This window comes from Rhododendron vialii, chromosome 6a, assembly GCF_030253575.1.
Source record: "Rhododendron vialii isolate Sample 1 chromosome 6a, ASM3025357v1".
In the NCBI taxonomy this organism is placed as follows: domain Eukaryota; kingdom Viridiplantae; phylum Streptophyta; class Magnoliopsida; order Ericales; family Ericaceae; genus Rhododendron; species Rhododendron vialii.
Window position 1 is genome coordinate 37893417 of NC_080562.1, and position 59093 is coordinate 37952509.

The 59093-nt window shown below is 38.2% G+C and overlaps 4 protein-coding genes, 1 long non-coding RNA gene and 1 other non-coding gene across 6 annotated transcripts; 2 read left to right on the forward strand and 4 right to left on the reverse strand.

Annotated features, from left to right (window-relative positions):
• Positions 1-4106: 4106 nt before the first annotated feature.
• Positions 4107-4180, reverse strand: TRNAI-UAU (transfer RNA isoleucine (anticodon UAU)). Its single transcript has one exon. It is a non-coding gene; the product is annotated as a tRNA-Ile (tRNA).
• Positions 4181-4843: 663 nt separating this feature from the next.
• Positions 4844-7907, forward strand: LOC131331550 (uncharacterized). Its single transcript, XM_058365575.1, has 5 exons — positions 4844-6179; positions 6301-6420; positions 6771-6925; positions 7224-7440; positions 7545-7907. The coding sequence occupies exons 1-5, from the start codon at positions 5580-5582 to the stop codon at positions 7713-7715; spliced, it is 1263 nt and encodes a 420-aa protein (XP_058221558.1). The 5' UTR covers positions 4844-5579; the 3' UTR covers positions 7716-7907.
• Positions 7908-8661: 754 nt separating this feature from the next.
• Positions 8662-15366, reverse strand: LOC131331553 (sodium/calcium exchanger NCL-like). The gene is made up of 7 exons (XM_058365578.1): positions 14838-15366; positions 12479-12664; positions 11754-11935; positions 10798-10943; positions 10443-10716; positions 10063-10365; positions 8662-9268 (listed from the first exon to the last, which is right to left on the reverse strand). The coding sequence occupies exons 1-7, from the start codon at positions 15211-15213 to the stop codon at positions 9020-9022; spliced, it is 1716 nt and encodes a 571-aa protein (XP_058221561.1). The 5' UTR covers positions 15214-15366; the 3' UTR covers positions 8662-9019.
• Positions 11134-11883, forward strand: LOC131331554 (uncharacterized). The gene is made up of 2 exons (XR_009201401.1): positions 11134-11441; positions 11496-11883. It is a non-coding gene; the product is annotated as an uncharacterized LOC131331554 (long non-coding RNA).
• Positions 15367-35971: 20605 nt separating the features above from the next.
• On the reverse strand, positions 35972-42216 carry LOC131331551 (sodium/calcium exchanger NCL1-like). Its single transcript, XM_058365576.1, has 9 exons — positions 41712-42216; positions 39015-39230; positions 38719-38912; positions 38471-38616; positions 38113-38377; positions 37887-38023; positions 37529-37790; positions 36963-37250; positions 35972-36294 (listed from the first exon to the last, which is right to left on the reverse strand). The coding sequence occupies exons 1-9, from the start codon at positions 42130-42132 to the stop codon at positions 36046-36048; spliced, it is 2178 nt and encodes a 725-aa protein (XP_058221559.1). The 5' UTR covers positions 42133-42216; the 3' UTR covers positions 35972-36045.
• A 1067-nt stretch (positions 42217-43283) lies between these two features.
• LOC131331552 (sodium/calcium exchanger NCL-like) lies at positions 43284-47992 on the reverse strand. Its single transcript, XM_058365577.1, has 7 exons — positions 47560-47992; positions 46139-46324; positions 45413-45594; positions 44961-45106; positions 44606-44879; positions 44227-44526; positions 43284-43979 (listed from the first exon to the last, which is right to left on the reverse strand). Exons 1-7 carry the CDS (start codon positions 47954-47956, stop codon positions 43731-43733), a joined length of 1734 nt encoding a protein of 577 aa, XP_058221560.1. The 5' UTR covers positions 47957-47992; the 3' UTR covers positions 43284-43730.
• Positions 47993-59093: the final 11101 nt, after the last annotated feature.

Genomic DNA, 59093 nt, shown 5'->3' on the forward strand with positions numbered 1-59093 from the left:
TAATAGACCTGCATAAACCAAAGATTCTACAATGCAACTACTTTCTACTCCATCCATCTCAATTTTTTTTTTTTTTGTCTAATCTTGAAAAATTTCAACTTATTAAGAAATCAAAAGATTAACTTTGAAAAGCTTGAAATTTCCAAGAGTACCCCAATCTATCTAATGCATAAGAAAGAGGGCATTACGGGAATATTTCAAAGTCAATTTAGATTTGGACAAATATTTTGGGAAAAAAGAGTAAAAAATGAGATAAAAAAATTGGGGATGGAAGAAGTACTACTTAAGCACCGCACGTTTTTACCCTAGGCTTAGCACAATGGTAATCACATGACAACCAAAGGTCTCAAGAACATTCAGCCTAGAGCTTGACTCTCATCTGCATGCTATCAATCTCTCTCTTAAACCAATCCCTACGAGCTTTGCTTCGATTGTAATTGGGCCGCCTCTAATAGATAATGACATTGATATCTTGGATTGGTCAGTTCATTAAGCCAGACACCAAATTATTAAAAAAGACTGTACTCTTTGTAATGTTTTTGCAATGTAGAAAGAATTAGGGTGAGCAAAATAACCATGAAACCGTGAATCCAGTCCAAACCAATCCAAACCGAATAGTTTGGTTTGGTTTTTTAATGATGTGGTTAGGACTCGGTTTAAAAAAAATAGAAACCGTGTTAAATGGTTTCGTTTATGGATTTATGTTAATGGTTCTGATTCCAAACCGATCCGAACCGTGTGATATATATATACATATATATATATATATAATTTGTTTAGATATACTTAATAAACTTAATTTCCTTATCTAATCCTCTATTCCACCACCCTATTATTTTCTTTCACTTCCAATATTAATTTTCTAAACTTCCTATTCCTACAATTTCATTACGCTAAACATACACGGTTTGGGCTTAGTAAAGTGATTTACTACTCTTTTTTCTCGGTAACTTATTTTCTAATATATTTTATTCTTATTTAGTTGGTTGATGTTAGTGACTTTTGATGATTTTAATATACTAATTTCAATACAACTTTTAGTTTAAGTTATCTATGCAATTTTAAGTACTTAAAATAGTTTACAGTGATGATATTTCAATTTTAAGCGAACCGCGTGTGGTTCAAAACCGAAACCAAACCGTCTTTGAATGGTTTGGATTGGTTTGGTTTTATGAATTTTATGGGTTGGTTTGGTTCTGTAAATTCATATTTCGTAAATAGTGATTTGGTTATTGGATTACTATAAAATCATATCAATCCGATCCATGCTCAACCCTAGAAAGAATGCAATCAAACTTCAGAAGTGTGTGCTCCATAATTCGGGTAATGGTCGCAATCGGTAAAATGGGTAAAATTTAGGTAGTAACTGTGTCCTAATTATAGTATATTACTCCAATTGACTGTTAGGAAGGCTCTGGGAACCTGTACCGCGCTGTAAGTTACAGTGCTTCATCCGGACCGTTCGTCTCGATAATCAATGGTCCATATTTAAAAAAAAAATCTTCCAGGATTTTTTAAAATATGAACAAATTGCGCGCTGTAAAGTGCAACGCTTTTGAGGCTCGATCTGCCCCATCCCCCGGCTTCCAGGAATTACTCGTGTTTCTGTAATCTTTACTAGTTATGATGAACAAAACATGAAGGTTACTTCTCTTCTTTATTTTTACACACTTAGAATATCAAGGATTAATCTCAACGGAACCAATTCCACCCTCCACTAGCGGGGATCAATTAAAGCAAGAGTTGTAAACTGGTTCTATAAGAATTGATAGCGACGTAGGATGGAGCAAACCATTAATTTAATTTTCAGGTCTCGCACATCAAGCCAACCCCTTTGCTTTATGAAGTTTGCTTCTCAATCATTGAATATCAAGTTTTAAGTTAGGTTTCAAGTGCGTTAAGAATCTTCCTTTGCCTAGTAAACCCCTTTCTTTCTTTCTTTTTCGGCCTTTGCCAGTTGAGCTGTTCGTATTTCCTTCATTTTGGGCTGGTTTGAGCCCTTGACTACCTAAAACACACATCTACTATGGGCTTACAACTGGGATATTGTTAGCCCAATAGAAAGGACCATGCTTAATGGTTCCTGGAAAGCACTGGCCGGCCTCATTGGTATTGAATTTTTTGTTTTTGGTTCGGTAGCTTCCAAAGAAAAGTGTGTTCTTTCACCTCAGAAGTCTCAAGTTCGAAACCACTCAGGACTGTCAACTTACATTTGCCATTGTTTGAGTAAACCAAAGAATGAGCATAGAAAAGGGATGGCTATTCCATTCCAGCTTCATTTTATTGAATCGAACACTGCCTCAGTTCTCTCCGATAACCGATTTTCGTAATCTTTTTTCACGCATGGTCTAAATTTACAATGAACTTGTGTTTCGGGTCTTAATCTTTTTTCCATTGAAGCACCCAAGAATTCCTGAGAATCGGTCTTGCTAACCCTCCTCCGCCCACTGGGTGGAGATTACTACACAAATAATTCAAAATAAGTTCGGATATCAATGCATATCTCACAGATATTAGTAATACTTTTTTCACATATATTAATACACTTTTTGCATGCAGATATCAATGCACCTTTTACCTATTATCTTCCATCTTGATGGCGGAGGTTGGCATTTTCTAGTTACATTTCCAATCTCTATTGCTGCTCAGGTTTTGGGGAGCACCAAACACAGTGTCCATGAACATGAGCAAAGTTATAAGATAGAGGCTAGAACGCGAAATATCTAATTTTTCTATTTAACCCGTTGACACTAAGGAAAGTAACCCATTGATTAGAAGTGTGATCTTTTGACCCTTGTAGCTCCACAGCCTCCACTTTAACCTCTCAGTTTACACTTGCAAAATGGTTCGACACAGCTTTGGATAGACCTTTTTATAAGGGAGATAGGAAACTCAGAATCGCTTGAAACGGTACTGTCGATATCCATGCTCTGCTTGATGCTTTCAGTTAGAGAGGAAACGTTGCTATCTAGAAGGGATCGACATGGGTTGTGTTACAAAATCTGTTGGATTTGGAACATCCGTCGCCAAATTTTGGAATGTCGAGGAATGGGCCGGGGAGTGCCGGCTGAGAAAGATAGCAAAGCAAGGCCAACCGTGGATAAGCTGGAGGAAAAAAACCCACGAGATGTGATTATGATTAACACAAGACGTACCACAGAAATATTAGAACAGGTGGATAAATCCAGATTTCAGTACTTGGTCGTCCATTCATGGTCCCCCTTCCCTGTAAATGTCTTTGCATAATTCAAACTCTTGGGTTGTATTGAGATGGGGACAATGCAATATGGCGGTTGTTGGTACGTACGTACTTGCATGAATATATATGATTTTATCGTATGAAGATCTCTAACGCGACGCGAGATCGATGTTGGATATCATTTACATTACACGAAGAATCACATGAATGATCGTTATACCATGAGAGGAACTTGATCATTGGATGAGGTAATATCGCTTTGAGCAGCGATGGTTGGAATATGTGTATATAAACCGTAGAATTTGAGTATAACCTTCTTTTATCAAACTCCGACTGATGTACACAATGTTGTGAAAGCTAGTGTTTACACTGACCAAATCGATTGTTTCTTGGTCAAGCGTAACAGCTGCTCCTTCTTCTCTCTGGTTTATCTGGGGACGATTTCCTCCATGGTTAAAGCACCACCACACCATTAATTTCCACCTGTTAGGCCAAGTGCAACTGCTAGCAGTGAGGGGAGAAATTAAGATAGTAGGTTTGAAGCCTCTCTCTTGCCTACCCCAATATTGCTAATCGATTTGGTGCAGGTTGTGTGACACTCCTTCTCTCTGGTTTATCTGGGGATGATTTCCTCCATGGTTAAAGCACCACCACACCATTAATTTCCACATGTTAGGCCAAGTGCAACAGCTAGTAGTGAGGGGAGAAATTAAGATAGCCGGTTCGAAGCATTTGAATTTCTCTTGCCTACCCCCAATATTGCTAATCGATTTGGTGCGGGTTGTGTGACACTCTTAGTAACATAAACTTTCTACTAAATTTACAAGCTTCTGGATAAAATTATCTCCCTCATTTTCAGTCGGAATTCCAACACTTCAAGAATCAAGAAGAAAAAAAAACCAAAAAGTAGTCCCGGCGGGGCTCGAACCCGCGACCTTCGGCTCATAAGACCAACGCTCTAACCAACTGAGCTACGGGACTTTCATTGTCTTATTTTTCTGCTTTCAAGATTAAACTTTGGTATACGGTACAAAGGTCATGGTCCCAAACCACTAGTTTTTTTTTGAAAATGCAAACCACTAGTTTTAATCAGCGTGATGTGGCAGATTAAAAAGCATATACCCCATGAAGGAGGAATTCATGAAAAATGGGAGAGAAGATGTGTAGGAGTATTATTTTTTGAGATTTTTGTGTTCGTAAATTAAAAAAATCTAGTTACGTTTTTGGGAAATAAGTTTCCCTTCAATTTTTGATTAATGCACTCCAATTATTTCTTTTAGTGTGAAAATTATACATAGAAAATTCGTTGAAGGACAAGAAATGGAGTGCACTCATTAGAAAAATGAGTGTGAAAATTATTTCCCCTACGTTTTTTTTTTTTTAAGATTAAAATTCAATCAAAACTATGCACGGGAAAATTTCTTTTTTACTTAAAAAATTAACACGACTTTCCAAATGAATTATTGTAATTAAAAAAGGAGAAATACTTAGGAGTATTTTATAGTGAAACCGTTAGTGGGCCGCACATCTTGTTCCTATTTTATTTGGAAAACCAGCCAGCCACCGATACCTTTAAATGCAAAAAACAGCAGAGGTCACACAACCATGGCAATGCTACCTCTTTTAGTACTCAAGAAAAACAAAAAAACAAACATCGTTTAGAGAGAGAGAGCTGAGATGTAGAGAATACATGAGAGTCGGTCTAGGAGGAAGGAAATGAGGAGTGGAGCGAGGATTTCGGCAATAAATTAGTGAAGAAAGTTTTCAAATAGTTGCTTTAGATTTGGCATTAAAGTTTGAATTTCGAAAAATGGGTTTCGTAAATTTAGTCATCTGATCTGTCTCTCCGACACACAAACAACTGGGTTTCAGAAAAATCCGAATCTCATAGATACACTCTCTCTATTTAAAGCTTTCTTTCCATTTTTTTCTCTCTCTCTCAAAACACCCACATGCACAACCACAATCTATGATGAATTAATGAAAGTTCTCTTCTTTCCATTTATGTAGCTGATCTTCACTCCATCCACCAAGATTTCATATAATCTACAGATTGAGATTTGGGTTCCCCATTCATTCCACTAGATTTGGCTTTTGGGTTTTTCCTCAACCCCTCAGATTGTCATTCTTTGGATTTGGGGTATCTCAAATTAATTGTAATTTGGTGCATCACTTTCCATACATGACCCATTTCCCAGTTGTTTAAATTACTCAGAAGCCAGAATTTCAATTTGGGGCTTCCAAACACTACAAAGTTAATGTATGAAATATGAATCCTTGTAGTCTTGGTGTTATTTTGTAAGCTTTTAGTATAACGCAACAGATTCGCAATTTTTGGGGGTGCGATCGCCCCCTTTTTCGCTTGGATTGAGACACAGGAATGGCACAAGAACATACCCAGAGGTATAGCAATAGCAGTGGCGGCGATGGTGGCGGTAGTAGTAGCAGCAGATCATCAAAAAGGTTAAAGGAAAAAAAAGTCCCACAAAGAGGACTAGGTGTGGCTCAGCTTGAGAAGATCAGACTAGAGGAACAACAAAAGAAGGATGTTCCTATTTCCTCACCCATTTCATTTCTGTCACCTAGTAATTCCTCACCCAATTTTAACCATAACCCTTCACCATCTTTGGTCCCTTTGCCTCCTCCCCCATTGCCAACCGATCTCTCTTCGCCGGTTTTTAGACAAGATTCTTCTATACCCAGTATAGATTTTCTTCATCCAAATGCTTTTGCATTGTCAAAACCATCAGATGGGGATGGAGGGGAGATTGGGTGGCCGTCGGTTCCGGGTTTGGGGCAGGGGTATTTGCCCAAGTTTTGGAATGGTGACTACAATATTCTTGAAGGTGAAAACCAAGGGCTCGCATTTCGGTCAAATGTGAAATTACCCTTTGAATCAAAACCCGTTTGGGCTCCCCAAATTGTGACACAAAGAGCACATCAAATCCAGCAGCAACCCCCTTCAACTTCTTTATCAATGGTACTTAGTAAATAAGTGCATGTTTTTCGATTATTCCTAACCGGTTCACAATCTTGGATTTGCTTAGAATTGTCCTCTTATTATGCATTGAAGAAGGATGAGAAATGTGTGGTAATTGCAGGTGAATGTCTCATCAGGGACTTCATCATCGTCACGGATAAATTATGCGCCGATGGAGCCCCCTTCAAACCAAAGCTTTCATGGCAAGAACAACACACCTATTTGGTCCGAGGAGGAGAAGGTATTGTTCTCAACTTGCTTTAATTTTCTCAGCCTGAACATACACTAACTTGTTAAGGTGGGTACATATGACCGATTGATTTCAGTTTTGGATCAATTCTTCTAGTCTTAGACAGCGCTTCGTGTAAATCGCTTTCTAGATAAAAACAAGACCATTTGCTGATGAATATTAAAAAAATCAGGACATTAGAGGATGTGTTTCATTCTGATGTTTTATCTTGGATGGAAATAGAAGTATTAATCAGATGTTGGGTTCTTACTTATTTCGGTTCATTTTATTTCCCTTTTATTGAATTCAATGGAATTCGTTTCATCTATGTATATCGTAAGGTTGTTTATAATGCAATGTAGATGGTTGGCAGGAAGAGGTCGTATCCCTTCTCTCTAGATAATGTACCAGGCCTCTCTTTCCCCTGCAAAGTTCCCACCAACAGATCAAATGAACCTTCTTCCGGCAATGGCAATGGAGGCGCAGTTAATGTTGAGCTCAACAACCCAATTTTCAGGTTAGCTTACTTCTGATGAGTTCGCCATTACCTTGTGTTGAAACCATTTTAGTGTCATTTTGTTAAGGTGTGTGGAGCCTGATAATATTGTACAACATGTTTCTCATGAATCCAACTTGTTACCTTAGTTATCCATTGCAGCACACATAGTTCAAATCAGATGGATCACCTAAATCATGTGTTCTTGCGTAGTTATTTTGTCTATTCTTTATTTTCTGCATTCATATCGTCTGAATTGTATATTACGGATATTGTTCTAACAAATCGCAACGGATTCTTGTACGTTGACATGCATCAGCAACCTCTTCAGGGAAGGCTCTTCAAGCTCAAGTGCCTTACCTGAGCTGAATCCAAACAAGGCTACCAAAGAAAACGAGGATTTGAATGGAGATTTCCTCACATTGGCCCCTCCAACAATGGTTGTGCCACGTCCCGGTTCAAATTCCAAGCACCCTTTAATGTTTCTGAACCCACATAACCAGGAATTACCAGATTTTGAATCTCTACCATTTCAAGTAAGAATAAACAACATAAACCCATTACCCAATTTCCCGATTCCGGATTTCATTCCAGCAGGATTTGGTATCACCTTAACAATTTAATTGTGTTATGTCTTCAGGGAAGTGTTGCCGGCCCAATTCACCAACCAGGACCTAGCAGATCGACGCAACATCAGGCATTCTATACCTTCTATCCTTCGGCAAAGGCACGAATTGGCCCGGTAACAACCGGAGTTAGTGGATCCAGTAGTAGTGTGGGAGAAAATCTTGACCTAAACCTGAAGTTATAGAAGATTTTAGCCTATTTCCAATGGTGGTGTGGCTTAGGCCTAGTGTTGTTTTCCCTTAAGAGTGGCTAAGTGTTGTTTTCCCTTAAAGAGTGGCTAAGCCCATTTTCTATTATGTATCGGCAGCCTAGATATTTCTGTCAAACTTGCTGGATAAAACTAGGAATGATTTTTGACCTCCACATTTTTTACAACCACTCCAGTAGTTGTACTTTTAGTATTCCAAATTACACGCTACAAGCGGATAAAAAAAAATTACACACTACAAAAACACTAGACTACTAAAATTGGAATGCTCTTGTAAAGAATGGAGTGCAAAAAAAGAACCGAACTGTTTTCCTCTTGTTTGCTGGGTAAATGTAAATGTTCAGTTCTTTTGCTTTTTTTTTTTAATGGCAAGCTTGAGAATGAAAGAGACCTCCATTGAAGGTTGATTCGATGATGGAAACTCAGGAACTGGTTAGACAACACCAAGGTTCGAGTTGCTAGTTTCTACCATAAAACTACTTGCCGCAATGTCAAAAATTGAGCTTTGTGATTAAATTAGTTGAAAAACTATGAATCTCGTCAAATTCATGACATTTTACCCAATTATAACTTAGCTATAGCACCAAAATGATAAAAATGGAAATCCAAACTTAATCGAACCAATCCGAAAGAGTCAAAGCGCAAAACAAACATCCTAGCCGTAATAGATTTCACCAAACCAAATCTATTTACAAATCATGTCCAATGGTTTGGCAAAAAGGCAAGCCTGCATTTTTACTACCCTCGGCCATCCCACCATCACTTGCGATAGACTTCGTAACAATGAACGTAAAAAGGAACGTGGAATGGGTAACAATTTTCAACTTAAAAATGATAGCAGAAAGTACAATTTCAAAGAATCATAATGCTCTTTCGCTCTGAACATGCTGAAACCGAAAAACATGCATCACTCATAAGCAGCTGTTGCATAATTTTTTACTGAATGATGACATTTCCGCTTCAAAATTCCAGAGGATACTCTAGAATAACATCACAAAAGTCACAATACTACAATATGAATATCCAAAGGAACACTAGATAAACTGAACTCCTGCAAAGATAATGACACTCAAGAATGCCAATTGATGATGATGGCTCTCTCTAATCTAGAACATCTACCACACCATCGCTCCAGACTATCTGAAGTCACTAGTGTGACTAATCCGGGTGCATAACTCAAATGTTCACTCTCCAACCCAAAAAAACAAAAAGACATCCGGGAATTTAAAGGTTCCAGTCTCGATTATTAGTTGTCACCAGAATGTACCACCTCCATGAGTCTATGACCAGCCAAAAACATAGTCAAGAACGTAAACCAGTACCAGGGAAAATGGATAAAGAAGGAAGGCCACAAACGTTGTCCAGAGAGGGAAGGTGGTGCGGAAGCTGGCAAACGCACCCATCACGACAGAAACAATAACGATAACCAGTACCTCTGCCGAGAAGTCCCATGTCAGTTCCCTTACGTAAACCAACGCTAAGAAGACGGATAAGCAAAGGACATTGTTCATGGTGACCGCCCCATATAACTGCAACAAGAAATTTATAAAGATTAGTGGATTATTCTCCCGACCTATGTTACATGGACTCTTCCAAACATATACTACAGTACCACTGTACAAGTGTGAGACACTTGAATGATTGTATGAGATTCGTGTCAAACATTTTTAGTTGGATCACCTAATAAATATGACAAGTCAAACATTTTTAGTTGGATGTTCACCTAATAAATATGACATTAATTCACCATGAAATATTATGCTTGAAATAGTCCAATACTACTTGTAAACCCTATTTATGTCAGAAATAAGATATATAGGAAAAAAACATATGAATATTTGGTGTGCGCCTGTGTCCTCGAGATGGAAATTTGATGATTGTGACACATGGCACACATATCCGCCTGCAATACATACACTTGAGTCCCATGTTATGTGGACTCTTCTACATGTATAAAGTACTACACCCGACACCTTGGGAAGAGTATTGAATCCTTATCTGATCAGTTAGTTGGCATTTGCTGCAAGCATATTTCGTAATTGGAGTGTGTGACGAATGATGCAAGGAATCCCATGCATAAAATGTCTCAGGCACCTTGTAAGCCCTATTTATTCTAGAAAATAGAAATAATATCCTAACAAAAAGGAGTACTCTGGCGTGTCACCTTGACCATGACATGGAAAAGAACTGTATCCTACACTTCTGCACCTGATAGCTGTACCCAGTCCATGTAACATAACCCGTTCCATGCAAGCTAGGTCCCAATGCAGATCTCAAATCTATATTCCCCTTTGGACAATGCATATGATTGAGGAAACCATACCTCTGAGAAAGTCAACGAGGCAGATCTCTGCTTTTTCCTGCTAGCAAAGATGATTGCTGATACAGCCTCGCTGGAGTTGGTAGCCAAGGGCAGCGCAATGAATGAGATGAAGAAAGTAGGAATGCCTGTGGCATCCGAGAAATTATCAACAGCATCTACCAATGGATCAGCAAATGCACCTGCAATCAAAGCCCCAAGCAGCAGCAGCAACACTGCTTTAATAATTATCTTCTTAGGGTTTTCAACACTCTCAACTACTTCATCGCTTTGATCCCCCAAAAGATAGTGCTCTCTCTTTGTTTGCTGTAAGTGCATCAACATGACTTCATCAGAATCCTAAAAGTGTAACGTACTAGATCTATTAAGAGAGCACAGCATACCTCGTGGAAGTCCTCCAGGTATTTCACTGTGTTGGAACCACCATTAGAAGAAGCCACAGAGTGCCTCGCTTCATCAAGCCATCTTGAGATTCCAGCAATGAACTCCTGCAATTCTATTTTTGTATTCAATGACGTATCAAAGTCTTTCATCACTTTGTCCGTGGCATCAGCCTGATCCAAATTAATCTCATCAAATTGGATTCCGATGATCATAGCTTTCAATTCAGCATATGAAATTTGGTCATCACCATCCACATCTAATGCATGAAATAGCCTATCAAAATCAGATTCAAGAGTCAGGAAACATGAAAGTATGTGATCAAAATCTGCATTGAGTGTATCAAGAGAAACAAACTTCGCTATAACATCTGCATTAGGTGTTCCGTCATCCCTGAGGAGCCTTCCTAGGGCACGCTGCTTTAGATGTTTTAGAATTCCTGATATAACATGTTTATGCTTCGCGAAAGCAATTCGTCTGATTTGTATCCAGGGCTGAAAAACCTACATTCAGAGAAGGACAGTCAAGTACCAAGACAGAAAGCAGTCTGACAATCAAATCTGAAAAGCCAGGACGAAACTTAACCAGCCGACTAAAAGGTTCAACGTGATAAATAAGGGTTCCCAATTAGCTTTTGAAGTGAAGCTCTCAGGTTGTATAAACTTGCGACTGATCAAATGAATTGCTCTCTTCAAGAAGGAACAAGTTTTCAAAGGCGAAAGCACGAGGCGAGGCGCTTGACCCTCCATGGGGCGAGGCGTACGCCCCAAGGCATTGAGGCGTAAGCCTTTTGATTGTTTATTTTTTAAATAATTCAATTAATAAAATAACTTTAAAATTTTAAAAAAAAATGTGCAGTTCATAAAAGATAGCATAAAGTAGATTACCAGTTAATGACTTATTATTACCTTATCAGTTATTAGTTATTAACTTTTTATCTCATTAAATTATCACTTTATTAGTTATTAATAGAGCACATCAGTTTGTCACAGAGCACGACTGTAGATGATGATCAACTTCAACAAGCTAAGGCAGCACCAATCGGGGCGTAAAAGGCGGCTGAGGTGTACGCCTAAGGAAATTAGGCAACTACCTTTGTGGTTCACCGCCCAAATTTTCAAGCCCTGAGGCGATTTGGCCTTGCCTCACCGCCCCAACGCTCCAAGGCGTGCCCCACAAACGCCTTTAAAAACCTTGGAACACTAGCTAAAGCCAGGAGGTATATAATTGAAGCAAATAGAAACAAGACACTGAGCAAAATTAGGGAACATACTGCATAACACAGATAATTGCAGGATTGGGACTATGTTTACCTGATAAAGACAATATGAAAGCAGCATCGCGAGTGACAAAATAAGTGAGATCAGGACTGCTAAGCGCCTTCCTGAAGTCGAACTCATAGTTTGTAGCAATTGGACAACAATAAATGGGATTACAGACACAGTCATGATTCTTGCAGCATAGCAAGTCCAGATATCAGTGCTGACCCCAGAGCCTGCAAAGATCGAAAGTTCATTTCCAATGACAGAATTACCAACGCCGATAAAAAAAAAATGATAGAACTGCCAACCAATTGATCAAATAATTCTTAATTTTGTTAAGCATTTCTTACTGATTGGCAACAATCCCATATAATTAAGAAGTTCATGTCTGGTAGGATGTCTGAACTTGTATTTTGACAACCATCCAAATATTGAGGCATAATCACCAATCAAGTACTAGAAATATTGTATCCAGCCATCACCTTATTGGGGAACAAAAATGGTTCGCCTGAATGAGATCATGTTCAGAAGAAACCAAATGGCATATATGATATCACAAAAATGATGCCAACATAACTGCACTATGGACATGCAAAAAAATACCAGTGTATGTAAATAGCTATACATATTTATAAATATACATGTCCATAGATGCAATTATCTATACATATACAGGGAGATAGGGTGGCAATACCGCAAGTCAGGAATATCAACCTAAAGAGTTGTACTTCAAGCAATGAGGGAACAAAAAAGGCAAATGAAAGCCAGGTACATACCAGTTAAGCTCAATCCCTTTGTATCTTTTCCATCTACGGCAATTGAATCCTGGATGTCACACTTCCCAACAATAACACACGTACCCCATATTATTGTAAGGAGCATGACCGTAGACCCAGCAAGTAAGCCCATTCCAACAGAGACCTGACTTTGAGCAGTTTCTGTAGTTCCAGAGAGTCCAGATACTGTAACAAGGCAATGGAATAGAATAGAAGCAAAAGAGATCAATCATAGTGTATCATATATGGCTGTAGATGATCAATTGAAAAGAGACTTCACAAGGTAAATCAGATGCACTTTAGTGCCTGCCACACCAAAAGAAATTGAAATGGAAAGAGAAAATACTGAAATGAAGTGAAAATTGAAGCAGAGCTAGTCGTGGTTAGATGCACGCTAGACATGTCTTTCTTCACCCAATTTTGTAAAGGATGAACCAACTCTATAGCTAACATTATCATCATCAACTCTCTACCATCCTAAAATTAGATTACATCCTACCTCCGGCAAATATCTTTGTAGTATTTTCTTGCCTTATGACTAGCTTCAAGTTCACGAACCACCATTAGTGCCTATCAGAATCATGCCTTCCATTCATGGCAATGTTTCTTCCATTATCCATTTTCAAGGCAACCAAACAGAAGTGACAATAGGAAGATATTACCAGTACCCAAGAGCAGCAATGGTCTTCCCTCTCAAAGTTATTCAGGACTTACGCATTTAGAGGTGGAGGCTGTGGAGCCCATGTATCTTTGTGATAGCGGAGCAATAAAAAGCTCCAACACACGCCATATTGCACTTAGGGTGGAGCAAGAAAAAATCTAAGGGGACACACTATTTCACAAATACTCATATTCATGCGTGGGTCTACGCAGCCCGGTAGGCTCCATACACCCATGTCAGTATGTTTGTGTAAAGTCTGAGTGGAATTGTGTGCAGTTGTAGCATAAATGACAGGAGCACCGGAGCAATGCCAATGCTCTGGGACACGATCATTTTCTTAAAAACTTGGAAAATCTGGTCTAAGCCCATGTGCCGTTGAAAACTTATCCAGTGCCTCTATATCCTAATGTGGGCCCCACACCAAAGTGCTCCTGAACCGGTCTAAGCTTATCCACAGAACTTAATAATATCTGTCGCCCATGTGACCCAAGCAGGTTGATCATCCATGATAGTCAAAATTTTACTGCAAATACTTGACAAAAACACTCCCTCCGTCTCCAATTTGTTGAGACTGTCAAACGAGAAGTTACAAAATTACAATAGTGTTTGGTTGAGAGTTTAGTTTAGTTTAGTTTTGGTAGTGGGTAGAAAGAGAAATAGAGTAATGATTGAAGATAGGGGTAATGATTGGAGAGAGATAGAGAGAGATGTGAAAGTAATAATTGGAGAAATAGGGTAACGATTGGAGAAAGAAGTAGAATAATGATTGAAAACAAAACTAAAACTAAAACTAAAACTAAGTTGAGAACCGAACAAAGCCGTGGATTTTTACTTTTTAAGTTCTTATGTTCGCGGACCAGACAATCTATTTGGAATGGAACCTAAATATGTTTAACTAGCAAGTGTAAGTGGCGGATGCTTGATTTACACTCAACAGGGGATGAAATCACGTGTATTTCTATATCAATAACAAATAAATAAAGTTCATTTCATATGTTGCCACTTGCTAGTTCTGAGAGAGAAGGAAACGAGATTGTGTGTATATACCTAATCACCGTTAAATATTGAATCACGAAAAAAAAAGTTTGATAATTCGAAATTTTAGGGGATTTCATAGATATATATAGTAAATTTATAAACTCTTTTAACTTGATGGACTTTTCTAAATTAATCTTAAAAGTAAACGGAATTGTGTCCACCCTCGGCACCGGCTAGATTTCTTTTTGTTTTTTAAGGAGGACAATCCAAAAAATGAATAAATATTTATTTTTTGAATTAAAGTGATGTAATATTGTAATTTGAGACAACGACGTGTCTTATAAAGAAAATAAATAAATAAACTTTAAAAAAAAAAAAAAAAAACCTTAGCAAAACGGTGCCAATTCTTTTAAAATACTATTCTTCTTTCATATTCCATTAGAAAAACATGATAAAATTTAAAAGGCAATACTCATTTTGTCAAGTTAATTTCTTTGTGTTGGTGTGGATCAGCTAGGACACATAATCCACACAAACACATGATAGAGAAAGATTGATTCCATGGATAAGGCCTGAGACTTAGGTGTTTACTCTCCTCTGAGATCTCAGATCCGAAACTTCTCCGGTATTTTAAGGAGCTGGCCCGGGCAATGAGTTATCAAAAACCTAAAAATAAACAAGTCCAGATCACAATCGAGAACCGAAAGCGGAAGATCATACCGAGAATGAGCATAGCATCAGGAAGAGCGCCGAGGATGGGAAGAAGCAGTCCGCCGATAAGTCCAGGCCCTAGAATCTCCAACAAGAGCTCGCTCCCACTGGACAGGTTCGTGGCGGCGAAGAACATGAGGTAGCCGTAGACGAGGATGAGGAAGAGGTTGCCGAGCACGGTGGTGGTGCAGGGCAGGAACCCGTACGTCTGGTCGCACGTGGAGTCGGTCGCGCTGAAGGGGTTCAGGCGGAGGAGGAGCGGCGGCGAGACGCCGTCGGAGAGGAGATCCGCGGGGCCGCCGCCGTCGGTGATGAGACGGGCGCAGGCGACGCCGCAGAGGAGGAGGAGGAGGTGGAGGACGGAGAGGGGTGGTTTGTTTGCCATGGTGGTGGTTTGGTGGTTAGTGATGTGATGTGGGTTGGGAGGAGATGTGCACCTGTCTGTGTATGTAAAGGTTGGAGTGGTTCTACTGTAATAAATTACTATCGATGGTGGTGAAATGAGTGTCTGATCCGTGTGGTGAGAGAGTGATGGGTGTGGAGACGGTTCAAATTTCACACTCCGGCCTAGTGCTGCTCGCGGATGGGTTCGGTTCCCAATTCGATCCGTTCGTAAAAAATTTTCGGCTTTTTTATTCACCAACCGTTTGTGAGTGTTGTTTGATTGGATCGGTTTGTATGCAATTTGGGAAGATCGATTTGGATAGTTTAGACGGAATTCAGCATTCAAATTTTTTTTTATACACCAAAAAATTGAAAAAAAGAGTCCTAAAACTTCAAGTCTAAATATCCATCAACCTTCAAGTCCAAACAAGTCTTAAAAAGGATAAACTACTACATCATTCACCAAACCAACAACATTACTCGGAATTATTTGATCGGGTATTCCTCCGAGAGATAGATCGTGAACAAAAATTACACAAATGATAATAAGTACATACCTACCAAATCACATCCATCTCATATATATATGAATTCCATCACATAATTAAATGTGTAGGGCCCATACATATATAGCGGAAGAGTGTTTAGTAAGTGTGTATGTAGCATTCCTATCGTGCAAAATGCCCGGACATCCTGCATTACCACAAAAAATTGGAGGTTAGGTGACTTTTTTCGTTTTTTCTTCCTAAATATCCCCGATTTTCCTGCACTATTGCAGTGACATTTTCTTTGCAGCTTTAGATGTCATCATACAATATACTCTTAACATTATTTTACTGCGGAAAATATATTTTCACTCTCTTTTTTATAAATGCACTCTAATTTTATTTTTTCTAGTTACACAAAGAACACTAAAAGGAAAACTTTGCAGCGGCATTCAAAAATCAGTTTCCTTTTTTACTATCCAAAAGATTGTCCTGGTGTAAAAATAAAAGGAAAAACATGATAGAGTTTACTACTTCATTCTTAATTTCCTTCCAAAGAAAAATTCTACAATAAGAAGATATAATGATCGATGATGCAATATACTGTGCCTTGAATAACTTGAAATTTCCTAAAAAGACCAACAAACTGGACTGGTCCAGCTAATCCTATGGGCGTTATAGTTGATCCGTATATTCCAATTTGATTTATCATGGAAGTAAATTTAACACACCAAATCGAACTCATTTATATCTCAAAATACATATATATTTTAAATGCCTGCATATTTTATATGCACCAAGTTTATAATTTGGTATTTTTATTTCCATTGGCGGAACAAGGATTTTCAATGAGAGGGTGCCGAAAATTAAAACTTCAACCAAAAATCTTACTATACTAGTACTACATAATACAAGGTATGGGCTTTGTGGGGGTGCCAAATTATTAAAATCTCACTACGTTTTTTTCAATAAATGTACACTGGCGTTCGGGCACACTCGATGCATGTGCAAGTAGTCGGAGAAAAAGTAGCACAACTACCTTTCAACATTGAACAATTCGAACCTGATAATTACGCACAAAGAATCATCTCAAATGTTAGCCGCGACATGATTACAGAATGGAACGGAACGAAACACGGCTTACACGAAGTCGACTGGAGTGGGCCGACACGATAAAAAACTGGAAAAAAGAAAAAAAGTGGACTGGGCCAACACGATACGGCCGACGCTGCGGACAAATTTTCGGCAAACGAACGCGACGCGATGTGAAAGGGCAATAGATTAGAAGCAGTAGCCGGGAATAATTCAGTGGTCCCGCCACTATACAATTTGCCCGGAGCCTTATCCTGCGCTGCGCCAGCCAGGTGTATAAATGAGCATTTAAACCACCAATTTTCCGAGGGAAAGTTTCTGCCACGTCATGACCTTTGGAGCCTATATTATAAAAAATAATAAAAACTGTACATATGGGATCTTGATATAATAAACGAACAACTGAAAGTGCAAATGGTTCGACAAAGTTCAAGGTTAGGTCTACTTATCATATAAAGTTCAGGGTTAGGTGTACTTATCATATTTAAAGATTTTCATTTTTATTTTTGCAACTGAGGAACAGCGCCATGCTACTAAATGAATCTGACTGCGCAACTCAAAGCTCCGAGAGAGCTAGCGCTGCCACATGAGTTACAACCCCCGTTTACTTTAGGATCCTCAGCCGGTGGCCTGTGGGGAATCGAGCTCCGGACCTTGAGGACTACTCCCAAAGTTTGAGTATCTGTCCGAACCACTGAAATAACTCCTGGGTGTATTAAAGATGTTTCTTTGTTTGACAAAGATCAGAGACACCGTGAGCCGGCCTTGAGTTAAAGGAACGAGGCGGTCACTTTAGGCTTCCGAATTTAAAAAAAAAAAATTAGGGGTCATACTTTCTTCTTCTTTTTTGATACCCTTTCTAATATTATAGTAAAATGGGTTCAATCTTTAATTTTCACTTTATGCTCTTGAAAAGTCGTGACCGGCTTAGAAGATTAGAGACACATAAGCAAAATGAATGATCTATAAAAGATTTTGGGTTTAGCTAATTTTAAAATGCATCTGGGAAATAATTTTAATTCTATTGTATATTCTTTTTGGGAAAATGCTACTCCAACCACACCTCTGTCACATGTATGTGTGAAAACTACACAATAAATGCTAGAGATCTGCTAGAGACCCACGTGTATGTGAGAGAGGTGTAGTTGAAGTGTGATAAATTGATGTGCCCTTCTAGAACACCTTCTTAAAAAATAAGTATTTATTTCACATTTTCAAACTCAAAAATAATGTAAACGAAAAATAATTTTTCAATTTTTTTGCACCGTTTTAAAGATCTCAATGAGATCTATCAAACAAAATCCATATTAATTGAAAATTATTTGCGTAAGCACGTGATTTTTGAGCTTCAAATTGCCTTCTTAAAAAATAAAAAATTATTTATCGTTCTGGAACGGGGTTAGCATCTTCCGAATATGGGCACGCTTAATGTTATGTTTGTGAAACACTAACAACATTCATATGTTGTGTAATTAAGTGACAAAATCTTATTCTATTTTGTTATGGTCTTCATTGGACAAAGGGAGATAAGAATTTTTAGTTAGCGGGCGTTCCGCTTTCTTTTTAAACCTTCTTTTTAAAAAGAAGGTAATTTCAAGCACAAATATAATGAAAATAAAAAATATTTTTTTATTTTTTTTGCACCGTTTAAAAGATCTCGATGAGATCTATCAAACAAGATCCATATTGGTAAGAAAATTATTTGCGTAAACACATAATTTTTGAATTTGAAATTACCTTCCTTTTCTAAAACTTCATTTTTTCAAAAACTGGAACGGCCTCTTAATAGCTTACCACACAAATGAATAGGATAAATTTTTGGCTGCCGAGTGGGTACCAGATGGTTGTACCCTTGCGCATCTTATTCATCTAAAAGTGTTTTGGACGATCCAGATTTTCTACCCCTCTCTCTCTTCACCCAACCACTATTTCTTCTTTTATTTTCTCTCTCTAACATCCGAACCATTCAAAATATATTTGAACGGCTGAAATCGCGAGCGAGGTACCGCGTTTACTATACCCGCCAGACACCCAAAAATTTCTCAAATGATAGACAAGATTGTCTCGTGTCTTATGTCGTTGGAAAAACGTAACGCGTGTATATCCAAGTTGGCCTACCGGATGGGGTAACTTTTTTCAAGCGTGATTATATATCGAGGAATAAATTAGCAACGTCCTTTCGGGAGATTTGCATTAAACCCCATGGTGGCCCATTTACCCGCCAACTTGATGCTACGAACCCGGAATTGAGACTCATAAATTATCCGAAATAATAACACTTTAGTCTAGAATAATAATACATTGGTCCTTCACCCATAAAAAGTCATGGCCCCACCCACTAACTCTTTAATACAGTACTTGTTTTTCCTTTTTTTTTTTTTCCAGCCTTTGGGCCAAAAGTCATCTGTGTCTTGTTTGGAACACTTTTTAAAAAGTATTTTCCAAAAGATTTCTCCTAAATTTCTCCTACAATCATTTTTTTTTTATCTCTCTTCACTTATTACTTCTACTATTTTTTCAAAAAAAAATTTAAAAAGTGTTTCAAATAAGGCATTGATGTCACCCAGCCACCTGCTGAACCCACGGTCACCCCAATAAGGTTGCATTCTCTTGAATTTAACTTAAATCTAAGAATTTTGTTCTTATTTGAAGTTTTTTGCATTTGTTGGTTTTGTGCCAAACTTTTATGGGTTATTGATTCGTCTCAACGAAAGGAAGCGGAAAAAGTAAAAAAATCTCTTACTTTTACCCAAATATTTTGAGAATTAATCATTTTTTAGCTAGAAAATATCTTTTTGATCTAAAAAGTGGTTATTTCTCTAAGTATTTGGGTAAAAGTAAAAAAAAAATTACCTTTCTAATTTCTTTCGTCGAGACGAATCAATAACCCACTAAAATTTGGCGCAAAACTAACAAATGCGAAAAAATTTCAAATAAGGACAAAATTCTCAGATTTAAGTTAAGTTTAACTTAAGTCCAAGAGAATGCAACCTAAGTCGAGTCTTACAGAACAATTCTATCGCACATTTCTATCGCATGTGTGTGGGATCCACTCCAGATCCCACAAAAATACAAAAAAAAATACTTATAAATTTTAAAGTAATTTTTTTATGGAGCCCTATAAAAAATCTTGAAGCTTCAAAAATCATCTCCAACAAATATCAGTCAGTATCTTCTTTTTTTGATTTCGTGGGGGTGACACCGTTCAATGAAAATCTAGTTACATGTTGGGCAGAAAATATGAAGACAAATTTGAAGTATAATGTCATATAATTACTATGTTTTTTGGTGGGATTTTTTTGAAAATAAAATAAATGGTTGCTTAACCTCTCTTATGATATGCAAATACGAGACATTATGATTTTAATTTTTCTTAATTCAAACAGGTCATTTTCTAAATTGCAATTTTATACATAGCATTGCATATCCGTAAATACCTAGTTGATCGAACCAAGTTAGTTTATGAAAAAAAAAGTGTATTAAAATGGATTACATAAAAATTTACAGTCTAAATGGGTCATGTTGCTTTTCAATTAGTGGAAAAAATACAAATTTCATTGGGATCTATGCAAAATTTTAGAGAGAGGGATGAGTTTTAGAGAAGAGAAAGAGAAAGGAAAAAAAAAAAAAAAGAAGCAACAAAGGGTGTCAAAGAGATTCAGCAACTCACTTTGGTGACAACAGGTGGGTGACCGTCAGTCTACACCTATTGAACAATTCTAGTGCACATTTTCTACCGCACGCGTGTGCGACTCACTCCGAATTTCATAAAAATATCCATAAATTCTATAAAAAAAAATTATGGGGTCCTGTAAAAAATAATGTTCAACAGATATCGATGAGTATTTCCTCCGGATTCGTAGGGTGAAATTAAGTAGTTGAGCAATTCGCCCCTACAAATTCGAAAGAAATACTTATCGATTCTGTTTGAGCTGATTTTTTATAGTGCCCATAAAAATTATTTTAGAATTTATAAATATTTTTTTATATTTTTTTGAGATCCAGAGTGGCTCCACACGCATTCAGTAGAAATGTGCAATAGAATTGTTTGGAAAGATTGGGGTGACTGTGGGTCAAGCAGGTGGCTGGGTGATAGCAGATGACTTTTGGCCCAAAAGCTGAAAGAGAGAGAGAGAGAGAGAGAGAGAGAGAGAGAGAGAGAAGTATTCAGGATGGGTTTGAATTGAAAATTTAAGTAATTTTTTTTTTGTCTTTCCTTGAATTTTTTGCATCAAACTTTTGTGATTTATTGATTCGTCTCGATGAGAAGAATCGAAAAAGTAATTTTTTTTATTGAAATTCATAATTTTTTAAATAAAAACAAAAATAAGTCAATAAAACAACTTTTTATACTTATTTTTGTTTTTTTTTAAAAAATTATGAGTTTCGATCAAAATTTTATGTTTTTTCAATTACTTTCGCTGAAACGAATTAATAAATCACAAAATTTTAACACAAAACTAATAAATGTAAAAAAAAAATTTAAATAAAGATAAAATAAGTTTACTATTATACTTTTAAGGCAAATGCTAACGACCACAATATGGCACCGGTTTGTGTAGCTCACGCGCTAGCGTAGCAACTCTTTTGCTGTGAAAGTCAAACTCATTATCAGAGTGTGCAACATCACTTTTACCGGTGCACTGAAATGACATTTGTACCCTTCTTGTTGTTCCCAATTCTCACCTCATGTACTCGCTCCCACCTCATTACTTTTACAAGTACTACTTTACTCTCTCTCTCTCTCCTCTCCGTTTCTCTCTCTTCATCACTTTTCTGTATCTCATTTTTATTTTTGTTCTAAAAATATTTATAACTATTACTCCACTATTATACATATTCATTTTTTACACAAATTATATACTCAACTCTACTCGTATAAATGTACTAAATGAGATCTATATTAAATATATAATTATTTAAAACTAAAATTTTAATTTTTCAATGTGAATTTTATATTATTGTGGCAAAATCATTTTCCATAGTATATCCTTCCGAAACAACCCAAAACAGCCCTTTTAGAAAAAAAATCAAATATAATTTTTTTTACCTTAACTTCTAACCCCTTAAGGAAAACAAAGTAAAAAGAAAAGAAAAAGAAAATAAAGAAGTAGGTAACACTTACAGTTGTCAGTTACATAGGAATAACCATAAAAACGAGTTCTGCTAGTCGTACCGACTCATTCCATATCGAAACTGTACCGACGGTCTTATCAAGAAGTCTCCGACCACTGGATGGCCGATCCGAGCCGTCAAAAAATTCTAAAAAAAAAAAACCAAGGGGTTCAGGCAAGAATCAATGACATCCGATGTGTATAGAGTGTTTGGATCGAGTACCCTATTTTTCGTGTATATAGTGTATACACTATATACACGAAAAATAGGGTACTCAATCTAACCACCCTACATACATCCGATGTCGTTAATTCTCGTTTGGGGCCCCCTCGGCTTTTTTTTTTCATTAAATTTTTTGACAGCTCGAATTGGCCGTCCGGTGGCCATAGACGGCCCGACACAGCTGTCGATACGGTTTTAGTATGAAATGGGTTGGTACAGCTAGGATTTCTGCATAAAAACTATTTGCCGAGCAAAATTTTTAGTTTAAAAAGAATCTAGGGGCAGTATTGTCTTTTCATATGTGTTTGCTATACACTCATTTCGGACTGACACTTGCATTGGTACACACAAAGAAAGAACGTGCCAGCAAAGCCAATGGACCCACATAAGAACTAAAATAGTACTACTCTGATTCCGAGGTTAAGAGGTGCAATATAGCACCCATTAGTCGGACCGTACTTTTACAGTTAAATCATGCCTTAATGAGTTAGTGAGTGGGGCCACAACCTTTTTATGGGGGAAGTACCAAAGATGTATTATTCTAAACTTAAGAGTTATTATTAGAGCTGTCCATCGGCGGATTTTTTCGGGTTCGGGTTCGGGTCGGGCCCGACCCGACATTTGTCGGGTTGAAGAAATACCCACCCGCAACCGACCGAACTTCTGGTCGGGTTCGGGCGGATTTGTGGTCGGGTGGATTCGGTCGGGTTCGGTCGGGTCATCGGGTTGGGCCTCATTGTGGGCCTATTATTTTTTGGGCCGTATTCATTTTTTCTGGGCCATTTTTTTCCATTTCCTTAATTGTTTTGGGCCGTTAACCTCCTAATTTGCAAGTTTTATAGCAGGCCACAAGGTCCAATGCCCTTATTAACCTTTGGACTTGCACTAAGCCATTTAAATTTACACATTCATCAACAACAAAAATTTACCAAGCATCAGCCAAAAAAAATTTACACATTCATCAACAACAAAAATTTACCAAGCAGCAGCAAAAATTTTTTACACATTTCCAAACTTCTAGTGCAATCCACTAGTCTAGACTTCCGGCTTCCACCAAGCCATATCAAAAAAAATTCATTTAGAAACCATACACAACCAGTCAACCACATTTCCAGGTTCCAGCAAGTAATTTCCAGCAAGTGATTTCCAGTCTGCCTACTTTCCAGTCCACTACTACTACATTTCCAATTTTTCAGCAAGTGATTTCCAACAAGACAACCAAAGACAACCACATGTCAAAAAAAAAAAACAAACCAAACACGGCACAGTGGGCACACAGCCACACATGACACACCAGTGACCAGCCTCCCTAGTCACTCCTCTCCCCTGTTTTTTCAGCAGCCATACAACCAGTCATAACATTTTCAGTCAACTACTGTCTACTAGGCAAGCAATTACAAGTCCAAAGTGATTAAAACTACAAGTCCATAATAATTTAAAACAACCAAACACTTTCATAATAAAATAAACTAGTCCCGTAGTTCAATGTCCTCCAAAGTACTCCTTCATGTAAACTGACCAAACCTGTTACATAGAAAGAAAAATCATACAACCAAATTGAAAACTTCAAAGATTACAAAATAACATAATGTTAAATGTTTTACCAATGTCTAATGTCCAAAGGCCCATCCCTCAATCCCTAAGAACTTGCGTTGCATCATCAATTGATTCAGTTTGTAAGAGTTCTGAAAAAAAAACACACTTAATTCAATACATTACTAAGAAAAACTAAATAGTAAGTAGACTAGATCAAATGAATTAAATTACCTCGTTCAAGATCTTCAACTTTATCCATGGACTGTCGAAGAGAGATTGGAACCGTACTTAAAAGCCAATTTTGGGTGCATACAAGAGTCTCAACCATTGACGGTGAGAGTGAACTTCGAAATGGATCAAGTACGCGACCACCCGTACTAAAGGCTGATTCGGAAGCTACTGTAGACACAGGCATAGCTAATATATCACGCGCCATTTTTGACAAGATTGGATACTTGTTGGAATTGTTCTTCCACCATACCAAGATATCAAAATCTGGACTGTCCCTACGTTCGCACAAATCCCCCAAGTACTTGTCTACTTCAGAGGAACAAACACTAGAATACTCCTCCTCCAAGTAAGTGTCAAATTCGCTAGCTAAATTCAAGCGACGATCACAATCCTCATTCTCCTCCATTACTCTCGGCATTGAACTTGCACTAGGCACATTTTGTCTAACTTCACCCTCTTTTTCATAAAAATCATACAACTTGTTCAAAACATCCTTCACTTGTTTCTCCATTTTTTCACCCACCGCCTTTCCTTTGGATCTTGTATAGCAAAATTTCACCAACCTTAACTTATACCGGGGATCAAGTGCCACCGCCGCATAAAGTAACGGATTGAATTTCTCTATATTCCCCCAATACGTCTCAAATTTTCTTTTCATTTCAATTGCCATCTTAGACATAAAAGAATCTCTGCTGAGAATTGATTCATCTATACGGGTTTCAACCTCAAACAACTCATGAAAGAACACATTGGATGTGACAAAAAGAGAAGCTGAAAATTTTTTGGTTGCATCATAAAAAAGTTTCAAGAATCTAACAAACAACCCACACTTCTTCCAATCAAGCTTGTTTGGGACAGTTGCTTGTCTTGGACTTGGGAACCTATGGCTATGGCTCCCACTTTGGTTACCCTCACCCTCCAATGACAAATCCTCATCGCCTTCTTTTATGCCAAAGAATTTTATGAAACTACTGTCTTCCTCCCCCATTCTTTGGAATGCCTTCTCAAACTTGATGGCTACTTCTAACATCAAGTAAGTGGAATTCCATCGAGTACACACATCAAGACACACAGTTTGTTTCGATTTAATTTTCTCCTTCTCCACACACTTCTTGAAAGTCTCCATTCTATGTGGAGAAGATCTCACATACCTCACAACATCACGAACACGCAAAATAGATTCACTCATATCTTTCAATCCCTCAACGACAATAAGATTCAAAATGTGTGCACAACATCGCATATGTATATATTCATGCCCCAAAATAGTCCTTTTCCAATCCATTGTTTTCCTTTTCAAGTACTCAATAGCTGTGGCGTTTGAACTTGCATTATCTACTGTCAGTGTAAAAATACCATCAACATTCCACTCAAGCAATAATGACTCAATTTTCTTGCCTATTGTAACTCCCTTATGATCTTCAATTTGACAAAAATTTAAGATTCTCTTTTGCAACTTCCAATCATCATCAATGAAGTGTGCAGTGAGACACATATAGTTAAGGTTTTGAATTGATGTCCATGTATCAGTCGTGAGGCAAATCCTACGGCCTTTTAATAATTTTTTCAGTTTTCCCCTCTCGTAGTCTTTAATTGCAACCACCTCTCTAGTAATCGTTTGGCGAGAAGGGACCGGTGTGAACTTCGGTTGCATGACCTTACAAAACTTTCTGAATCCAATCCCCTCAACGAACCTAAACGGTAGTTCATCAATAATCACCATTTCTGCAAGAGCTCTCTTACACTCTTTAAAGGAAAATACACTTGTCACAACGTCAACACCCCCTCCCTCGTTGACTTTGAATGAAAGGTTTGGTTGTCCATGTTGGTCTCTAAGAGGATATAACGGGCAAACGGGGATGTGAGCTTTCAAATTACTAACACCATGTTTTTTACTATCAGCCGCATATCTTTTCTTGCAATAGTTACACTCACCCCATGTATCATTGCCCTCTACTATTTTTTCAAAGTGATCCCAGGCAGGAGATCGATATCGATCTTTTTTTGGGTTGAGGCCTATTGGAGTTTGTGGTGGAAGCTTTCTTTTCTTGGTTTTTTTTTCCCCCACTTGATTTACTTTATCTACCGTATCATCTTCAACATTGACAACATTGGCAAGGGTAGTCGCAGCAGGATTAGGATTACCTTGAAGATCAAGTTCTTCGATATCAACAACATCATCCTCAAGTTCCCCACCAGGATGGAAATCAAAAACTGGCTCCGCCTCCATCACCTACAACAAACAAGAGTGATGATAAGATGATTTTCAATTAGTTAAATTAAACCATGATAACATCAAATTGGACAATCAATAGTACCGAGTACAAGAAACTCCAACCACCAGTCAGTCAACAACCACAACATTGAAATCAAGGAGAAATTGACAAGTGAATATAATAACCAACTCAAGAAAATGGTGCGGAACAAGTTGAAAGAGTGCAAACCAATTGGTGGATGGCTGCTCGTATAGGGGCAAAAGACAAGGGAACTGAATTTAGCAAAGTGGGACAAGCATCCCACAAGTACAAGTTAAATATATAGCTTTCATATGCTTGGAAAGATACAATTTTTTGAAAAGTGCATGCATTATACAAAGAACGGCGCTAGATGGAGTATAAAAAGGATAAAAATCCCCCAAGCATCAACAAATTAAAGAATGCATGAAAAGATAAGATCCATTCCATGCCTTCATGCTTTCCGGATTCACACATCCCCCATACAGGTAGCAAAATTGAGAAGCTGATCATTCATTTAATTAGTTAGTGGATTCTTACAACTAAATTAATTCTGAATTTTCTGTAATTTGCAGGTGGGGTAATACTCCACGGAGTCCACTTAGTGAAGCGCGAATGTCTGGAAACAACAAATTGATCAAGCTACTGGAAGAAGCAAAATCCAATCAGGTGTCTAAGTTCCCTAATTCCTCTCAAGAAACCATAGGTATTGTGACACCCTAATTTACTGCTTCGGGTGTCTGAGTTTTAACATCTAATATATTGCACTAATATGGACAATTACTATGGCAAATTGTGAACTCAATAGGCATTATAAAATGCAGTACAATAAATCAACCATATAAAAACGTGAGCACACGATATTCCCCTCAAAACATCAGTACATCACACATTCACAGTCGTCCCTCCACAAGAACACAGTGACACACATACACACAGAGACGAGTTCTATCTGATTAGAGATGAACTCCATCAAAATCTAGCAACAAATTACAAAACTAGCAGTTTAAAAATGAACTCCATCAACCACCAGTCCGCCGCCGCCGCCGCCGGCGCGCCGCCACTCACTTCCACAGAGAGAGAGAGAGAGAGAGAGAGAGAGAGAGAGAGAGAGAGAGAGAGAGAGAAGTACCAGATTTAGGCGTTGATCGGCTGCAATCGGCTACGAACGAGAACGAGAGAGTGGTCCACAAAGATTCTGGAGATCTAGAAATTCAAAACTAAAAGTTAAAAAATTAAATCATCAAAACTATGGAGAATCGGAGATCGAAGACTGACGTGAGCAAGAGAGAGAGAGAGAGAGAGAGAGAGAGAGAGAGAGAAACGTACCACGGTCAGAGAGGAGAGTGGAATCAGTGGATGTGGAGATTGGAGAGCAGGAGAGGTCTGGCCGGAGAGGACTTGCCGGAGACTTGGTCGCCGGTCAGAGAGACTGAGAGAGTAGGGTGGGGGCCGTCCGTGGTGGGGCTGGGTGTGGGTGGGGTGGGGTGGAAATCGGCGGAGAGTGAGAGACTGAGAGGAGAGGAGACTGAGAAGTGAGAAGAGAACCCTAATGAATGAAAGATGGATTTTTTTTCTTTTATACTCTGTGACATTCGGTCGGGTCGGGTGACCCGAAATTTAATATATGACACCCGAACCCGACCGACAAACTGGCGGGTCTATCTAAGCCCAACCCGAACCCGACCGACTATGTCTGTTTAAACCGTCCGAGGCTGAATTTTCGGGTCGGGTCGGGTCGGGTGGTCGGTCGGGTGGGTTTTTTGGACAGCACTAGTTATTATTCTGGGTTAAGATATGGGTCTCAATTCCGGCGACGTAGCATTTTCCGAAAAGGGAAATGGAAAATGATCGACACCCAATTGCTCTGTGAGCAGTTGTTAGCATCATTAATGCATACTCTATGTATATCTCCAAATCTCTCTCTATTCCTCTATTTTGGAGGAATTAATCAATCCAACATATTCTCTATATTTGCCTCTATTTTGGAGGATTGGTTTTGATCCTCCATATTGGAATGATAAAAAATTTATTGAGGAACTGGGGGGCGTGCTGCGCACCTAGTGTACAGTATGGTGCTATGCGATCTCAACCGTTCAGAAGTGTTATAGATGATCCAGATTTTAAAAAAAAATATTGGGGAAGAGTTTAACTCTTTCCCAAAAAAGTTTTATTTTAATTCGGACCATTGATTATCGAGACGGATGGTGCACAACACACACTGCACAACACAGTCTCTGCTTCCGGAAGAATGGAGGCAAAAATGGAATATATTGGATTGAAGAGGTTGAGATTGATTCTCAACTACTAGCAGTAAATATGAGGACATGGTTGGTCCTCATTCCTCAACTACTAGTAGCAGTAAATTCAAAATAGAGGTAAAAATAGAGATGTACATATTGGAGTTGATAGGAATATTAAAATCCTTCAAAAATCACTTTTTAATATAACATTATATTTTGATCCTCCAAAATAGAGGAAGGAAGGTTGTTGGATTAGAGATGCTATTATCAAGCTTGCTTCTGTGTCACACTTTCTTCTTTACCAGTTTATCTTCTTAATTATGGATCTTGGAGTAGGCGTGACATATATATATATATATTTTTCTTTATAACTTAGGTGTCTGGCCCAACTTTCAATCACCTTGACTAATCTTGGGGGTCCAATTCCACTGGCCACTGGAAAACTCAATCAATGCTGGAGCAAAGCTTCGTGTGGACTAATTACACCCCCCCCCCCAAAAAAAAAAAAAAAAAGCTTTGTGTGGACATGGCTCAAAGAAGTTGATAGCACCTAAAATGTTTTGGACATGAAACGTACCTTAGGAGGAAGCAAACCCCTAAGTCATAAGCATTGACCTCTAGCCCAGCCCTTTGGGATTAGTAGGCATGACATTCATGTGTCGAGATTTATGGTGGATTTCTATTAAAAAGTTTATCTATGGTTTAAGGATTTTAGACAAGTTATTTCTACTAAATAGATTTTTGGTTGATATATGTGGGAAGAATGACTTGTCTCGAAATCCGTATATTAGAGACATCGTGAGCCGGCCCTAAGTTAAAGGCGTGAGGCGGCCACTTTAGGTCTCCGAATTTTTTAAAAAAAATTTGGGGTCATTCTTTTTTTTGTACCCTTTCTAATATTATAGTAAATGCTAGGGATCCGCTAGAGACCCATATGTATGTGAGAGGGGTGTGGTTGAGGTGTGACAGATTGATGTGCCTCTAACATTTTTCGAATCAACAATGCTACTCACACAACAATCCAAAATACAATAACTTACACAACCTCTCACATACATGTGGGGCTCACACATAATAGTGTGTCTGGAGTACACATATATGTAAAAGGTTGTGTTTTGTTCGGATATGGGCAAGCTTTAATGTTATGTTTGTGAAAATTCACTTTGGTTTGCCTCTCGTTGACCGCAACATTAATTGGCGATATAAATTTTTTTTTTCCACGGAAACAGAGTCGGATATTATGAAGGTAAAAATCTCTGCATGCATCTTTTTTGTATGCGGGAGTATTATTTTTCACTCTGTTATTTGGCCGATTTCTCAACACCCTTTTTTTTTTTGTAAAGGTTCCTCCTTTAAAAGTGCCATGCTGATCATCACACCCAATTGCAACGTCCTTTTCGAATATTTGTAAAATCCGTGGTGGCCCATTTACCTGCCAACTGGAAAATGACCGACACACCCAATTGCCCTGTGAGCAGTTGTTATCTCCAAATCTCTCTCTATTCCTTCATTTTGAAGGAATTAATTAACCTAACACATCTTTTATATTAGTCTCCATTTTGTAAGATCGGTTTTGATCCTCCACATTGGAATGATAAAAAATTATTGAGGAACCAGGGGGCATGCTGCACATATAGTGTACAGCACCGTCCTGTGTGATCTCAACTGTTCAGAAGTGTTATGGATGGTCCAAATTTTAAAAAACTTTTTTGGGTAGAGTTTAACTCTTCCCCGAAAAAGTTTTCTTTTAATCCGGATTATTGATTATCAAGATGGATGGTCTAGATGGTGCACAACACACACTGCACAACATAGTCTCCGCTTCCGAAAGAATGGAGACAAAAATGGAGTATATTGGGTTTGAGAGGTTGAGTTTGATTTTCAACTACTAGAAAATGAAGGACATAATTGGTCCTCATTCCTCAACTACTAGCAGCAGCAAATTCAAACTAGAGGTGAAAATAGAGATGTGTGGATTGGAGTTAATAGAAATAATAAAATTCATCAAAAATCACTTTTTTAAATATAAAATTATATTTTGATCCTTCAAAATAGAGGAAGGGAGATTGTTGGATTAGAGATGCTATTATCAAGTTTGCTTTTGTGTCACGCTTTATTCTTAACCAGTTTATCTTCTTAATTATGGATCTCGGAGTAGACGTGACATATATATATTTTCTTTATAACTCAGGTGTCTGGGCCAACTTCCAATCACCTCGACAAATTTTGGGGGTCCAATTTCACTGGCAACTTATTGGAAACTCAATCAATGCCGGAGCAAAGCTTCGTGTGGACTAATTACCAAAAAAAAGAAGAAGCATCGTGTGGACAAGCCCCAAAGAAGTTGATAGCACCTGAAATGTTTTGAACATGAAACCTTAGGAGGGAGCAAACCCATAAGTCATAGGCACTGACCAATAGCCCAACTCTTTGGGGTTAGCAGTCGTGACATTCATGTGTTGGAGATTTATGGTGGGTTTTTTCTAAAAAGTTTGTCTATAATTTAAGAATTTTAGACATGTTATTTTTACTAAATAGATTTTTGGTTGATATATGCGGGAAGAATGACTTGTCTCGAAATCCGTATATTTTGAACTTTAGTCCGTTTAGACAATATGCGAGAAATCCACCCTTAAACTACAAATGAATCAGACAACTAGCTTTCATCGAATTCATTCCATACAAAATAAAAAGATTTGTGTGAGTAGCAGATGCAATCAACTACGTAGCTACCTAGCTGCTGGGGATTCGCGGAAAAATGCGTTTCACTTCTTGATTGATTTGAACCCCTCGATCGTAATTAAAGGGAAGGAATAATTATACATACATTAGGGTTCGTTTAATTAGAACGGAATTTGTGCTGAAATGAGAAAATGAGAGAAATTAAAGTAAAAGAAAATAAAGTGAAAATAAGTTTTATTTTCTTACATGTGTGTTGGTCAAAATGAAAAGTATTTTAAGAATTTTGCAAGGAAAAGTATGTATTTACTAATTTAACCTTAGCATACATTGGGGTACGTTTGATTAGCGAGAAAAATATAATGAAAAGTGAAAATGGTAGAAAGTGAAGCGAAAGAAAAGAAAAAGAAAACATAATTTTTTTTTTCACATCCATTTGATTATGATGAAAGTTTGCAAGAAAATAAAATACCAATGTTTGAAAAGGAAGAAAGTTGTCCAAATTAGAAGAGAAAAGGTGGATGAAAGAGGATAAATAGAGAAATTAGAGTAATTATTGTTGATTTTCTCCAGAAAATAAAATTTTTCTGCACATTTTGTTAGAAAAAGTTAGGCAAGCTCTCAAGGTTTAGAGGCTTGTACGGAAAAATTCACTTTCTATCACTTTCTAGGATATTATTGTTAAGTGATCGAGCACAAAAATGTTTTTTTTTTCTTCTCTTTTTTGCATTTTCTACTATTATCTCGTTAATCAAACAGACCCTTAGAGATCTCAAGATAGAAAAAGAAGTTATTAACATAATGGAAAGTGTCATAAAATATGGCAACTCGGAAAAAAAATAGTATGTACTCATGTTTTAATGAGTTGTATAGAAAAATCTACACTTTTTTCTATTTTCATACTTATCAAATAATAAATAATGTTATTATTTTCTCTTTCTCGCATTTTCTATCTCTTTCCCTCTGTTCAAATGTACCTTAATGCTGTTTTAAAAAAAAAACGTACCTTAACGATTATAATGTCGCCAGACCACTGGATGATTTCCCCCAACTTATGTCGGGAAAAAGAGGATCCGGTTCCTTATGGATTCGATCCACTTTTTCTTGTCCTGATTCTCTTTTTTTTTTGATCCTGTCCTGATTCTGTCTCTCCACCTTTTTTCTTTTCAAACCCATCTCTTCGAGAGATTACTCTATTCTTTTCGGGCACCACGTGATGGTGTCTTAGGCCATTTTCAATCCAGTAAGTCTACTGGTACAGAAAATTGATACAGATTTGTTGTGGAGTTTGTTACGGGTTCCACACAAATAATCAAAATCGTTCATTAAATATAAAACAGTTTTTCAAAGGCTCCCGTGAAAAATCAGTTCAATCCGATACTTATAGATGCTCGATCTAACATTTAACTTTTGATTTAGATTCCAGGATAATAAAACATTATATGATTGGATCGAGCATCTATAAGTATCGGATTGAACTGATTTTTTGCGGGGGCCCTTGAAAAACTGTTTTACATTTAATGAACGGCTCGGATCATTTGTGTGGGACCCGTAGTGGGCCCCCCAACAAATCTGTATAGAAAATTTGTACTGATTTTCTGTACCAGTAGACTTACTGTTTTCAATCGCACGTTAAATAAGGCCTACGCACTAATTTTGTTTTCAACACCAAAATGTGTGGTGAAAGGAGGCATGATGGTGCCCCAAGAGTTTTGAATAACTTTTTCATCTCTTCATTTGCATTTTGGAGACGTGAAATCGCCACCTTTTGAAATGGAGTAGGGCTTGAATAGTATCACCTTTTGAATTCGACTTTGGAGACGGGAAAACACTATGGAAAAGGTCAGGGTCCCACAAAATCACATCTATTTGTACATTCATTTATAAATTCATACTCACGAATGTATAGACTATATACCGATACACACATTTAGCGTGTGTTGAATTTTTACCCTTGACTCTTGTAAGTGTAGGTGTGTAAATATACGTGTACATAAATATAATTGTAGAATGATTGTCGATCGGTATATTTACCACCCTATTAAAAGAAGCCATGCGTGGCGGGGCTGCCCCGAGTAACCAGTGCCCCCGGGGGCACGGCACTTTTCTTTGAAAAAACAATTGGCAGGTTTTTAGTTTTACCAAAAATTTAAACAAAACACATGTTGTTTGACTAGTACTTTTCAAAATAAAAATGACTTCCTTGAATGGTTACAAAATAAGCCCCACAAATCAATGTCTCTGAATCTCTGATCATCGAAAAATAAAAATTCGGCGTGAAATTTTCGAAAAACAAGTAATTTTCATCCAATATGATTGAACAGTGAATAATTTTCGTTTTCTCATATTATTAAAAAATCAACACGCAAACCACTGTCGCATCGCTAACAACAATCAAGTCGTGGGCCGGCGGGATGTTGCCGGGGATTGGCTAGCACCAGAGATTTTTGTTTTTATAATGGTTCAGTGATACATATTCATGGTTACGTCTACGCAAGTAGGCACATAATATTTGTGCACACATGAAAAAGCGACTAATGATCAGTCCCGAGTTGCCCGGCAGAGGCTACCCCGCAAGTAGGCCTGGCGGGCGGCGCCAACCCCGCGACCTGCGGAAGAGGGCGCACGAACCCATAGTATTCGCTGGAAAGAAATGAGAGTTGCGCGCACTTCTTGATTTGAACCCCTTAAAATGGAAAGAAATAACTGTTTTCATTTAAAAGTATAGGAAAATGATTGTCACACATTATTTTTTGATAAGTGCACTTTTTTTTTAAGTGAGAAAAATACACACAAAAAACTTTACTGAAAGATAAGGAAAGGAGTGCACTTATCGAAAAAATGAGTGTAAAATTCATTTCCCAAAAATATATATAAATGTTACCAAACCACTGTATGATTACAAGGGGTGCCAACGAGCTGATCCCACCAGAGTTTCGTTTTGTTCGAGCTTGGCTCGTTTAGTAAACGAGTCTGAAACTCAAGCTTGAGCTTGGTTCGTTGTTAACATGCCAATCGAGCTCTTAACAAGCCTAGCCGGATTCATATACTAAACAAACCAGCTAGATTCATATGCTAAATGAGCCGAGGCAGATTCATATACTAAATGAGTGAGCCTATACAAACGAACCGAACTTTTTTTATCCGAACTGAGCGTTAGATTGTTGAACCTGACTTGTTTATTACAAAAGTCCAAAACTTGAACACGAATTCGGCTCAATTACTAAATGAGCCAGGTCTCGAGAATGTCGGCAAAACCAGAAAAGAGGCCTAGATGTCAAAAACAACTAGTATGCACATCTCTTGAAAGGACCACAAGGCCCCTCACCCTTTTTCTTTTCCTGAAATCTCAGCCCTTTTTCTTTCAAACCCATCTCTTCATTTTTCAGTCACCAAGTCAGAGGCTTGAAATCACAAACGCGTACGAGGAACGAGGATTTGGAAGTCTCTATCGAGTAGTACTTTTACAGCTGGGCCCGGTTTTTACTAACAAAAATTACTAAAAATTTAACGTATTTTATCATTTTGTCTTTATTAACAAAAAAATTCAATATTTCACAATCTCGTTTCTACTAACAAAAAAGTTATTAACAAACACTATTTTTGCTACGGCAACTTTACTCACAAACCATCAACAAATTATTCACTACTGAAAACAACTTTATATTTCTCAACAATTGATTCACTACCGGAAACTCCTAACAATTTCTTGACCACAAATAAAAATCTACAAATTTTTCACTACCGAAAACACCGGTGGAAAATGTTAATGCTAAAACTGTTTTGTTGGTGCCGAAACGCCAATGCATGAAAGGCTTGTACAGTTGTAGCATGTGCAAGGTACAAGACTTTTATACACCGAAATTTTGGCACCAACAAAAACAGTTTCGATATTATCACTACCCTTATTAGTTAGTAGTTGCCTCCTAACTTAGTTGGTAGTAGTTGATTTCATACTATGATGTGACGGTGCCAAATCAAACCCTCATTCTGAAGAAAAAAAAAAAGACGTATGAAAAGATGAATATTATGATGACAAATAGAGTGTCATTTTGCCACCAAAAAAAAAAAAAAAGGAAAGGAAAAAGAAAAAAACAGTGAAATACTCCCAACTTGCCTTTGGGATCAAAATTTGCATTAATGATTTGGGTTTTTTCTTCCCCCTATCAGTAACATTTATTTAACGCCAACTTTGAGAGATTTTTTTGAAAAATGCTAAAAAGAGCCTAGTGTTAAGATTGAAATGTGTGAAATGTATAGAAATGTGTGAAAAGTGTGAAATGTATAGAAAAGTGTATTGGAGCTTGTCTTTTTTTTTTTTTTCATTTTGTTTAATTTTTAATGTGATACTCTTTTTTTTTTTTTTTTGTTGGGAAAATGACGGCCAATGACATATCTTGATAATTAATACCCGTTAAAGACATTTTCAGCATTAACAAATATTCTTAGTATGTCCTTGACGGATATTAATTATCAAAACACGTCATGAACCGTCATTTTTCCTTTTTTCTTTAATAACTTTGAGGGGGTTAAAGTAGGAATTACTCGGTCATTAGGACAAGAGAACTCTCCAACTTTAGTTAAAAAAATAACTTGATTGTAACAGCGATTGATCATGCCTGAAGGGGCGATTATTAGACCCCAAATACTATCTTTGATTATGCAAGTATGCGAATTTGGAAATCTTGTCGTGCTGCTTAGGGCAGTTGATTCGGCCGTTCATTTCGATGCGGACGGCTCGAATTTAATCGTAGTTCTTATTGATTTGAATCGTCATTGCTCGGATTAAAATCCGAGCTGTCTATTGTCGAAATGGACGGCCAAATCGGCTGCCCTATAGCCCTGCAGTGCGGGCGGCACTGAAGGATCACCCAAACAGTATCACTCTTCTTACACACTGCCCACTCTGTGTATGCACCCACTTCACCCAAAATTATTGTTTTTATTTCTATCTTTTGATCTTTTCAACAGACATCTTTGAGCTACAAATCAAGCTTTAAGACCAGTTGAAGAAATCATCAAGTACATAAACCAGTATCAAAGATAGTGGGTACAGCAAGTAGGCAACCAGTGATGTCCAAATGGGGAAGGTGGAGCTGAAACTAGTAGCAACTCCCATTATAGCACAGACAATCAGAACGATCAGCACTTCCGCTGAGAACTCCCATGACAATCCCCGGAAATAAACCAAGGATAAGAGCACAGTTAAGCCTAGAACATTGTTCATGAACACCCCGCCGTATATCTGCATAATCAAAAAAAATCAATTCAAGTCACAAGATGTCGTTGTTTTTACGGTTTCTGGATCACATCGATAAACCAACAAGGTAGTGCTATTCGCTCCTAATATGCAGGCTTCCGATCATTTGTCCGCGTTTCTGTCCCTATTCTCCGTCTCATTCTTCCAGTGTTGTTGCATCATCACAGTTTAAAATTAACTGCTAACTCAACATTAACACTTCTAGTATTGACTTTACTTTTTGTGATCATATTGCATGTAGCTTTGGAGGGATAGAACAGAAAAGTAGGACAGATGCCAGTATTAGAAGCATGGGAAAGAGGAGGGAACACAGAAAAGGAGATAAAGAATCTTAGCCCAGCATTGTGACCCTGGTTTCGAGTCACGTGAATTAGGTTTTCGACCCAAAAAAAAGTAGGGGAGCCTCAGGCATGAGCATAACCGCATTTTTAATGACGAAAAAAAGTAGGGGAGACTTGAGCATGAGCATAATCCCATTTTTATTTTGGACAAAAGTTGCTTATGGAACATATCACCAAGGTAGACAAGACCATGTAAAATCGCATGCTTATGCACAGACGCATACAAGAATCGAAACTCATTTATATGGTCCATCTTCTAGTTTTTCTCTGCCTTTGCATTGAATTGGAAAATAAGAAAATGAAGGAACAAACCTCAGAGAAGGTCAAAGAAGTAGTCCTTGGCTTCTTCCTTCTTGCTGCAGTGATTGCTGATATTGCACCTCTGGCATTTGTAGCCAATGGGACCAAAATAAAAGAGATGAAGAAAGATGGTAAAGTAGCTGATTCAGAGAAGCTTTGGACACTCTCTATCAGTGGTTCAGCTAGAACTGCTAAAATAGCAATTCCTGCCACCAGTAGCATTATAGCCTTCATCCATGCCCATAGAGACCTATCAACAGGTTTTCCCTCTACTAATAAGTCAGTCTCTTCCCACTTTTTCTGCATAGCCAAAATTTAAACGTCAAAATACTGATAACAGCATCGAATTTTAGTTTCTTGGGGGGTCTTGAAAGCTGTTCGAGTTGTTTAGAATACAACTTCTGGTTTCTGCTAATGGGTAGAAAATATTTTCCAAGAACTTATTTTCGAGAAGCTCAATATTTTGATGCTTTGTGGCCTTAGATATTGAATAATCAGCTTTTCCTATAAGTTGTTCAACTGCAACTAACACCTATTTTAAATCAAGAAGTTCTGGTCAGGAATTGGAATTTACTAACTTGATATGTTTCATTGGGGGCCTCGGTTGAGGTAGGAGTAGGAGCTTGGTTCCTAGATGCGTGCAGCCATTTCGAAACTCCAGTGACAAATTCCTCCTCATTTATCATCTGATCTCCACTTAAGTCAAGTTCTTCCATGAGTCGATCTACTACTTCATCCGAATCAAGAGACACGTTACGAAACTTTATATCCCCGACGAGCTGTCTTAATTCAGATTGTGATATGCAATTGTCTTTATCAAGATCAATGCCTTCGAATAACCTGCATTACGACAGGCAGATTTATCATTTTGACGAGAAACACACGCGTAATTCCCAAAACAATCTGTCTGCAAACTATAACAAAATGTGCTATAACCTTCTGATAATAGGTATATTAGGTCTTCCATTTTCCATGTATAGACTCCCTATGGCGGAGCTTTGAACATGTCCTAAAACTTCGGATATTAGTTCCTCATGTTCCTTCTTTTTCTTCTGAATCAAAGGTTGCAAAATCTGTGCAAAGAAATTCCAGCAATTGCCACTATCAATAAGTAACATGGTACGACTTGATTATTCTATTCCAACTCAAATCTTAGAATTACCTCATATAATTCTTTCAAAGACTTTATGGAGTGATATTGTTTTTCTGCCGAAAGTTTCATCTCCTCAAGCCACTTTGTGATTCCAATGACAAACTCATCCACGGTGATTTTCTTGTCACCGCTAGTATCAAATATTTTCATCACCACATCAACAGCTCTATCCTTATGCGCGTGCCATCTTTCGTATTTGATTCCATGAAAAAGTTTTCTCAACTCAGTAAGTGATAGGATTTTATCTCCATCTTGATCTACCTCCTCAAATAGTCTGCATTGAGAATTTGGGATTTATCCAACACCTGATGGAAATAAAGACTTCACATAAAACATCATACCACAACGTAATTGTTAAAAGCACTACCTTCTTATAGCGGTTACATTTGGTGCACCATCTGCAGTGAGGAGTCTTCCCAGTGCATGTTTCTGCACATGCCTTAATATGTCTAGTACTAAATGCTCATGTTTTACGAATTCCAGTCTTCGTTTTTGGATCCACGGCTGGAAAACCTGTGCAACTCATTGAGAAAATGCTAAATAATTTAAAAAATGAAGAAAAATGGCTCTTACAATGTTACAAGGAGTAGCTACTATATGGTCTAAATGGTATACCTGGTAGACGAAGTACGAAAGTAGAAATGAAACAGAGATAACAAGAGTGATGATAATAAGAATTCTTTCCTCAGAAGAAGAAAAATGGAAGACTGTTGGGATTTGAATTATTATGAGTGGGATAACTGAGATAAGCATAATCCTCGCCATGTAACTAGTCTCCAGACTCTCCACATCCGCTGTTATACCATAATCTGTAATAAAACACAAAGCGCGAGGAAAACACAAATTTTACTTCCACTTATTGCACAAATCATGTGTGAAACTGAAGAACTAAAACGAAGAAGAGAGCAAACCAGTTAAAAAGGACAAAAATCTCCAAAACGGGTTATGTCCGGGACTTGAATTAACCGAAGGATCAGAGTTTTGGTCATTGGAAAAGTTTGTACTGGCAACAATAACACAAGTTCCCCATAGTACAGTGAGAAGCAAGATTGTTGATCCAGCAAGCAGGCCAACACCAGTGTAGACATACTCTTGAGCTGTCTCTTTACTGTTCAAAAGTCCAGATGCTGAGGGGAAAGAGAAACAATCAGCTACAGCCTTCAAGCAATTTACTCAAAGCATTTGTTTAGGCACTGCAGCCTGCAGAGCATGCTGCTGCTTATGTCTAGACTACCAATGGATCATGTTGTCCCTGGTTTACAAAATAGCATCAGAAGTCAGTTTTTGTTCGTTTTCGCTACGTTCATCCACAAAAGTCAAAACCCATCCATAAGTACTCCCTCCATCCCACTTTGTTTGTCCCCTTTTTGACTTTATAATGTCCCAAATTGTTTGTCCAATTTGAAATTGACTCATATAAATTCAATTAATGACCCTTCTCTTTTAAAAGTATTGCGCATGGGAAAGTGTTCTCTCATTTAATGCTAAAAAGTGAGGGGTATTTTTGGAAAAGCAAAAAGCCAAGCTTTTCAAGCGTAATCATTGTGTCCCTTAGAAAAGTTGGAATCTCAAAAATGAACAAACAAATTGGAATGGAAGGAGTATAATTCTGGTGGTCAAGCAAGCCCTTGGATTTAAGGGTTTACTATCTCTTAGGCTCAGGTTCGAAAACTCCTAAGTGCTATCAATTTTTGTTGGGCTAGTCCATAAGGGATGGCCCCCCGCTAGTAGACGATGAGTCTAGGTCCCCCATGGATTAGTCAAGACGCCTGTAGCCTGGACATCTCAAGTTCTAGAACAGTACTATGAACCATGGTGGACTTTGTGATTGATCATAAGCTAGCTAATTATTTGAGAATTCAAACCGGACAACACTTTATTAACACCACTGCTGTAGAAAAAGTACAATATCCATACATTAGCAGTCAAGTGGTGGGCCTGAATTAGATCTTGAAGTCCCTCATTAACTTTAGTTTTCCAAAAGGTATGAACAATAGGGAAGTGCATAATTGTGAAGACTAAAAGGTATTGACGTAAGAATCTAGGCCCCTTAAGCATGTATACACCACGTGTGAGTGTGAGGTATTTTACCTACCAACACTTCACTTTTTTTATTCTACTTATTTAAATCTCTCTCAACTTTACACCAATCCTCCCTATTACCGTCTTTATCTTTATAAAATATTATTCAATTGCTATATAGAGTATATTATAATAATATATAAAGAAGGAGAGAGAATGAGAGAGTTGTTGGGAGGAGAGAGAAAAAATAAAATTTTAATGAATAACTCATGAACAGTTGCTCGGTACTAGTAGAGAGCATTTTTTGTAAAGGAAAAATAGCTACTAGTTTACCTACGCTGATGCAAGATTGTTTTGGTGTCCAAAATAGGTATAATAGCTAAAAAGTAGTAACATTTAACTACTTTTGTGTACATGCCCTTAGAGCATCCGCACCAGACTCTCTAAATTTTGGACTAATTTACACATCAAAAAGTCACTTTATTACTTTAGCTACCCACTTTTAAATTATCTACTACATCAGGCTCCTTACTCTTGCTCTCTTCTCAATTAAAATATTCAAACTCACCCAAACAAACACATGGAATTCCCAGGACGGATCGTGTTCGCCGACGGCGACGAAATTCCTCGGCTACGGAGGAATTATTGTTTATATAAAAAATTAAGAGCTCCAATTTTCAATCTGTTTGAACCAATGTAAAGATCTTATTTTTTGATCATTTTATCCTAAAGAGTCGTAATTAATTTTTATTTCTAGAGCTCTTATAATCAAGTTTTTGCTCTATAGATAAAGATAAAATACTTAATTATGAGAGCCCTAGAGACAAAAATTAATTATGATTTTTTATGTTAGATTGATCAGAAAAATAAAATCTTCCCACTTTCAGGGCTCGGAAATTAGTAGAGGTGGGTGCAAACTGGTTTGGACATCATATTATTAGAAAAGATTATTATAGAATAATAAAAGACTCATTGGTAGGTACAAATTAAATAGTAAAATAGTAGATAGTTTGATGAACAGTGGCTCTTTTATTCCCAGGAGCAACTGTAGCAAAGTTAATCAAATTGCAGAGTAGCGATTGAGGAAACGAGACTGATGCCTGAGAGTTTTGCCCCTTTTGCTCTTTATTATAACTTTCATTGAGAAGTAGCGACAGTGGTGTGGATGCCCTTAGCATAAAAGGAAAATGGAGGAAAAGGAAAAAACACACCATCATCAATGACTCTAAAACCAAGATACCTCAAGGCTGCAATGAGGCAGAAACTATACCAAGACGACAAGGACTACTCCAAGAGAGCAGAAATCAAGTTGTTGCCCGCACCCATGGCGGGGGCTCGGTGTAACTTGGTCATTCTTATTCATTCTATACATAATAAAAACTGGTATGAACCGTGGAAGCATTGAGAAACCAGCTAAAACCTATATTTCGTGCTCTTCTGTTTGCATTCTTTTCTTGATTCATTCTTCATCCTATCGTGGGCGTGTGTTGGTTTGGGCGATTACACAACAAATCTCATTGAAGATTAGAGAAGGGAAAAGAAGAAAACAAAAACAACAATTGCAGAGCGCATAAAAAAGAGCATACCAAGAAGAATCAAGGCCTCCGGAAGGGAACCAATGACTTGGAAAGCGCTAGCACCGAAGATACCGGGTCCAAGAATCTTGAAAATCCGTTCGCCGCCGGAGGCAACGTAAGACTCCCCATGAAATAAGAGGTACTCATACACCACAATGAGGAACAGATGCCCCGCAGCACTGTACGAACATGGCAAGAATCCGTACAATTGCTCACACTCTTCTTCTTCTTCTTCTTCTGAAGAAACATAGTAATCCACCCCTCCTTTGAGAAGTAAATCAATGGAGGTTTGGTTGGATTCAACACGATCATCAGTACCATCTGAGATTAAACCGGAAGAAGAAGCGTACAACAAGGGTCGGCTTGTTCCCTTGACTGCTAACAGAAGAAGAATTAGATGATAATACGAAAGTTTTGGAAGCTTTCCCATGTTTCTTTTCTGGGTATGTTGTTGTTTATGAAGAGAGGAGAAGGAGGAGGAGGAAGAAAGAAGATCAGTAGGGGAAATTAAATGAGTGTGTTTATTAAGAAATCATATTTGACTATTCTATGTCAAGGGTCTGATTGTTCAATTTAATGGAGTATTATAGTGGTACTCCACTTACCTAGTAGTTGTATATTGCAAGGAACTGGGAAATTATTCAGACGTGTGGAAAAGTTGAAAGACTGATGAGAACGACGTGAGGAGGTTTATTAGTGGCCAAAAGAAAAAAGGAATTTCTTCTGCAATGGGGAGCGTGACCAGTAATGCCTGCCGGTGGCTGGCTGTAGCTTGACTGATGAGATTGCGTGAACATTCTTTTTTGGTAGTAAAATAAAATAGAAGTGCCAATGTATCTGTTGAAAAGTAGTATTGGATAAATCTGAAGCATGAGACGCGTAGACTCCAACCAACAATGTGTTGGATAGCTTGAAAAATTAGTTTAGCAAAAAGTCTAGGTGTCCAACAATCCAAACACAACAACAATGTATTTAAATCTTTGAAAGAGTTCATAGTTTAGAACGATATGAGAGCTTTGGTCTGAAAGTTTGTGGGCTCAAGTCTCTTCGTTTATAGTTGCTTCCTGTTTACATTATTAGATTTCTTGGAGGGTTCCAATCTAAAAATAATTGGCAATAGGTAGAGTAGCCTCTAAATTTTATTAACCAAGTTTGGATAACTTAGATGAGCGATGTAGGACAAGTCTAACATGCATTATGGCTCATTTCTTAACAATTTGCTGTGTTTGGTTTGGTTTTTGAAATTTTTTTTGAAAAATTGTAGGGGTAATTAATTTTTTATTCGGTTAGGATAGGATGAGAGACAAAAGAATGAGGACGAAGAGAGTATTGGAGACATGGGTTTATCAACTATTGGAGTGTGGAGATGACCTTATCTATTTAGTTACAAAGTACTAGTGTAATGTGTTTCCCCTTGAAGAAATCCTTGAAACCCAATTCAAGTAGAACTTGGTGATTTCTTGTGATTATTTTGTCCCCTTTTTTGTGTGACATTTTCAAAACATCAAATGCAAGTTTATAAAGATACACTATCATGCCCAAGGAAAGAACAAATTAAAACACACTATAAACAACTTGAAATGGGAAAACATCCCCTCTTAACTTTACTTTCATACCTCCCAAACTCCCAAACTGGAAACTAACGTTACCTTTTTTCTTCAGACGGCCAGGGGTGTCCGGGCACCCCTAATAAAAAATACTCACACAAATAGAAAGAAGTTACTCCAATTAACAATAGCTGTGAAATCATGTTTACGGTCATCTAACAGTCCAATCGTGCCAGCCTTTACAAAGGGGACCCCTTAAACAGCCTCTCACTCCCTCTCATCTCCTTCACTGTATTTATCTGCATATTTTTCTTCTGTGTTGAGAAGTTGACACTTGTCTGTACTACAAATGTCTTGAGAGGTGGCCATCTCCTTATTGTTCTGCTCACGGTATACTTGAATTAATCTCGCTATTTGACTATTTCTTTCCTTAATGCTTCTTGATTTTTAGTTGTCACCAGAATGTACCACCTCCATGAGTCTACGACCAGCCAAGAACGTAGTCAAGAACGTAAACCAGTGCCACGGAGAACGGATAAAGGAGGAAGGCCACAAACGATGTCCAGAGAGGGAAGGTGGTGCGGAAGCTGGCAAATGCACCCATCACGACACAAACAATAACGATAACCAGTACTTCTGCCGAGAAGTCCCATGTCAGTCCCCTTACATAAACCAACGCTAAGAAGACGGATAAGCAAAGGACATTGTTCATGGTGACCGCCCCATATAACTGCAACAAGAAATTTACACAGATTAGCAGATTATTCTCCCGACCTACGCTACATGGACTCTTCTAAACATATACAGTACAAACAGTACAAGTGTGAGACACTTGAATGATTGTATGAAATCCGTGTCCAAGCATTTTTAGTTGGATGTTCACCTAATAACTATTGCATCTGTAATTTTAATTCACCATGAAATATTGTGCTTGAAATACCCCTTTGGACAATGCATACGATTGAGGAAAACCATACCTCTGAGAAAGTCAGCGAGGAAGATCTCTGCTTTTTCCTGCTCACAAAGATGATCGCTGATACAGCCTCGCTGGAGGTAGCCAAGGGCAGCCCAATGAATGAGATGAAGAAAGTAGGAATACTTGTGGCGTCCGAGAAATTATCAACAGCATCTACCAGAGGATCGGCAAAGGCAGCAGCAATCAAAGTCCCAAGCAACAGCAGCAACACTGCTTTAATAGTAATCTTCTTCGGGTTTTCAACACCCTCAACTACTTCATCGCTTTGATCCCCCAAAAGATAGTGCTCTCTCTTTGTTTGCTGTTACGTGCATCAACATGACTTCATCAGAATCCTAAAAGTGTAAACGTACTAGATCTATTAAGAGAGCACAGCATACCTTGTGGAAGTCCTCCAGATGTTTCACTGTGTTGGAACCACCATTAGAAGAAGCCACAGAGTGCCTCGATTCATCAAGCCATCTTGAGATTCCAGCAATGAACTCTTGGAAATCTATTTTTGTATCTCGTGACGTATCAAAGTCTTTCATCACTTTCTCCGTGGCTTCAGCCTCATCCAAATAAATCTCATCAAATTGGATTCCGATGATCATAGCTTTCAATTCAGCATATGAAATATGGCCATCACCATCCACATCTAATGCACGAAATAGCCTATCAAAATCAGATTCAAGAGTCAGGAAACATGAAAGTATGCGATCAAAATCTGCATTGAGTGTATCAAGAGAAACAAACTTTGCTATAACATCTTCATTAGGTGTTCCGTCATCCCTAAGGAGCCTTCCTAGGGCATGCTGCCTTAGATGTCTTAGAATTCCTGATATAACATGTTTATGCTTCGCGAAAGCAATTCGTCTCGTTTGTATCCAGGGCTGAAAAACCTACATTCAGAGAAGGACAGTCAAGTACCAAGAGAGAAAGCAGTCTGACAATCAATCTGAAAAGCCAGGACGAAACTTAACCAGCCTTCTAAAAGGTTCAACATGATAAATAAGAGTTCCCAATCTTGGCTTTGAAGTGAAGAGTTGTATAATCTTGCCACTGATCACATGAATTGCTCTCTTCTAGAAGGAACACTAGCTAAAGCCAGAAGGTATATAATTGAAGCAAATAGAAACAAGACACGGAGCAAATTTATGAAGCATACTGCATAACACGGATAATTGCAGGATTGGGACTATGTTTACCTGATAAAGACAATATGAAAGCAGCATCGCGAGTGATAAAATAAGTGCGATCAGGACTGCTAAGTGCCTTCCTGAAGTCGAACTCATAGCTTGAGGCAATTGGACAACAATAAAAGGGATTACAGACACGGCCATGATTCTTGCAGCATAGCAAGTCCAGATATCAGTGCTGACCCCAGAGCCTGCAAATATAGAAAGTTCATTTCCAATGACAGAACGCCGATAAAAAAAAAAAGATAGAATTTCCAACCAATTGATCGAATAATTCTTAATCTTGTTAAGCATTTCCTACTGATTGGCAACAATCCCATAACATATAAAATTAAGAAGTTCATGTGTGGTAGGATGTCTAATCATGTAGTTTGACAACCATCCTGGCCTAATACTGAGGCATAATCACCAATCAAATACTAGAAATATTGTACCCAGCCATCAGCTTATTGGAAACAAAAATGGTTCGCCTGAATGAGATCATGTTCAGAAAAAACCAAATGGCAAATATGATATCACAAAAATGATGCCAACATAACTGCACTACGAGCATGCAAAAATAACCAGTGTGCTTGCATACCAATACATATTTATAAATCTATACATGTCCCTATATGCAATTATATATACATATACAGGGAGAGGGTGGCAATACCGCAAGTCAGGAATAGCAACCGAAAGAGTTATGCTTCAAGCCAGGAGGAAAAAAAAGGCGAATGAAAGCCCGGTACATACCAGTTAAGCTCAATCCCTTTGTATCTTTTCCATCTACGGCAATTGAATCCTGGATGTCACACTTCCCAACAATAACGCACGTACCCCATAGTAGTGTAAGGATCAGGACTGTAGACCCAGCAAGTAAGCCCATTCCAACAGAGACCTGACTTTGAGCAGTTTCTGTAGTTCCAGAGAGTCCAGATACTGTAACAACGCAACGGAATAGAATAGAATAGAAGCAAAAGAGATCAATCATAGTGTGTAATGTATCATATATGGCTGTAGAGTATCAATTAAAAAGAGACTTCGAAAGGTAAATCAGATGCACTTTGGTGCCTGCCACATCAAAAGAAATTGAAATGGAAAGAGAAACTATTGAAATGAAAGTGAATATCGAAGAAGAGATAGTATAACCAGCTTGTCGCTCCAGACAATTATCAGCCCGATCCCCGAAAGATAAAAAAATTATGGTCAGATGCACACTAAACTTGTCTTTCACACATGTATATGAAAGAAAGTTCAAACACCACTTCTTTTCTCTGGTTATCGATGAAGCAGGTCAGGGACGAAATTTAAATTGCACGCACACTATTTCTAAAATTAAACCTTATTTTGAAGTTTTTGTATTTGCGGATCAGATAATCTATTTGGAATCGAACCTAAAGTTTGTTTGTAGAGAAATATATGGCTTCTAGTGCAGTTAAGACTAAGACCACCGGCCAGATAAGGCGAGAAAATCGAGTGTGTACCGATCAGTGGCAAATACTGTACTTGATTTACACTCAATAGGGGATGAAATCACATGTATTTCTATATTTTATAATTTAAAATAAAATAAATAAAGTTCATTTCATTTTGGTCCGGTCATACTATTTTTTTTTTTGTCTTTTTAGGAGGACAATTCCAGAGATGAATATAACCGCTCTAACAATATTCTTTTAAAATGAGTTGAGTTTTGTTCACTCTTCACTTAAAGAGTGAATATTACACTTCTTTTTATTGGTTAAAATGGTATGGATTTCACCACAAAGTGATGTCATGCTTACGAAAAAGTGTATTGCATGTTAAACATGACATCACTTTGTGGTTGAATTTACACTATTTCAACCAATAAGACGGAGGGGAACAAAATTGCACTCTTTTAAAACAGTATTCTTCTTTCGTATTCCATTAGAAAAATATGATAAAATTTAAAAACAATAATTTTTTCCCGCTAATTTCTTCGTGTTCGTTTGGATCATCTACTACACATAATCCACACAAACACGTGACAGAGAAGGGTTGACTTGATGTTTAAGGCTTGAGATTTAGGTGTTTACTCAAATTCGAAACCTCTCGAGTATTATTATCCAGAGCTGGCCCAGGCAACGAATTATCAAAAAACTAAAAATAAACAAGTCCAGATCACAATCGAGAACCGAAAACGGAAGATATCATACCGAGAATGAGCATAGCATCAGGAAGAGCGCCCAGGACGGGAAGAAGCAGTCCGCCGATAAGGCCGGGCCCTAGAATCTCCAACAAGAGCTCGCTCCCACTGGACAGGTACGAGGCGGCGAGGAACATGAGGTAGCCGTAGACGAGGATGAGGAAGAGGTTGCCGAGCACGGTGGTGGTGCAGGGCAGGAACCCGTACGTCTGGTCGCACGTGGAGTCGGTCGTCGCGCGGAAAGGGATAAGGCGGGGGAGAAGCGGCGGCGAGACGCCGTCGGAGAGAAGATCCGCGGGGCCGCCGCCGTGGGTGATGAGACGGCCGCAGGCGACGCCGCAGAGGAGGAGGAGGAGCAGGGAGAGGAGTGGTTTGATTGCCATGGTAGGTTGGGAGGAGATGTACATGTGTCTGTGTATGTATATGTGGGAGTGGCTTCTACCGTATTGCGAAGAACTGGGAAATTTAAAGACTGAGATGATGAAAACGACATGAGGACCGATCGAGGAGGAGGACTTTGGATTCCTTCTGCATGACGTAACCCGCGGTGCTACAGTACCCGACCCCAAAGGGATCCCGATCGGATCCCGAAGCTCCACCGGACGGCTGATCCGAAACATGAAGTGTTTGGATTAAACACCTACACATCGAATGCTGTTGATTCTCTCGCAAGCCCACTCGGATTTTTTTATAAAATTTTTAAACGGCTCAGATCGGTCATCCGGTGGCCGAAGTGTATCCGATGGGACGTTGAGATCCGATCGAAATCCCTTTGGTCCGGAACCGTAGACTTTTTGAGTAACCAATGCCCGGAGGCTGCTTGCTTCACTGAGATTGCGTCAACATGATTACGTCATAAATTAGTGCTTGGGTTAAACCTAGTGTACTACCTACTACTACTCCTACTAGTACTACTTCTCCAAGCGAAAACCAATCAAAAAGTTTTTTTTTTTTACAAGAACCGATCAACAAGTTTGAGTACCTACAGCCGGATAATCCATTATTTTCGATAGTCAAAGGTGTTCGGGTCAATATTTTGGATAATCAGAGGTGTTCGGATCAATTTACACGTGCTTCGACTATTTTTCTTCGTAGTCGAATCAAAGACAGACTATCCACGCATGAATTTGGAGATTCACAAAAAAAATCTTTGTTCATGGTATATGACTATATTGATACATTGCCTGTAAAACATGTAACGACCCGGATTTTTGACCCAATTTTTTTTAATACAAATTTATATTGTTAAATTTTTAATTCAATAATTAATTAGATTGAATAATTAAAATATATTATTACGTGTATAATTGATATTATTTGCATTATTGTATAAGATATGTATTTAAACTTTAGATATACAGGAAATCAGTGATTCATATTCATCTCTTATCTTTCCTATCTAAACCCTAAGTAGAACTCTATTCAAACTAACTCTTCACTTCTCTATCTCTCATCCTATACATAAAAGCGTCCAGATACATTCTCATCATGTACATACATGCGTCCACATACATTAGAATTGAAAACTCCCCCCAAATGTGGCACTTGTCCCCCATCTTTTTATCATTATCAGTATCACTCTCCTTCCTCATTCCACCACTTCTACACTTATCCTCTCACCTTCTCACTACCTTATTCTCTCTCATTATACATACCCACATAAATCCGAATATTGAACACCAGTATATTATTTTACTCTCAATTATATTGTTGAGTCTAGAATAGAGAGAGAGAGAGAGAGAGAGAGAGTTGTGGCCGTAGGTGTGTGCACACCGCCGCTGTGGGCCCTGTTGGAGTGCCACCGGACGTTGCCCCGAGATTTCAAAACCACCATGGTGATCTACGGACACCGTACAACACTTATCCGAACTTAAAATCGCGTTTGAGGTAGTTTTCCGGAAACCCAAAACCTTTATCTGCATTTTAATGGAGTTACTTAGATTTAAAGTTTATTGAAGATGATGATCTGCTGTTAAATTGTTAATTTATTTTTAGTCCTGTTTATATTAAAATTTAATCTGGTTGTGCTGGAATGATTAGTGTTATACCCTGTGAAAATTTATGATCGTTTAACAAATGTTTGATTGTGAAATTATTATTGATGTTGCATTGTTAATTTGTATTTGAGTGGACGTTTACGTGTTTAATAAATTATTGGGGTAGATAAATGTTTATGAAATATTAACAAGAATATTTTACTAGTAAAAATTTATTTAGATTGTAAACAAGAAATATTTTAGATTATATATTAGTTAATCTTTAACTTTAATAAATATTAACTAGAATAGCCTCGCATAATTTTATTGTTATAAAAATCTCATATTAATATTTAATATAGTTAGTAAATACTAAATTTAGCAATAAGTATTTTTCAATAAAAATTTGTTTGTAAAATCTATGAATAATACGATAGTTAAAGAAAAATGTATAAATAGTAGAAATGTTTTATAAAATTTCTAAATGAGAGAAACAGACTTAATTTTAAGTTTAGTAATTAATTGTTCGACTGAATATTATTTTGTTACTCGCATGATTAATTCTATGATAGGATTAATTTTATCGCATGGTTATGTGTTGTTAGTACTTTTAGTTGAAATATTGAACCGTGCGATATTTTGTTGTGGCTGTAGATTGGACAAATAGGTTCCCTGGGTGGTTACGAGTAGTGACTCATGTAGACGATGTTAAGTAAATGGAAATTGATAAAGTGTTGGAAGTGTGATTGTGTGGATTGTGATTTGAGCCATGGTGATGGCAAGGGTAACCTATGGGGCCCTGTGTTGAAATGGGTTACCTGAGGGGCCCGGTGTTGTGACACTAACGTATGATACGTCATGGGAAGTTTCTCTTCGAGGAAGAGAATGGGTCCCATGAGACGGTTATAGTTAGTGAGTCGCTAATGTATGATACGTCATGGGAAGTTTCTCTTCGAGGAAGAGAATGGGTCCCATGAGACGGTTATAGTTAGTGAGACGTTAATGTATGATACGTCATGGAAAGTTTCTCTTGGAGAAAGAGAATGGGTCCCATGAGACGGTTATAGTTAGCGTGGGGTAGTGGATGTCCGACCCTAATGTACGATACGTCATGGGATGACTCGATCCTCCTGTTATGGTCTTAAGTGAGAATATACTCGGTACATAACTTAGATGCGCTCACCTAGGACCCTGGTGCAGGATAAGCAAGAGGAAGGGTGGACCCATGAGACGATTGTAGTTAGTGGATGTGGGAGGAAAGGATCTCGTGGAGATGATCCTTAGATTTCATGTAAGATGATGGATAGTAAAGAAAAAGACGATGTGTTATTATTTTGTACCTTCGGTGTGTTATGAATTATTATATTGTTGATCTGCATATTGTGGTATTGGGTTTTAGGATTTCTACTTTGTGAATTATCACTCAGGATACGTTTGTATCCTGGCAAATCGTTTGCTTCGGCGTTCAATTTGCCAGAGTGTGCAGGATTCCACAGTGGAGCAGTTGATACAGGTGGGACCCCTGAAACGGAGTCTGGGCCAACATTGCTTGGAATTTCGTGTCAAAACTAGAGTCGCTCTGGAGTTACTTTTGTTATATAAATGTACATAGATTTTTGTATTATTTTGAAATTGTAATTTTTGTATAAGGATAAACAGGGGCCTAATAGTTTGTAAAATTTAGTGTATTTTTGGGTTAATGCTTCCAAAATTCCTTGGAAAATCGGGGCGTTACAAAACACATACTTGATAATGAAAGCTTTAAATACAACTATTAATTATAATCAAAAAACTAATATCTTCTCATCCGTTTAAACGAATTGAAAATTAGAGCATTTAATTACGGACAACAAGAACTCCGAATTCGTGTTGAATACAAAATGAACAGAGATAATTGGGTTGTGGCACGTGGGTAATTCTTCCAACTTTCAAGGGTTAAGTTTTGGTTTGAAGGAGTAGTTAGTTTAACCCAAGTTAAAGGGCAGAACCACCAAGCACGTGATTCTTCCATTTTCTTGTATTATTTGATGACGTGACAGGATATTATTGGTGTGGAGAAAAAATTGGAGGTTTCGACCCCGGCGGGGAAAATTTATTCTCTTTTTAATAACTAGTGCTTACTCGTGCCTATAGCACTACGCATCTCGATTGAAATTATACGTGCCTACAGCATTTGCTAGCTAGTGGCTCAAACACTAAATCAATTCATTAGTGTGTAGTATATGATCCTCTTCTTAGTGGCACGAAAGATAATTATCCATGCTTACGGCACTCTCCAAACTAAAATTTTAAGCTAGCTATAAAGAACATTTCTAACACCAAAAACTGCCAACGATGATCTCAATAGAGCATTGCCTTTGCTTTTAGACACCAAAACTCTAAAATAAAAAAATAAAAATTTCGTGTATAACGCACATCGGATGCGTGTAGGGTGTTTAGATCAACGGCATCCGATGTGTGTAGGGTGCTTGATCTAAACACCTTATTTTTCGTGTATAACGCACATCGGATGCTGTTGATTCCCGCGAAGTCCCCTCGGTTTTTTTTTATAAAATTTTTGGACGGCTCGGATTGGCCGTCCGGTGGCCGGAGACGGCCCAGCGCCGCCGGTCGGTACGATTTCCCTACAATCCATCGGTATACATATCATTAACGGCGAGTAATTTGTTACTGATGAAGGCTTTTTTTGGTGGGTTATCTTCATAACTTATTGGGTCATTTAAGTTGATTCAATTGGGACCCAATTAATAATGGGTTAGATGGGTTGAGATTCATTCTAACCCAACTAATAAATGGGTTGGATTGGGTCTGTTTTCTAGTAGGTAGGTTTGGATTTCTTAATGGATCTGGATTCAATTTGCCACCCCTAGACTAAAGTGCCAATGTATCTGTTGAAAAGTATTAGATAAATCTCGACAACATGGTGTAGTTTGCACTCCACAGTCCACTACGGCCCTACCTTGATGACCTGACCATTAATTTTAGAGTTAAGATCATGCATGTGACGATTCAAATTAATAGGAGATTGTCAGTCTTAAATTGAATCACTTTTGACATATTTGATTAGTGGCTAACGATGTCCAATTAACTTGAATTCTATCAAAAATGGTTTACTCAACACGTTCTAAAATCAAAACAGCTCGGACCGCCAAGGTAAAACCCGTTGCAAGCCCACTACACCTGATAACCTAGATTCTATGCTACAGAAAAGTAAAAAAAAAAAAAAAACAAAGAAAAGAAAGAGAAAAAGAAAAAAAAAGCTAAGGGTCCATGGCCTTATCTAGTATTGGAGACATGGCCTTATCAACTATTGGAGTCTGGAGATGACCTTATCTATTTATTTACAAAGTAATATATGTGTAATGTGTTTTACCGTGAAGAAATCCTTGAATGGGTTCGGTATGTCACATGAAAAGTATTCATGAAATGGAACTAGAAAGGGTAATGAATGACTCCAATTTACTGTGAATTTGAGTCATTCAATTGCCCTTTCATAAATACTTTTCATGTATCATAACATTTTCCATCCTTGAAACCCAATTCAAGTAGAACTTCTTGCTATTTATCCCTTTTTTTGTGTGACATTTTCAAAACATCAAATGCACTAAACTTATAAAGACATACTATCATGCCCAAGGAAAGAACAAATTACAACATACTATAAACTAAGGGTCTGTTTGATAAAACTGAAAATTGAAACTGAATGCCGAAAAATTAAATACTGAATGCTGAATTTTTTAAGCTGAAAAGCTATTTGGTAAACATATTAAGTACTGAATTAAAAGAATAATAAATTAATTTTAGTTTTGATTCTCTCTTAATTTACTAATAGTCACAATGTACTTATAATAATGGTGGAATGGTGATTGTGGTGGTGGTGGTGGTGGTGGTGATGGTGGTGTGTTGGTGGTGATGGAGTGGCGGCGGCGGCGGCGGCGGTGTTGAAGTGCTGGTGATAGTAGTGTAATGGTGGTGGTGGAGTGATGGTGATGTAACGGTGGCAGTGAGTGGTGGTGGTGTAATGGTGGTGGTGTCGGTGGAGTGATGGTGTAATTGTAATACCCGTCCCGAATATTTTGGTATTTTAATTACTTTTAATTGAACTATATGTTTTGGGAGTTAAAAACCGTAAACAATAGAACTTGTGAGGCTCTTGTGGGTGATTTATGATTAGAACATAAGTTAACAATAGGCATCGCTTGCACACGATAATCTTTTTATAGGTTTACAAATATCGTGGGGGAGATATTTCTTCCCATCCTTATTTCTTATACGTGTATAGAGAGAGAGAGGGGGAGAGAGAGAAAAAGAGAGAGACGGGTGAGAAGGGGAGAAGAGAAAAAGAAGAAGGGTCTATTCTTCACGAAATTATTCAAGGTAAAGAGCCGGTCATTCGAGAGGTGCCGAAACCTTAGTTTGGCATACTTCGGTCGACACAAAGGTGAGTGTGTTTGATATGGTTATGTTCAATAAGATATTACATGGTGGTGATTGTCTATCATGCTAATTGGGATTTAGCTAATGATATGTGTTTGTTGGGTGTTGATTGTACTCGCTAAAAGATTGTGGAGTGAGTCACACCATATCGTGGACCATGCCGTCTAATTAACAGTGAATGGGAATGTGGTGTGCGGAACACAATACCTTGGGTACATGGAATGTGGCAAACGTGCCACTATATGTTAGTATTTATACATGTGGTTATACAATTGAGTACTTATGTTGAGTTTTGTGTGGTTTACATTCAAGTGAGATATTCCTTCAGGTTCTGTGGTATTTTATTGAATGTATTCTATATCTCACATACTCTAGTTTTCCTTTTTGGATTGTCAGGTCACAGATGGTCGTAAAGTTGGTCCACTACCGGTCAGTATTTTGGGGACACTTGGATTAGTATCGAGTGTTGGTATTTTTGGTCGAGTTGATTGTAATGGGTCAAACATTTTGTGACTAATGTTGTCAAGTACTTTATGACTTCAAGTTTTTAATTATGTGGGGAACTCCGTTAATGTTTAATTACTTGTGTTGGGATAAGAGGTAACAACTTATGTACTATGTAAGTTCGTAAAGTTGTTGATATCTTGTTTATATTAATGTTAAGTCTTTCACTGGGGTTTTACTCTGTTTCGTGTATAGTTTGTCGTTTAGTTGTTGTTCTTTTGTGTGAAATGCCATGTGGTGGTGTCGGTGCAGGCCCATTTCAGGTGTCGTTACGGGGCGGGGCGTGACAACTTGGTATCAGAGCTAGTACTTTCTAGACTCTGAGTTGGGGGTCAGTTGGGAGTTCGGTAGTGGACCATAGGGGTTTTGTATTTTTTGTGTAGAGGTAACATTAACTAACGGGTGAGTTATATCTTTGAAATTGCGTTTGCTATTGGTTGTTAAAGTTATTGGAACAGATATTTGAGAAATGGCTTCGGAGCATTCAGTTCATGCTGAGGACGCTGCGTCTTGAGATGATGAGGTTGAGCAATCTGAAGTTTCTTTACAGCAACCGGTTGTGGGGGATGCTGATAAATTTCTTACAGTTGTAGCCTTGCTTGCAGAGCAACAAGCAGCTCTTATGCAATAACAGTCTACAGAGGCAATGACTCGTGGAACGGGCACTGGTTTACTTGAAAGGTTCAAAAAGCTATTCACTGTGGAGTTTGAGGAGGCAATTGACCCCAGTGATGCTAAGGAATGGCTTAAATCTGTGGAGCGGGTGTTGAAGGCTATGGGAATGACCGACGCACAAAAGGTGACATTGGCGACTTTTAGCTTGAAAAGTAGTGCTTGGGATTGGTGGGAGTCGTTTGAGAGGCAGTGGACTGCCCCTCTGCCGAGAGTTATACCGACGGTACCGCGAGTGGTGACATGGGAGCGTTTTGTAAAAGGATTCAATGAACACTACTTTCCGAAGAGTTGGAAGTTGGATCAGGAAGCGGCATTTATTGAATTGAAGCAGGACAGTATGACTGTTCTAGAGTATGAAGCTAGGTTTGAAAAATTATCAAAATATGCTCCAGACTTGGTGAATACTGAAGAGAAAAGATGTCAACGATTCCGAAAAGGGCTTTCATCAAAGGTGGCTACAAGGTTGACTACCTATGAACAAGAGGAATATGCTCGGTTGGTGGAAATGGCTAGGAGGGTAGGGATGGATATTCAGGACTATAATGATAGCCGGGAGTCATACAAGAAAAGCAAGATAGAAGGAGCTGCATTTGGTAAGTCTGGAGGAGGTACTAGCAAGGGTGGGGGTCAAAAATCTCAGGTTACCAGAACTCAAGATTTCGGGAAATCACAAGGTGGTTCATCGGGGTGGTGGAAGGGGAAGGCAGAACAAGGACCTAGTAGATAGATAGTGAGTGGTGCTACAACAATGACTCGTCGATGTTTTAACTGTGGATCAACGGATCATTTGATGAGGGATTGTCTGAATACAACAAAGGGTTTCAGGTGTTTTACTTGTGGTGAGGTAGGGCACATGGCGACGCAATGTCCTCAGGCACAAGCACCGGTGGCATCTTCTGTGGGTAGTGTGCAAGGAGGTAGAGATGGGGGAGCTGGTAGTTCTACAGCACCAGGTAGAGTGTTTACAATCACACGTCAAGGGGCACAGGCTTCGCAAGGGGTAGTGACAGGTACTTTGGTTGTTTCTAGTACTTATGCACGTGTGTTGCTAGACCCTGGGTCTACACATTCTTTTGTATCTAATGCTTTCATTAAACATTTAGATAAACCTGCTAAATTTTTAAATATTGCTCTAGCTATTTCTACACCGGTGGGTGAGGTAGTAGTTGTTAATATGTGTTACGCGAGTTGTGGATTGGTGGTTGGGGGAAAGAGGTTATTGGTAGATTTGTTACCATTAGATATGGCTGACTTTGAAGTGATTTTGGGTATGAATTTCTTATCGGGGTATCATGCCTCCATGGATTGTTTTAGTAAGGAAGTTATATTTCAATTGCCAAATAGCGATAAGGTAAAATTTTGTGGTGATTTAGTAGTGAGTTCTACTAGTATTATTTCGGCATTTAAGACCAAATCTTTGTTGAGTAAGGGTTGTAAGGGGTATATTGCTTATATGGTTGACACCAAAAAGAAAGCACCTACATTAGAGGAGATACCAATTGTTAATGAGTTTGCGGATGTATTTTCGAATGAGTTGCTGGGTATCGTGCCAGACCGTGAGGTTGAGTTCACTATTGAATTATTGCCGGGTACTAATCCGATATCTGTTACTTTGTATCGTATGGCGCCGACAGAGTTGCTTGAGTTGAAAGTGCAGTTGAAAGATTTGTTAGATCGGGGTTTCATTCAGCCTAGTATATCGTCGTGGGGTGCACTGGTCTTATTTGTCAAGAAAAAAGATGGTTCCATGTGTATGTGTATCGATTATCGACAGTTGAACAAGGTGACAGTTCGAAACCAGTATCCCTTAACGAGGATAGATGATTTGTTTGATCAATTGCACAGGGCTACGATATTCTCTAAAATTGATTTGAGATCGGGCTATCATCAGATTAAGGTAAGGGACAGTGATGTATCGAGGACAACTTTTCGTATCAGATATGGTCATTATGAGTTTTTGGTTATGCCGTTCGGTTTGACCAATGCTCCAGCAATTTTCATGGATTTGATGAATCGGGTATTTCGGTCATTCTTGGATACTTTCGTTATCGTATTTATCGATGATATACTGGTATATTCTCGCACCAAGGAGGAACACGAGGATTATCTACGTATCGTGTTACAGGTTACATGACAATCGTTTATTCGGGAAGCTTAGCAAATGTGCGTTCTGGTTGGATAGTGTAGAATTCTTGAGGCACGTGATTTCTTCTGATGGAGTTTGTGTGGATCCTAAGGAGATAGAAGCAGTGGTTAATTGGAAGAGTCCCAAAAATGTTTCAGAAATTTGAAGTTTTCTTGGCTTGGCGGGTTATTATCGGAAGTTTATTCATGGCTTTTCTGCTGTTGCTTTGCCAATGACAAAGTTGACTAGAAAATATGTGAAATTTTTATAGTCTGATGAGTATGAGAACAGTTTTCAAGTTAAAGAAACGGTTAGTATCGGCACCAGTTTTGACAATTCCAATTGGTACAGAGGATTTGGTGGTCTACACTGACGCTTCATTACAAGTATTGGGTTTTGTTTTGATGTGGCGGGGTAAGGTTATAGCTTATGCGTCGAGACAGTTGAAAGTTCATGAACAGAATTATCCAACACATGATTTGGAGTTAGCGGCCGTGGTTTTCGCTCTCAAAATATGAAGGCATTATTTGTATGGAGTATCGTGTGAGATTTACAGTGATCATCAGAGTTTAAAATACTTGTTCACGCAGAAGGAGTTAAATATGAGGGAATGACTATGGATGGAGTTGATCAAAGACTACGATTGTTCTATACACTATCATCCAGGTAAGGCAAATGTGGTCGCCTATGCTTTGAGTCGAAAGACAACAGGAAGATTGGCATGTATACAATGTTCGAGAGTTTTAGTTTTTACTGAGTTGAAACACATATGGGTGGAGTTTTCACTGAAAAGTGATAGAGCTTTGTTAGCTCGTTTCAGCGTTCGACCTTTGTTTATAGATCAGATCAGAGATGGGCAGTGGCAGGATCCTGATTTGCAATAGTTCAGGCAGCGTGTAGAGAAGGGGAAAATGCCTGAGTTCAGTGTTCGGGATGATGGTATGATTTTGTTTGGAAAGAGAATGTGTTTGTCAAATGATGTGGTTTTAAAGAAGGAGATTTTAGATGAAGCTTATTGTTCTGAATATGCTATGCATCTGGAAAGTACTAAGTTGTATCGTGATTTGAGAGAATACTTCTGGTAGAGTGGTATGAAAATGGAAATTGCGAAGTATGTAGCTGGTTGTGAAACCTGTCAACGAGTGAACGCAGAACATCAGAGACCGACGGGTTTGCTACAGAATCTTCCTATACCGGAGTGGAAATAGGATCATGTGACCATGAATTTTGTGACAAGTTTGCCGCGTTTAAAAGGGGGGTATGATTCCATTTGGGTTATTGTTGATCGGTTAACAAAGTCAGCTCACTTTTTGATGGTAAAGACTACGTATACTACGGTTAAGTATGCCAAATTATATGTTGATGAGATTGTCAGATTGCATGGGCCACCTATGTCTATGTTAGTGACAGGATCCTAAATTTACTTCTAGATTTTGGTTTAGTCTGCAGGATGCTATGGGGACTTCTTTGAAATTTAGTACTGCATTTCATCCACAAACTGATGGTCAATCGGAGCGAACTATACAAATTCTAGAGGATATGCTGAGAGCAAGTGTTATGGATTTCAGTGGCGGTTGGGAAAAGAACTTGTCGTTGGCGGAATTCGCTTATAATAATAGTCACCAAAGCAGTATTGGCATGCCACCGTACGAGGCCTTGTATGGTAGACGATGCAGGACACTGATTTGTTGGGAGGATGTGGACAGAGCCATCAAAAGAGTTATGCAGATAAACGGAGACGTGAGTTAGAGTTTGGACTGGGCGACTTTGTGTTTATTTGTATTTCACCTTGGAAAAGGGGTTATTTGCTTCCAAAGGAAAGGAAAA

What these genes read in the sequence shown, in the direction of transcription:
- LOC131331550 (XM_058365575.1), top strand. Translation starts at nt 5,580, where the DNA reads ATGGCACAAGAACATACCCAGAGGTATAGCAATAGCAGTGGCGGCGAT. An exon ending in TTTGGTCCGAGGAGGAGAAG is followed by an intron (nt 6,421 to 6,770) that starts GTATTGTTCTCA and finishes AATGCAATGTAG; the next exon opens with ATGGTTGGCAGGAAGAGGTC. An exon ending in CTCAACAACCCAATTTTCAG is followed by an intron (nt 6,926 to 7,223) that starts GTTAGCTTACTT and finishes GACATGCATCAG; the next exon opens with CAACCTCTTCAGGGAAGGCT.
- LOC131331553 (XM_058365578.1), bottom strand. Translation starts at nt 15,213, where the DNA reads ATGGCAAACAAACCACCCCTCTCCGTCCTCCACCTCCTCCTCCTCCTC. An exon ending in AATGCAGATGTTATAGCGAA is followed by an intron (nt 10,717 to 10,797) that starts GTTTGTTTCTCT and finishes TGATTTTGATAG; the next exon opens with GCTATTTCATGCATTAGATG. An exon ending in ACCTGGAGGACTTCCACGAG is followed by an intron (nt 10,366 to 10,442) that starts GTATGCTGTGCT and finishes ATGCACTTACAG; the next exon opens with CAAACAAAGAGAGAGCACTA.
- LOC131331551 (XM_058365576.1), bottom strand. Translation starts at nt 42,132, where the DNA reads ATGGGAAAGCTTCCAAAACTTTCGTATTATCATCTAATTCTTCTTCTG. An exon ending in CCCCCAATGAAACATATCAA is followed by an intron (nt 37,251 to 37,528) that starts GTTAGTAAATTC and finishes TTGGCTATGCAG; the next exon opens with AAAAAGTGGGAAGAGACTGA. An exon ending in CTTCTTTGACCTTCTCTGAG is followed by an intron (nt 36,295 to 36,962) that starts GTTTGTTCCTTC and finishes TTGATTATGCAG; the next exon opens with ATATACGGCGGGGTGTTCAT.
- LOC131331552 (XM_058365577.1), bottom strand. Translation starts at nt 47,956, where the DNA reads ATGTACATCTCCTCCCAACCTACCATGGCAATCAAACCACTCCTCTCC. An exon ending in TTTCATATTGTCTTTATCAG is followed by an intron (nt 45,107 to 45,412) that starts GTAAACATAGTC and finishes CTCTGAATGTAG; the next exon opens with GTTTTTCAGCCCTGGATACA. An exon ending in AATGAAGATGTTATAGCAAA is followed by an intron (nt 44,880 to 44,960) that starts GTTTGTTTCTCT and finishes TGATTTTGATAG; the next exon opens with GCTATTTCGTGCATTAGATG.